Source organism: Zosterops lateralis, assembly GCF_965231275.1.
Source record: "Zosterops lateralis genome assembly, chromosome: 1".
NCBI classification, from domain to species: domain Eukaryota; kingdom Metazoa; phylum Chordata; class Aves; order Passeriformes; family Zosteropidae; genus Zosterops; species Zosterops lateralis.
Genome location: NC_139762.1, coordinates 125,664,247 through 125,736,335, shown reverse-complemented (window position 1 = coordinate 125,736,335; position 72,089 = coordinate 125,664,247). Strand labels below are relative to the sequence as shown.

At 40.4% G+C, this 72,089-nt stretch overlaps 2 protein-coding genes across 2 annotated transcripts in view; both read right to left on the bottom strand.

The window, feature by feature from the left end:
* Positions 1–6,557, bottom strand: part of LOC310918995 (carbonic anhydrase 2) — a 17,477-nt gene extending 10,920 nt beyond the window's left edge. Inside the window, exons 1-2 of the mRNA XM_083878085.1 lie at positions 6,398–6,557; positions 5,754–5,951 (exon numbers count right to left, since the gene is read on the bottom strand). Coding sequence (XP_083734211.1) covers positions 5,754–5,951; positions 6,398–6,431 — 232 coding nt within the window. The 5' untranslated portion in view covers positions 6,432–6,557. The remainder of the gene's footprint in view (positions 1–5,753; positions 5,952–6,397) is intronic.
* Positions 6,558–49,960: 43,403 nt separating this feature from the next.
* LOC310918989 (carbonic anhydrase 3-like) lies at positions 49,961–64,239 on the bottom strand (the record flags this gene model as incomplete). Its single annotated transcript, XM_083878073.1, has 7 exons — positions 64,179–64,239; positions 63,001–63,198; positions 56,010–56,128; positions 55,073–55,165; positions 54,202–54,267; positions 53,181–53,336; positions 49,961–50,080 (listed from the first exon to the last, which is right to left on the bottom strand). The coding sequence occupies exons 1-7, from the start codon at positions 64,222–64,224 to the stop codon at positions 49,961–49,963; spliced, it is 798 nt and encodes a 265-aa protein (XP_083734199.1). The 5' UTR covers positions 64,225–64,239.
* Positions 64,240–72,089: the final 7,850 nt, after the last annotated feature.

Below are 72,089 nucleotides of genomic sequence, written 5' to 3'. Positions count from 1 at the left end.
GTTGAACTATTTCATCCAGACTGGGCAGCAGCCAGAAAGACTCTGACCTGCTTCAAGATACAAAGTCATTTAGGTTCTTAATGTTTCTCCAACTCCTTGAGACCACTAGAGCTTATTTCTCATGTAGTCTCTTAAACAGAAATTCTCTGAGAATCGTAAGATGCTGTACTGAGACTCCGACCAGCCTTCAGCCCTCACATTTCACACTATATAAGCTGACAACATTGTTAAGAACCAAGATGGAAGCATTAAAATTCTCTTGAAAGTATCAACTGATTTAATTTTTAATAGCAATACTTAAATACTAATCCAGTGGCTGCTTCCTGTACTGAAAATTGTGTATTGGACAGTGTCCATACTATGCTGAGATCTAATGAAGGACTAACAAACTGAAGGTGGGAGCATTGCCTGTACGTAGGCAGCAGTCCCTCAGGCCTGTAAGTAAACAAATTATCAGCTGAGAAGAGTGGTAATCGTGACATCTGGCACATGGCTTCATTACATCTTAAAAATAAACTTTTGCAAGTGGCCCCAGCTGATAACAGCTGACTAGTTTCTCCTGGCTTTGCATTAAAAGCGCCTCTAGAGGAGGGATTAGCAAAAGGGAAGTTAACATGATTGCTAAATGCACAATCTAGGTCAAATTTCTGCTCAGAAATTACATGTTAATATAAAAAAAACCCCAAACCATCCTCCCCCCCCAAAAAAAAAAAAAAAAAAAAAAAAAAGAAACCAAACAAACAAAAAAACAACTAACCAACCCCATCCCAGTGTAAATGAAGAAGGGCACTTTTCTGTAAAGAAATGAAGACCTGAAACATGCAGGACTAATCTTATGCCCTCTCATCTTCCTTTCCAGTTCCTGGAAATACTGGAGCTATTCAAGTCACTTGTTTATACAGACTTTGCAGCTTCTGGTGATCCCAGTTCAAGGAAAAATGACTTGAAGATCACACGCCCTTGAAACTTCTGACTTTTTAGCCAAGCCATGCACAACATTACTTGTGACATAAGCAGGTGTCTGAATACCCCCTCCTAAACTTATAATCAATTGGTTCTCTGATTTCTGAATCCAAAGAATCGACACATTCATTGATTAAGCTATACTGCACTGTGGACCTCCAATCCATAACCCTATACTGATGACATGCAACATTATTCTGGCATGGCTAATATTATCTCTTTAGATCTGGGAAGCCTAAAAATAGACCACTAGCAGTGACTCTGACTAAAAGTTGTGCCTTAAAGACCGCAGACCTACATGTTTCTTCTTCCATTTACCAGCTGAGGTGGAAGTGTAGGAGAAGAGCAACAGTGGCACTATTTTCAGAGAAACTCACTGCCAACTGAGCAGTGCTAATGTACTGGATCTTCAATAATCACTGTAACAAAATAGATTAGTTTATATACAGTGAGTCATAATTCAAGACAGCTGAAGTGTATGCATTAATATTTACAATTATTGAAAGAATCGGGTAATAGATTGGATTACAGCTCCTGAAAGACTCTCAAGGGGAGCTAGCATCAAGGTGAATACAGTATTTTCATTTTCAAGGTCTTCTCATAATTTTTAAATTCTACTATGCCTCAATAATTGCAAAAATGTCAGATTTACTTGGGACACTGACTTTAATTTCAATACTCTAGCTCAGCAGCAAGGAAAAGGAAACAATTAAGAGACTTACTCACAAGTATAAATTACCAGCACATTTTGTAAAGTCTCTAGAGTTTTACACCATACTTGCAATTTACTTCTGTTAGGTTCTACGGCTAAGATATGATATTTTAACATTCCTTTTATAGAATAAATTCATGGGTGATTGACTTTTCTCTTTTATAAGCTCATCAAACACTTGATCGGAAAATACAGAATACATAGTCTACTGTTGTGGACATATCTCATTTGAATTTCAGAATTTATATAAATTCTCAAACATTTTCTAGGAAAACTCACACAGATAATACACTTTATGTATATTACAAAAATCTCTCAGGCTCTTGAGGTTTTTTTTTGAGCAGAGTCACGTCCTGTGGTTTTATGGCTCTGAGAAGTCACTGTTTTACTTCTGTCTTTTGAAGTGAGGGAAACTATATAAAAGTCCTTACAGAACACTACAATGTTTAATATGATAAAAGAAGTACCCTTAATGAGACTCCTTTGCTGTAAAATTCCTGGATTTTAGTAGCATGCCTTATTCTAAGAATTATCATCACCACTTGCTTCATTCGTACATGTAAGGTCTGGTTCCATCACAAGAGTGGATGAGCCCGAATTCAAAGTTTTATTCCTAGGGATACTTTTATCATAATGACTTTTTGCAGTCAAAATCAAGATTAAATTTTTCAAATTAAAGAATTTCAAAGATGAATGCCTACAAATACTTTACATTCCAGTACTACTAAAAGACAGTGGACATGAAAATTAAAAAAAGTACCTGCAAGAACTGAAGGCAAAGACTAAGTAAGAACTGAATGGGGAAGTTCAAAGTTCAGTTTCTACATACAAACCCAAGAAAGCATTCCAAAAGGCTCCAAGGACACAAAATAGAAAATACTATTTTATGTAAGGGAAAAACATGGATTTTTTTCGAGATCAAAGAGGTTCATTAACATGGCAAAGCTGGCTTGTGAATATCCTTTCCATATACCATTTCTACCAACTTGCAACTGTGAAATATGAAGGGGATTCACTCTGGGAATTAACAGAGCCTTTGCAAGCATATTCTGGAGTGTAACAGCTGTCACACAACCCAATACATTTGCTACAAGAACTGAAATGAAAGATTTGGAGGTAATTGCTTAGGAAGAGGGTTTTTCTAAGCATTGCTAGTAGCATCTAGGCATATCTAAAAAATTAACGTGCAAGTAAAACAAAGTCAGGTTCTAAAGCTATACAAGGCATTAATACAATTTCTGTGTTAAAAATTCATTGTAAGAGAAAATTGTACAGGTCATAAGCATAATTGCAATCTGAATCATGAGTTATGGCTTTAAAGTTCCACCAATTAATTATCTTCTGAAAGCAAAGAAGAAAACATTTTCTTCCGTGAAGTTACATCCGTCACATAAATTGTGCATAAGTTTCTTTTTGTTGAAAAAGCTTAACTTTTATTTTGCTTTCTTACTCAAAGTAATATAGATATAATTTTAAGGAAATCCAAATTTTTCTTTTTGTTTTTCACAGATATGGGCAGAAGCTTCATACGACTTTCCTGATGCATACATGTAATTTAACAAATATACCTTTTGTAGGAAAAGTACCAAAATTTTAATTAGTCTTGTTCTTCTTGTTTTCAACTGTGATCAACATTATCCACATTACAAGTTTTCTGAATCAAATAAGTAACAGCTTCTTTCAGGAGAGTTTTATCCAAACAAGAATTTTAGCTTTCTTATCTATCTTTATTATGCTATTACTGCCTGTTTGGGTTTTTTTTTTAATTGCAAGAACTCATTTTGTATACTCGGAGGAGCAGGGTTGATCAAACAGACATTAAGACCTAGAACTGCTGTTCAGTTTCCTTCAGTGTCGTTACTTATGAGACTGACGGTTCTTAATGAAATGGATCTACTTTGTGTGCAGTTACTCATCTTGAAAATCATTCACAAACAATGATCTTATTACTTCATTTTGCGCCTACTACTACAGATAACTCCTCACCACATATGGGACAGCTCACAGAAACAAGCAATACAGCCTGTGGGAAGTATTTATAGGATATTATCCCATTGTCTTCTGTAAAACATACCAGTGCATCACATAACCTCACACAGCTTCTCCCTGTGATTGCTGTGTGATGTCTAACCAAGAACTGGGTCTGCACATTTGAGTGTCAAATTCAGAATCAAGCAGACACAAGTCAAAGACAGCTCTATTTTGTGTAAGGAAAGTAGGTTACCTAGTTAACCGCATACAAATGAAGCCATTAAGTGCTGCCAGGTAGATTCTGTGCACTGTAAATTTCAGTAAGAAGTCTAGTAGTGAATGATCCACCCTTACCTAGCTTCACAGAAATCTGTTTAGTAATTTTTGTTTCTAAAGAATAATAATTTTTGATTCACTGATAGAGATACTGAGAATATTTCTACTTGCATCTCCCATCCTCCCACTCTAAAAGCTGTGTCACTGCATATTTGTCAAAGGATTCCTGTCACAGATGTTCTGGTTCTGCACTGACTTCTCATAAAAAGCATTCTTCCTACAGGCGTTTCTTTAAATTATTTTATGTTCCTGCCATTTTTCCTCACAACCTGATTTTCACAGTTCTTTTCTGGCTTAGGTACACGCAAAATGAATACAATAGTTTTTTACACTGTGAAGACCTGAACCTGATTCCTTTGGGCTCAGTGAGAGCAGGAGAGCAGCAAGAGCAAACTTGCATGTACCTGGTAAGAAAAGAATACCTTTTTTTTTTTACTCTGGATCATTTACCTTATTCTCCACGACACTGCTAAACTGAACATGATGCAGCTCCTTTATTTTCTCAGTGTTTCAGAAAAATAAACAGAGGTCAGAATACCTTTTCCCTCTTCTTTTCAAAAAAAAAAAAAAAAAAAAAAGTTGATGCTTTTTATATAGACCTATGTGTATTTATTTTACTGTTAGCGCTTACATCAGACCACTTAATAATGTTCAGTGTAAAGACTACAGTTAAAATACAAAGTCAAATCTTTAGAGCACTGCTGAATGTCTGTTATACTGCTGTTACATTAGTTACAAAAAACTTGTATTTTTAGTAGGCACAGATCATTTGGTTTCGGCACCATTCCCTAAATGACATGGCCAACAAAACACTTAGGAAAAATAGGACACTTGCTCAAGCAAGTTAAATCAGGCAGTGTCTAGAGAAGGCAGTGACATACAACAGGATTGTTTTTGTTGTCCAAATTAAAAATAAAGGCACATTCATTGTGGCTGGGTGATGATTTCTGCAAATGCAGCCATATGAAAAACTACAAGCTAACTACAACCCCTTGTTGCAAGGACAGCCTGGATTCAGTCTGTCCATCAGAAAGGCCATTCCCTCCAGTAAGGATTACTAAGGGCTTGCAAGATTCAGTGCTTAATTCCACCACAGAGCACAATGAACAGCAAGACACTGTGGACTGACTGCATGCTAGTAAAATTTGTAGGAATGCGTCAGACACTTTATCCTGAAAGCCCAGCATCAAGAAATGCCAGGGATAATGCTTTTTTGAATTACAAAAGAACAGGGAGGTATTTTCTAATCATTCCTCTGTTTCTGTACTAACCTGGGAGCATATTGGCTTCAGAAGTATGAAATAATATTTTGATAACCAAAGAAACTATTTCCAAACTATTTCCACTGCAAGTTGTTAACTGTAATCCTTTGCAATTCTAAGGCCATTTTTTTTCCTACAATATATTTTGCCTCTTCTTTTAACCATTTGATCAGTAGCTTATGATAACCTACACCTAAAATTATTCCTGTCAAATACTTCTAATTTATTTTTTTTTTCTTTCCACAGGCAAGCCCTTATGCAGATCCTTCTGATTTATCCAAAAATAAACCAATTCACTTCACAGGAGTTTAGCTGCCTAGACAGCCTTAGTTTTATTCTAAGGGGATCTCAGTTTTCTGCTTGCTGAATCCTCACCTTACAGAACCTGGAACATTTTGGCGTGTTTTCATCCTTAAAAACCCTTATGGATTTAGCACAAGTTTTAGTAGGAGTGTTAGTAGGAATTCCTGCCCTTCCCCTCCCGCACAGGAAGGTGGGTGAGGTCTCACCTGACTTGTCGGAGGAGTCATCGAACTCCACGTTGAAGGAGTGCCCGTTGTTGACGATGTTCCTGGCCGTGCTGCCATCGTAGCTGAAGCTCAGCGGCTTCAGGGAGGAGTCGTACCTGGCGGCCTTGCGGCAGATGTCGATGGGCGACTGGCGCTCCCCGTTGGCGATGGGGAAGTGCTCGTGCCAGTGAGCGGGTCCTGGAAGAGCAGAAAGAAAAAGCAACTCAGTGGGGAAACACACAGAGTTCGGGGGATAGGAGCGATATAAGCCTCCCTATGGAAATCGGGATGTTCTAACACCAGCATCAGACTGTAACTGGGAAGCACTTGTGCGGGCTGGCGGTGCCGGGCAGCACAGGGGAGCACAGGGGAGCGGTGATCCCCCCTGGGCACCGGGCAGCCCCCCAGCCCCGCCGCTCCTCCCGGAAGCGCAGGAATGCCGGCAGGGAAGCGGGAGATGCTCCGGCACGGGGAGCGGAGCGCAGGACGGGCTGCCCGGCCGCAGGTGCATTTCAAGGTTACGGGAAAAAAGCGCCGCCGGGAGCTCGTTGCCGCTCCGGGCAGGGACAGCGCGGGGCAGGAGCAGCGGGCACGTCCCGGGCACGGTTCCCGGGGATCTGCCGGCACAGGTGTCCCGCACTCACCGTCGTGGCTGCCGTATCCCCAGTGGTGGGACATGCTGCGCGTTCCTGCGGAGACTGTCACGGCACCGCGGCCCCGGGCCGCTCTCAGGGGCTTTTATAGCCTCCCGCCAACTCCATGCCCTTCTCCGCGGCCGGAGGAGGGGCGGAGGGAGACTCCGCTGGGGGCGGAGAGAGCGGTCCCTTATAATCCGCGCTCGGCCGCGAGGCTGCGGCGGGGTCGGCACAGAGCGCCCCCAGCAGGCGGCCGGGGGGACGGCGCCGGGCGGTGTGGGACGGCCGGGCCAGGACAGGCCGGGGGTGCCGGGCCCTCCTGCCGCCCCCCTACCGCCCCATAGCCGCCCTCCCTCCTTTCTCCCTCCCTCCTTTCTCCCTCCCTCCTGCCGCCCATCTCGCACCTGCAGCCGCCGTGACCTCGGGAGGTGCCGATCAGCGCCGGGAGCCGCTGAGGGAGCGCCGTGTGAGGGGGAGAGCGCGTCCGTGTGTCCCCGTGTGCGTGTGTCCGTGTGTGTGTGTGTGTGTGTGTGTGTGTGTGTGTGTGTGTGTACGTGCGGAGCGGGCGGGTGCTGCTCCCTGCCGGGAGCGGAGGGAAAGCAGGGAAAGGAGAGAAAGCAGGGAAAAGGGCAGCGCAGCCCGGCTGGGCGGTGCGGCCGTGCAGGAGGGTCCCACAGCCGCGGTTTGGGGGCGAAGATGGGAGGAATTAGGGAGAGGAGCTGCGGTGGGGCCTCAGAAGAGCGGGGGGTCCCGGTTTATCGCTCCCTAGTGCGGTGTTCCAATCCCCCCGGTGGAGCTGCGAGTTCTCACCATTCCCACCGCTGAGGCGTCACACTCTCACCGTGAGGCGGGATCAGCGAGAACGAAAGCGGGCTGCGATACATATTTTAGCTGTTTTCCTGTTGCGCAAGGCGCCGGTGGCAGGACAGGAGGGAAGGAGCGGACCTTGGCAGCCCTGCCCTGGGCCCGGCTCCTGCCCTGGGCCCGGCTCCTTCCCTGGGCCCGGCTCCTTCCCTGGGCCTGGCCCCTGCCCCCGGCCCGGCTCCTTCCCTGGGCCCGGCTCCTGCCCCGGTGCGCCCGCAGATGCTCCTGGGTGAAGGCTTCTCTTGCTCTGAGCAGTTTTCCGTATGGAAATGACATTGTAACTCAACCCCGTTTTCTTATTAAGATGGTTTATTCAAATCTGGTTTTGATATTGTTCTGTTGTGGTTTAACCACAGGGGTCTAGAGTCTGTTTTCAGTGTAAATCTAAAATAGTAACACCAGAATGACATAATCACTTACATTCAGCACTGTAAAATCCGTTCCTTTTGTTTGTATTTGTAAGAGGAGGGAGAAAAGTCTATTCGTGTAATGGGTACTTATTGGTAACAGCAAAGGTAACCAGATGGAAATTGCTTACAAAAATTACAGGCGTTTCTCAGAACCTTTCAAATAGAAGCAGAAAATATTTAAAGCTTATTAGTGACTAACGCAGAGTGTGTCCTCACGTTTGCACACCTCAATATGGTTTAGCGACCACAAAATGGGAATGTGAATGCAAAACTGTATACACAGAAGTTATTTAGAAATGGCTGTGGTGTGGGATGTAGAACAACAAATGGAAATGCGTGTTACACATGTATTAGTCATTCCTTGTTTGCTCATTATAGATACTTTGCATCAGTCACTTTCAAATCTGCCAGTTGTGCTATCCACTATGTCAACACTCAGTACGTGCGGAGATACACAAATCCATATGGGTAAGAACCCGTGAAGAACAAAGCAGAAAACATCCCTTTATGTTGTAAGAAGGAATAAGATTTTGGTACATCTCAGAAGGTTTCCTTCCATTCAATTTTACTATTGAAAAAATCCACTGGGCCCGATTCCTCTGTACTCTGACAAGTCAAGTTTCCACTGACGTCAACAGGAGTACCATGGAAAGGACAAGTACAGGATTAAACACAACACAATGTTTGGCATGGTAGGCTTCCTAAAAGATCTTAGGATTCTTACCAGGGAAATTAAGTCAGTCAGCAAGGGACTGAGATTTTTAATTACTTGAATCTTCATTTTCTTACCAGTTGACATGTGGTGCATGCTAAGCACATAGGCATCCAGTGCTCTTAAATACCTATTTTCCTTGATCATTTAGCAGTACTTGCAGGCTTGAGCCCATGCCAAGGGACTAATGAGAGCCTGGCATTGACTTGGGCTTGTTGATTCCAGCCTCTTTCTTTTCTGTCTCCCACCTGCATCAGACTCATAATGTGTGACTGTGATTTTATGGCAGAATGCAGTGCCTCAGACAAAGCCATAAGCTGGCCGTGAGAGGAAGGTGGATACTAGAAATGGTACAGTCGATAACACTGCACATGGGTGAAGCTGCAAGGCATGTTCGCAGCAGCAGAAGGACACACTGCACATCAGCTCAGTGCCTGCAGCAGTTCAGGCTTCTCCCAAAAATCCAAAGTATGCTCCAGGAGGCTGCTCCTCTCTGCCACAGTTGGATGAAGTCGGTGGAATGACGCACACCAGTCTACTTGGATGTACAGAATGTGTAGGAGCAGTTCCTAAAGCACATGTTCACAAATCCTGTAGCATCATAAGTACATTTTAAGCAATACAATACAGGGAACAGATAATTACAGTAGCCATTTGATTACTCACGATTGACATTAACATTTTGGGTAGAAAAGATGCCAGTGTAATCTTGTCTCCCTTTTCTGGTACTACAAACTGTGAAGGTTTTTAGAAACTAATAAAACCAGATGCTATTCTTCATGTCTCCTCAATTTTTTAGAGTCATATCACATCTGAATATGGTAAACAAATTGATGTTTCTAGATTTGATGGTACTTTTGAATCATTAAATATAAATAGAAGCAGCTTCAATAACTTCAGTAAGTACAAACTCTTCATTCAGATACCTTCACGTTGTTTATGGTACTCATTTGTGAGCAAAGGACAATACAAAGCCTATACATCACTTAGGCCTCACTTCAATTCTGTTTTAAAGTTTTACATGTCACAGAACAGTTGTGTGCACAGGAAGGGCACATCCTGTTTGTGTATGTTTTATGAAATTTCCTGAAATATATTTTTATTGTGATTATTATTACTTGTGAAGTACAGAAAATGTCAGTACAGATGGAAAATTGCAGAGATTCTTCCATATCAAAGTTTTTTTTTCCTTAGTGAATTACCAACTCCTAGTAGTACTCTGGCTTCAGAAGTGATGACATATCACACAGACTTTAACCTGCTAGACATTTTCAACAGAAGTACATTCAGTGATGTAAATCTATCTAAAAAAGTTTGTGACAGATTTTCAACTCAGAAAATCTATATGAAGACTTTTTTTAACATTAACAGTCATGTTACAGTTCAGTGCTAAACAAGATGCGGAAGAACCTTGGAGTGTTCTGACTCATTCCAGCAATTCTGTGAAAGTTAAATGCAATTATGAAAATAAAAGTAATTTTTGGTCCTTAGTCAGGTTAGAGTCCTTTCTTGTATTACAAAAATGATGGTTTACTGCTAATTTCTAATGAGACTAATGCAAGTACTATCAAGGCAGGCTTTGTGACATGTCAGTGCTGTGAAAAAAGCCTGACTGCCTCTCTTGCTGAGTTCTAACTATTGTTGATACAAGCCACTTTAATGCATTTTGAAATATACGCTCTGAAATATACCATATTTAAGTAATCCCTACTGTAACAATGAACAAGCTTGACTACATGAATAAACTTTACTTTCCAGACAAAATCTGTTTGTTGTGATTCAGTGAAATTACATCCACATGATAAAGCCCTGTCCAGTGTAAAATTATTGTCAATAAGGACATTTTAATTAAGTCCTGCATCTTTAGGGAAGTCTCTGTATGTGCCTTCTCTGTATGTACCAGGCTCATGCATTGGTTCACTAGTTGCCATGATGTTTTGAACAACCTGGCCTTAGGTGTCTGGTCTTTACAGTTTCAGGTGCTATTTCCTTGTTCATGTGATAGTGTGCCTTCCTCCTCACACACGAATGTATCCATGGTCATCATCCTGAATTCTCACTATGTAACTTTCTGCAAATACACTCTGCAATGTTTTGAAAACCTCTGACCCCTGCAATTGGCATTGTGCCATGTGGTAAACACATATCAACTCCCACTGTAAGTCTATTACCAGGATGCACATGAGCATATTGGCAGTAGCAGCAGCTCTCTCATCAGTCTGACAAAGTAACACACTGCATATGCAAAGGATTTAAAACTGCTTTATAAAATAATCAAAGCCATCAGCTTCCAGCTGGCCACAGGGAAGTCACTTATTCCTCTGCCTAGAGGTGCCAGCACTATTTGGAAGATAAAGAATGTTAACTCCAGAGTTCCTGCCCACCAAGGTCAAGTTATAGATTCCTCTTTTAAAAAGTTACTAGCATCCAAAAAGTTCCTGCTTCTGAGATCCTCAGTAAGTTCGGGAACCAAAAAAGTTACGTTTTGCTAGAACATGAAACATTTTTATTGTACTGGTACACTGAATGGTGAAAAGGACAGGCTTTCCTATGCTGTAACCACAAGGAGTTGATGTAGCACATATTCATATTTGGACTCACTAAATATTACAGCTTTAGGAACACTAATTTGTGTGCAGCGTGAATAAAAAGGGAATTCTCAAAAGACAGAATAGAGAATTCCAAAGTAAACTTTTGTTTCTTTCCAAAAACAAAGAAAAGGTAGGAAATCAATTTATGAAGTTGAACTAAAGAAGAGAGAAATGGAAACAAAAAAGAGGAGTACCTAATTATACATACTAAGTGATAGCTATGGGAAAAGGATTGAACCTTACCTCTAAATACAGCTGAAAGAAATAACAGAAAATAGATTTGTGAGAAAATTTAGTGTTTACCTCAGTGACAACTATCACCATACAAATGTTCATATACATAAATAATTGTATGTATTCTATTAGTAATAGAATTCTGTTAGCTTCTCTGATGGGTCTATTATATGGCATCTTCCCTGCTAAATATAGATCAATTCAATCACCTGAACTTTAAAAACCCACCAAAATCAAACAGCCATATCGCTTTCACCTTCATTCAGATAAAATTGTAAAATTTAGGAAGAAATGAGACTGGAACTTCTGTGACAACTTCTTAATTTCAAATTAAACAAAATAAACAAAACCAGCAGACTGTGAGGTATTTTATTTTTGTTATTAGAGACCATGCCATACTCTGGTTTTGTTTCTGAATGTGTAAAATGAAGGCATTGAAAATAGTATTCAACCAGATGCCCCTATAATGGGCATTCTAAGATTTACTTTATGTGAGATCCTCTTTGAACACAGCAGTGCTGCTTCTCAGAGTACAAGGGAATGGTGACAAGCTCCTCTTTTACCTGTTGAAAGATTTTTCTACTCCAGCAACAGACAGTGTCATGAAAATGCTCATGGGTTGGAAAAAACAATGCTAAGCACACAGAGGGACTGTGAGCTGTGTGCAGAGCAGTGACCAAGGAGAGCTTCCACAGGAGCTCTCAGCTGCCCCCAGGATGGGAGTTAGATGGTGGCTGAACCTCAATGACTGCGCTGTGCAAAGCTTCCAAGTGTCATGTCACAAGAGAATAAATACTGATTTCTTTTTTTAAAATTTTTTTTTTAAATTTCTCTTGCTAAAGTTTCACATCCAAATGAGCAGGAAATAGCAGAGCAAACTCTATTAGTAACAAAAGACCTTCAGGTAGCCCTTCATGTGAATCCATGTCTTTTGCCATCAATAGGTGTAAAGAAGAAGGATGGATATGAGCCCTAACCTTTGATCCAAACCTACACCTGAGGCCTCTGGTTCTAAAGAAATACTGCAAATTGAACTGGACAATCTTAGCAGCTGTGTGAATATGTCACTGAATTGGAGGTAGTTTAAAAGCAGCAATGAAACCTGCCAAGGTTTGCAAATACTTAATAAATCAATGAAGTAGTCACATCATGCATTCCTCTTTTTTGGCTCATGAGAAAATAGTGGAGTTTCATTTTGACAAAATATCTGTTGGTTTGTTTGCATTTCTGTCTAGGAAAAACATACAGTAAGATACTGAGAAATCTCTTTTGCTATATATTTCTACATCAAGCTGCCGCTAAATGAAACATTCTACATTCACTGTGAAATTCTGTGATAGGCTGAGATATTGGGCAAAGGACCTTCAGATTTTCTGAGGTTGATTATAATTCTGAATTGCAACAAGCTTGTGTCTCAGAACTAATGTTTCTTTCTCTACACTATTAACTGCTCCCTCATTTTTTTCTACCTGGGTAAAAAATTAACATTAGTGTCCTACTTGTGTCAGCATTAGATGCCTTACTCGGTGATAAGGAAACAACCTCGTGATTTCCAGAAGAATGCTCTGGAACTTTTCCCACTCTTATATGTATATACTGATTTTTAGACTTTAAAGGCTGCAGAAGCCAACAGGAAGTGCATACACTATTGTAGGCTGGTTTTGTTTACATTTCTTCACGTCCACTTCATCTTTCTCCTATTCCAGAGACGTATGAGACATGCACACACATACACAAAGATAATTTTTCAGATTTTTGGCATGATTCCAATGCTAGATTTTTTAAAACTTTGTTTCAGGAAGGAAAGAGCTGCACTGAATTCAGCAGTGATGAACAGTAGCTTCACTCATGAAAAATGAAAATAAACTCACCTGATTTATTTTTAGTGTTTGTTTTGGGTTTTTTTTTTTTTAAATACTTCAGTATCTGGCAATGGAAAATTTGGTATTGGAAAATCTGACAGTAAAATATTCTTGATTTGAAAGTAAATTCTGTTCACAGAAATTGAAAGAGGAAAGCTCATTATGGGTACTATGTATGGTTAAGGCTTTGTATTTACTCAGCCAAGGTTTAAGCCCAAATTGTTGGGTTTAAACAGCTTAGTACAACAGCTGCTATCCATCTCACAAAGTTCAAATCAGTTCAACCTTTTCACTGGCATATGCAATCAAAACACACTGTAAAGCCAGCCTTGTAGGACTAGCTTAACTGTTTTCAGCATAGTTTAGCTGAAAAGTAAAGAAAAGGTTCTTTCACAGCAGTTTTCTAAATGTTGACCCTTGGAGTTGCTGATAGCTTCCTCACTCCTTGACACAAGGTACCGGGGTAACTATTTCAGATATGTTATCTTGCAAACAGTTTAAATTGGGGATAATGCTTCATCTTCTACTCATGTCAGAGCTTGACCCCAGAATGTCCTCTGCAGATTAAGGCCTGGGGTGGTGTGAAAAGGAAAAGCAGTACAGAGCTGGCTGAACCAGTTTTTAGTCAGAAAGTCATTGAAAAATTCAGCCTCTGTCAGTGGATAACATCACTGGTTATCCCAGCCACGTTTCAGGCTTTGTATTGGAATGAATATTGTCTGCTCTTCACTCTGTTCCTTTCTGTGAAAATCTTCTACATGTTTTTCCATCCTAGAGTGGATTTCATGGAATATCTCTTCTACTTCCTTAGGAGGCAGCTACCTTGCAAACAACCAGGCTAACTGAAAATGTTAGTGTCATCCTGCAACACTCCCCACAAATTATTAAAACACATCAGTGACAGAAGTTAGCTTTGCCATAGATTGTCTTTGCAAAAGATGGTTTTAGGTAAAGTGAAACTGACTACCTGCTGCTATCAAAGGCAAATGGTAATTATCTTCAGAAACAAGCAGTGGGGTGACAGTATTTTCAAAAGGCATAAGAAAATGCAGAAAAAAATATCAGCTCATTACTTTTTCTGTTTGTAGCATTTTAAGATGCTTACTTTGGACATGTGAGTTAGCACCCATTATAAATTCAGATTATTGTTAGAAGCTCATCAGAGTTTTGGACACTTTAAAAAGTCATGTATTGTAAAATGCTGCTACAAAGTTCCTTTTGTTTTTCATATCTACCCAAGCTGTATGTTGTTACTTTCCAGAAGAAGAAGAAAATGGAGGAAAAATTAAGAATTCAGATTCATCTCTACTTTACAGCTAGAGGAAGACCTTAGTTGCAGACAGAATGCAGGACTTGATCTTCAATATCAATTAATAGAAAGTAGATGCTTTAAATTTGGATTGCTCTAAACTAATCAAAATTGAAAACTACAATGTTAGCGGAATACTTCTAATTTATCATATTCTGATTTGTTGCATAGCGCACAAAATCGACTTTTCAACTCAGAAAGCAAAGTTCAGTAATGTAACTACTATTTTCATATTTCTTCATTTTTTGTGGTGTTTCTCGCATGCAACTCTGAAAACTCCTATTCAGTAAGCATTAGCATTAGTCAGCCTTCTTAGGGATCCTGATCGGATTAGTGTTTTCCCAGGACTGATATACTACACAAAACTAGTTTGATTATGCAGCTCATTGTAAAAAGCCTTTCAAAATGCACAAATAACTGTACCAAATTGTCTGCTATTACAGGTAACAACTGCAAATAATGATGAGCAGCTACCACCTCTTTTACATCAAAGCATTACAGAAATTATGTTTGCCTTTAAATTCCAAATAGTTTTCTATATTGGACTGGCAGCAGGATATAATCTCTTTCCCACCACTTGTTTTGAGCTGAATGTTCTTCAAAGAATGGAACTCAAACTGAATTTAGACACAGAAATTAATTATATCTCTTTGCCAGAGTTTAGAGGAGAAAGAGTTGCTTACAAAAGCTGATTTTACCAAGAACATGATTTTGGTAGTCATGATTTTGTCTGTCAGCAATTCCCTGGGAAACAGGCTTGGCTGACCACTTAAACTATGTATGTGGCTTTGTCAGAATGCACAGCTGACATTTTTTGAATAAGTTTAATTTTAACATGCAAATTGTGGGCTACAAAAATGGTGAAAACCCCTAAATAATAAGTTCACAGAAGAGGAGACACTTAGCACAGTGATGTATTGACCCAGAAAAAGATCCATGATGGTGCTGTATAAGCTGTTATAGCTCTTTCAGTGTCAGTGATGGGTTGCAGTTGCCAGTGCTGGGGACAAATCCTGTAGAAAGGGATGCAGGCAGAAGGGTGGTAATGTGAGCATAAAGCTGTGTACAGCCAGCCTAGAATACAGGGTACTGTAAAAAAAAAAAAAAAATAAAAAGGCAACAGTGCTTTTCTGTGGTTGTACAGATAACTTGCAATTGAGAATTAAGACTATTAAGTCAATTTCTAAATATTGCATGTTTTCCTGAAAGGCATCATATGATGTGCCTGCAGAATACTTTTTTCTTTCGCAGTAGTCAAAACCAAGCATTATTGCAGTCAGTTACAGCTACCATCTGAAATTTCTATGCACAGAGGAAAAAGAATTATGAAACCTCCTTCCAGAATGCAAAGTAACACTGAAGGGCAACTGGCATAGCTGCTGTGCTGAATAAAAATAGCTAGTGAGGTTGACTGTGCAAAGTCATAGAGACTGTGCTTTATTTGAAGAAATAGCTCAGATGAGCCTTGTCATTTGACACAGGGCTGGTTTGACAGTATGAAGTGGAAGCATCCAAACTGATTTGCCAGCAGTAGTAAGGCCAGTCAGCTTCTGTTTAAAAAGGTAACAAGCACTTCTCAGACTTGTTATCTTGGTCAGACATAACCTGCTGACAAACTGAATTAAAGGTTGCTTGTCACTGAATCACAATCAAGTTGTATGACCTGAAAAGCTTCTGTGGTAGAGCATCAGTGTTAACAGTATTCATACACTGCCAATTCTTGTTCTAAGAAATCAAAAAGCAGTTTTCAGGCAAACAATAGAAAATTTTTATAGCATTTATCACCATAGAAAGACAGGAAAAGGAAGAAGTAAAACTTAAGACATTTACATTGCTTCAATGAGTTTATTAAAACCTCTGATGCAATCAGAAACCTGAACTTTGAAGTTTCCTGGAAAGTCTCTCCTGTCCTAAGTAGTTCTTAATTTTGAAGTATCTCCTTGGTGAGATGCAAGGTAGAGTAAAGGTCAGTCAAGCCTTTTCAGGCACTTTGTTGTTATAAGGAACATTAAAACAGGATGCATCTTGAAGTACATCCTGCTTGTCTTGCTTAGGCCATGAGGCATTATGATATCCAAAAACCTCCTCAGAAATAGTCCTCAGACTCAATTTAGACTGCAAAAGTCAGCATTTTTTCATACACTTTTGTAGAGGGATTAATATGATCTGTTCATGCTAATGATTTACTTACTGAATGCCTCTGAACAAATTGCTAAGACTGTTTATCAGAAAGCTCTGGAAAAAAAGTGTAACTTTAATTTTGTATCCATCTATAGAACTAAGTTTTAATTCATTAATGAGTTTGCTTAATTTATAAGCACCTTATCATTGGAGACACACAACTGATCTCCTAAAAAAAGGAAAGAACCATCATTTCTGATGAATTTTCACAGTGGTAAATACATATGGTAAATACAGGATCAAGTTCTCTGCTAGAGTAAAGCTGTACCAAGCTCTTGTACCTACCTCTCTGCCAGACAAGTAGAAAACCTTTTTAACAGAAGATGACTTCTCACAACCAACATGGGCTAATTTATAAGGTGATATAAAAAGCTGATCTGTGATGAAGCCTTGCAGCACATTGACTGCATTACCATCAAGACATTATTGCAAATGGTTCCACCATGATGGGCAGAACTCACAACACAGTTTGAGGTGTGAAGGACTAAGCAGCTCTTGATGGGGAAAGAAAGAACATGAAGAAAAGACCTGTAGCTGATAAAAGTGAGAGCTAGGAACTGGTGAGGCACGACACAAAGCTTCATTTGACTGGTCATGAGATATGTACTGGATCCATTGTGAAGCTGAGGGAAGGAAGAGCTCTGGGGATAGTTCACACATGACAGCAGCTTCTCACTGTGAGCAGAGCCAGGCTGTGCTTGCTGCATGTACACCAAGTGCTGGTGTTACTAGTTGGATTCATCAGCTTGTACCAGCTCACTTCCCACAGCTAGGGGCCACTCATGAGATCCTAGACTAGCACAGACCCTCTGTCAGTCAAATGGCACACTCCTCTAAGGTGAGAGCTGTGCCTGAATGTGAGGCAAGTTACAGGGAACTTCCATGCCAAACTACAGCCATCTCTATCCCAAAAGACAATTGACTAGGTGTGGTTAACATCAATTCATATCAATTATTTGCTTCATAGAATAATGGAGACTGAGATAAGGCAAAAGGCCCTCTGGCAGGAATAGCTCCATTTTGGACTGGAGTGCACACAAGGCAAAAGACTGATCAATAGTGTTGGCAGAAACAACAGCTACAAACAGAAGAAGAGCTCTGAACACCACTGCAAGTTGTGCAATATAGAGTGTTTATTGCATATAGGCACTGTACCCTCCCTGACTTGTTAACTCACCCTCTCTGCCTCATGACTTTACAAGTGATATACACTAAGTGATGTACAACATCAGTCTGATATTTCCCCACAATAAGGCTTCTGGGGAAAAGGTTACTCGGGATCCACTTAAAGCAGAACTATTCCAGACCTGAGAAGCGACTACAAAACTGACAGTCACTCTGGACAGCAACTATATGGAATTTCACTAGCAAATTACTATTTTTTTCAATTATGTAATTTTTCTGGTTACAGTAACATACCAGAGGCAGCCTCAGACACACACAACTCTCTTTATAATTACTTTTAGAAGAATCTGTAATTGTTCCTAGCAAAAATTGCAATAGAGCCAAGTTCAGAATCCATGGATTTTTAAATATGACTATTACGTAGTGAAAAGTTGGTCTAAACTTTATTAAGGGCAAAAATGTACAGTGACATTTCAAAATTTATACAGTCTTATCAACAAGGTGTTTTAAGATACATCTTAAAATAGTTTTATCAGAATAAACCTAAATTTAAATGAAGCTTAAGTCAACATTTTTTAGACTTTCTGCTTGATGACATTTTTATGCATTAGCTGTATAGTTTTTGCCAATAAATTCCTTTCACTGATAAACAAACTGAATTTTCTCTGAAAAATATCAATCATCTCCTTTCCAGGTGAACAATAACCAACATCACTCTTAAATCCCTCACACGTCTCGTCTGACTTTACCTTACAAAAGAATAAGGTAGTAGGTGTGGATAGCTCAGAATTATGTATATGGGATAATCATATCTTTATCTTTCTTAAAATTCTAAGTACTGAACGATGGCAGACTTGAAAAGTAGATTTTATTCAATTTTATTCAATTCAGGGTAGGCCTTTCATATAAATTTGTGTCCTCTAGCTTGGCAGTATTGGTAAAAAATGACCCTAACTTATCTGCCAGCCTAAGGTTTGGTCAGAACTGGGACAGAACTCAGGAAAGGAATTTGTATTATCAAAGTCTGTTGCTCTACGGCCTGCATATTAATATATCCATGCCAGCATCAAACCTCATTAAATGCTATGCTGTATTGATCCATCATTATATACCAGGAAGAGTCTATATAATAGCAGCAGCACATGACTGCAATGACCTAATTATAAAGGAATTATTTTTCCTTGAGAAGATAGATAAGAGATGACAGAGTATCCTTTAGTGTTAATAAAACATGAAATAAACTTGACTGCATAGGATTGGCTTTGAAACAATCTAAATATTTTGTTTGATTACAAGGTATTTAATGGCTTGTGAATGTGGTATTGATCTGAAACATTTATTTTATGCTAATATTTGTACAGAACATGAACAGGTTTTTCTAGCTTAAGTGTTCTTAACATAAAAGTCAGGATGATTAGGGTAATAGTATAGACACACAATATAACATTATTTACCTTTTCTTCTAACTGGCTCCTACTTTAATTTCCAGGATTCATTAACTAAATTCCAGTATTATTAGTATGTAAATTTTATGAGTATTATTCTTTAATCCAAGATTCTCCTCTTTTAAAATTATGGTCATTACAGTAAACACTATTTTCCCCCCAATATATCCACATTTCTTTTGAAGCATCTCAGTCTTTGTCTTGGTCCACTCTTGAGTCAATCTTTCTGATGTGCCTTATCTTAATTCTACTATCCAGAAGGGCCAGTTTTGGAACTGACATTTTCCTTCCTTCAAATTCTCCACTATAATGTTATCTCTGTCCTTTAAGAATGCTTCTCTTTCCTTTCTCACTTTGAGTCTACTTCTGTAACTAATTCATAGAAATTATCCAGGCTTTTTCTCTCTCTTTATCTGCAGTTCATCTTGCTCTGTTTTTCATTGTGATTTGATGGATTTCTGACAATATCAGTTCATGCCTTATTTTTCAAGCATCTTTTGATCTTCCTGACTGCCTCCTGAAGAGCTCTGTTTGAACTACTTCTACCTCTTTTGTCCCTTACATTTTCCATAGTGCACATGAAGTATTTGACTCTTCTGGAGGACATCTACACTCTTCAAATAAAAGACTTGTCTACATCACAAGCCCTTTTATTGTTCATGACATCTCTACTCCAACCCCACAACAAGATTTGAATATGTCTGCAATGATTGCAGTCTGAATTAGCAGACTTATCTTACGGGATAGTAAGATCTGAATTAGCAAATTCATGTTATGAGAATATAACTGAGTTAGAAAACTAAAGCTTACTTTGTTTGTTTTTTTTGTTTTTTTTTTTGTTTTTTTTTTTCCACATAATTTGTGAGGTAAAGTGTAGTAGAGAAAGAAGTAACCAGGACCAGGCAGACTGTTCACATTTCTGTGTTTTCCAGTGCGTCTACAAACTGGGTATTCATTTTCCCCAACACTCCTGTTTTCTGAAAACTTTATAGACATATGACACTGTTGGTTAATCTTCATTTTTTTTCTCAAAAGACTTTCATCATTAACCTTAATTCTTGTCCTCTCAAATCAAGGAACAGTCCCTGAAACTCCTTGATGGTGGAAGCACACTAGATTTCTCACAGGCAGATGGAAAGTACAGCCCTGGAAGGGTGACATTAGCAGAAGCTCCAGGCCTCATTGTGTCATGGTCTTGCAACATCAGGTGCAGCTGGGTATCTACAGGCTGCTCTATCAATGACCTTAGCAGATCAACCTGCAGCAGGGTGAGGCTAAGGACATCACTCAGAAGTCTGTCTCTTACACACATGATGAGCCCCTTTGACAGCTTTGTGGTAAGGCCCTATCCAAAGCATGGAGCCTTAAACTCTCTCATAATCAGTCTCTGGAAAATCTGATGTCCAGAAGCGGATGTTTCTGAACAGCAGCATCCAATCACGTGAGATCATTAGACATCTAACCAGGAACAATACACTTAAGATTTTTTTTCCCAACATTATGTTCCAAAATGGACATCTTACAATTTTTGGAGGGAGGGCAGGACTGAAATTTGAGATGATTTGGGAGAGGAAGAACCACAAGAGTGTGAAAGCTCCTTAAGGTGTAGTATTAATAGACTCAACTTCCCTTCTTTCATAAAATGTGTCTGTATTTCTGTACAAAAAGTTTTGATGCCAAAGAGATGACAGCATAGTTAATGGCTATTGTCATGAAGGTTATTGTTTGCCAAATGGAACACTTAGTTTAACTACGAGGAAAAGATAGCTAAGTACCTTCCCCTGCTGCTTTTCCTTTCCAGCTGATGCCCCCCTAATCTACATACTTTCCTACCAGAAAGGAAAAAAAAATTCATCAGCCAAGCCCTTCCTGCATTATGCTACCACTGCATTATATAATACCACTGTTGCAATTTTCCATGAATAAGCCCTGTATAGGTGAAGGCAGTAATTTTCTAGAACTAGTGAGAGACAGTGGATGCAGAAAACCTCAGACCATGATAAGTCTGTTTAATACATCAGTTTTCATTCCTACAGTTATCAGGGATCACAGTCTTGTGTTGCATGGATAATGTCTGGGAAGACAGGATAAATAGAAGCAAGACAGAGCTGATAACTGGTTCCGAATTCATATATCATCATGGCTGAAATGCTTCCTGTGACCCACTCTTATGAAATTCAGGCACTACAGTCTGCACATTTCACTCTTTGGTTCTCTTGTGGGTTTTTTGGTAGGTTAAAGTACCATGACTTTTCAGCCCTAAACCCACTCCAGGCCGTACAGACTTTATTACATAGTGCAAAGTACAGGATTTGGACGCCCCTGGGGTTGCTGGGGAACCAGAAATTCCAGGCATTTGGGAAAGGGAGGTATAAACAGCAAAACAATAACCTCATGTGCTCAAGCCCCTGCAGCACAGTACAAGGTGTGCTAGACACTTTATCAAGGGGGAGAATGGGGGTAAGAAGGGCTCTGCAGAAAGGCAACAAATTATTGCTATTATATAACTGCTATTAGGCAGGCTGCCTGCAAGCCTTTGTTGAACCTCAATCTCATGAACTTAGGGTTAATTATTTCACTATGTCCTGTTGTATTATTTTGCTGGCTGCTTTTCCTCTATTTATTTAATGTCTTTTGTTTTCTTGCACAATTTTAAGCTTATAAGGAAATCAATATCAATACTTGAGCATAAAAATTTCATGAAAATTCAAGGAAACATCAGTGCCTTGGAATATAAACCTAGTTTTATTACACAAAATCTATAAGAGAATTCAACACAAATTGATGCTAGCAGAAGGAAAACCCAATATGCAACAATATGCAGCAATATGTAAAACAACAATATGCAGATACAAAAAATAAGTATTTTCTCTGTAAAATGCAACGACAGTGCAAAGAATATAAAGACATACCTAGTCACAGTTACAGCGGCTCCATTTTCTGGGACTCCTACATAACTTGGAAACTAAGTAACACTCAGATGACCTCTGTCAATACAAGTATCTGTGGGTTCACATTCAGTCACTCACAGACTTCCCCTTGACTTCAGCAAGTATTAATTATCTTGAGTGCGCTTTCAAAAACTATTGGTGTACAGAGCAGATCAGATAGTCCAAATATTACAGCATACTTTCTATTTTAATAAACAAAGAAAGGAGAAACAATAATAATAAACTCACTGAGGCACAAAATCACAGATTTAAGGGAGGTAGGGAAGACATTGTACAGGGTAAAAAGTCATAGAAGAAATCATGCTAAATAATTGTCATTAAATGCAACAGTTCTAGAAAAAAAGCTCCAACTCTTGAGTTCTATGTTTACCTCTGATGACAGCAAAAAATAGTGGCTTGGCCAGCACCAGGTGCAGCCTGGCTCTCTCTGGTTTTCTTCCTGCCCACCCTGAGAGACCTGGCAAATGGAAGCAGGTTGGAATGTTCCTTCAGTGGCTGCACAGAGGTCTCACGAAGAAAACTTCTGTAATCACCTGCCACTGCTGCTGGGGTCTTCCAGGGAGCAACTGGAGAGAAGCACTTCTTACAGCTTTACTAGGGCCACTCCTCAGTTCAGACACTTTTTAAATCAGTCTGTATTGTGGCAAAGGGATGTTGACTCAGAATTATTCCCAAAGTTAGAGGAAATATGACTTATCTAATAGAACTAATTCCTCCATTGTTTTGGGGTTCATCTTTATTCCCTTTTTCTCTCCTCAGATAAAAGGACTTAAATATGTGTGAAAGATAAAACTGTCTCTTATTTACTCACTGATAAAGGAGTATTCACTGGCAGAGAACATACCAGATCTAGAAGCCTGGCCCTGCTGGACCTTAAGCAGGAGTTTCAGAACCACAAGTCCATGACATTTTGATCCTTCAACCTGCAGGAGAAAAGCCTTGCAAGCTCTTCTGCTGATTTAGGCTTTACATTTTACACCCTGCCATCTAACGCCAGTGAGTCTTTCTTCTGCCTCTGACAAGGTTTGTTTCTGCTTGCATCATGGAAATTTAACTACTTGTATACAGTGTGCCTAGCACAGGGCATATTGAGTAGGAGAGGGCATCTGAAGGGCTACAGGAAAATGGCACAATAGGGCTGACCCAAGAAGACCCCAAAAACGATGGAGCTGAAAAGCACAGCATATTCAGAAGGCATAATCTCAGCTGGATTTGCCTGTGTCTGCCTGCATTATTACAGTGGTTCAGACGTGCATTTTAAATGCGGTTTATGTTCTGTCTCTATTGCTCTGGGTCTTGTGACTGCACGGAGCTGCATCAGTGACGACACCTCGGTAGTGATGAGAGGCTCCTCTGAAAGGCAAAGGCAAAGGTCTACATTTGTGCTATTAAATCCAACGTGCATTTGCAGGGGAGGAAAGCTTATACCAAATACAAACAGACTGCAAACGCCTGAACACGTCCCCTCCAACTCTCTCCACAGGGAGCTCAAATCCACATTAATCTCTCCCAGCTTGCCGCTCACAGCCCGATTATATCTCCCCCACATCACATATATCGCCTCACATCCCAGCCCACACACTTGGCTGTGCCATGGGATGTGCTCAGCCCAGTACGACCAGGGCTACCCAGGCTGCTCCCCACATCCCAGACTGCTCCCCAAATCCCAGGCTGCTCCCCACATCCTGGACTGCTCCCTAAATCCCAGGCTGCTCCCCACATCCCGGACTGCTCCCCAAATCTCAGGCTGCTCCCCACATCCCGGGCTGCTCTCCAAATCCCAGGCTGCTCCCCAAATCCCGGGCTGCTCCCCACATCCCAGGCTGCTCCTCAAATCCCGGGCTGCTCCCCACATCCCGGATTGCTCCCCACATCCCAGGCTGCTCCTCAAATCCCGGGCTGCTCCCCACATCCTGGACTGCTCCCTAAATCCCAGGCTGCTCCCCACATCCTGGACTGCTCCCTAAATCCCAGGCTGCTCCCCACATCCCGGACTGCTCCCCAAATCTCAGGCTGCTCCCCACATCCCGGGCTGCTCTCCAAATCCCAGGCTGCTCCCCAAATCCCGGGCTGCTCCCCACATCCCAGGCTGCTCCTCAAATCCCGGGCTGCTCCCCACATCCCGGATTGCTCCCCACATCCCAGGCTGCTCCTCAAATCCCGGGCTGCTCCCCACATCCCGGGCTGCTCCCCAAATCCCAGGCTGTCCCTGGGGAGGCGCTGGCAGTGTAGGCACAAAGGGGGGACGCGACACAAATCATCCCCCTTTTTCACCTCGTTCTGTGTTAAATGCGGGCTGCCCAGCGCCCATTCGTGGGTGATGGTGCTGTGAGCTCGGTCTGCACCAAGTTCTGCCTCTCACTGGTGCCCATGTGAGGAACTGCGAGGCCTGTTCAGAAACTCAGATAGTCAGCATGTAAAACAAAAATTAGAAATTAACTGTCACGAGCGACTTCACAAATCAAAGGACTCTCTGAAAGCCGTCCTGTCCATCTGTGTGGGTAAGGATGCCATTCCAGAGAGAGGCTGAACTTTGTTCAATAAGCACCATGCCCTTCCACCCAATCCCCATTCCCGTGCTAGATGGAATATTGCTCCTACAAACACACTCCATCAGTTACATCCAAGCAACTCTCCCCCGATCTTCTTTATGTGTTGAGTGGCAGAGCACCAGAACATGCTGCCCAGGCAGGCCATGGAGTCCTAGTCTGGAGGCATTCAAATCCCAAATGGATGTGTTTCTGTGTAACCTGCTCCAGGCTACCCTGTCTTGGCGGGGGGTTGGACTAGATGACCTCCAGAGGTCCCTTCCAAACCCTAACAATTCTCTGATTCTTGTTCAGAAAGATGCAAATAGAATCATAAAATCACAAAGGTTTGAGAAGACCACTAAGATCACCCAGTCCAATTAACACACTTCATAAGTATTTTCTTCTGAAAATACCACAGCAAAGTTTATTTAAAATGTGACATTTCACACTAGAAGTGAGACAAGAATGGGCTGGAAATTTGCTGACCATGACCAAAAATCTCTCTTTGTTACCCCACGCCTTTAGAGGGGCAACACGTTGAGACCTGGGAGTGGACCTTGACAGAGGACAGCAGGCAGCAGCTTGGTGAATCATGGAAAGCTCTTTATTATCTGACTCCAAAGGCTTATATACATTTTGTACAGAGGGCCAAGATTGGCCCAAGGAGGTTACAACCTCCTGACTCCATTGGTCAATATGACCATCAGTCAAGTTCTCTCTCAGAGAACAAGAATGCAAAACATAGAGATAATTTCTAAGAATATAATATTGTTTACATGAAGCAGCGTGAGAAGCTGCTGCAAAGACTCAAACACTTGAAGGCAAGAAATTCAGGGACGACATCTCACCCTTTTACCTTTAAAAAAAAGAAAAAAGGAAAAAAGAAAATGAACTACAGTTCAATTTCTGTTCCCATGGGAGGACCAGTGGTTCCTCCTCTGTTGACCTTCATTCGGTCACGGTTTCTTGCTTTTCACATTGCAGGGTTAGTGAAATTCTGTGGCACCTGTAAGGTGCTGCATGGCATGCAAAGCCTTTGCCAATTGAATTTGCGGGGTTTCACCCTGCGTTCCCCGTTTTTGTTTTTGAAGAACCAGGCCTCTGTGGCACAACAAAAGGTTCTTCAGCAAATGGAACAAACAACATTGCTGACTCCCTTTAAATTGAACAACCCATCTGTGTGCCATGTCGACCACAGAAGTTAAATCCGTGACTAAATGAAAAAGTTTCTGGGAAAACTGTGGAAATGCCATGACAGCAGCCCCAAACAACCAAATGGGCTGCCCATCCTCAGGGGCTTCCAAAACTTGCCCTCAAAATCATCCTTCCAAGGAACACTGGCCTACTTCATCCTCCCAAATCGTCTGTAAAGACAGTGGGCCCTTGCACTAAATTTCTGAATATTTTTGGGCCGCAAAAAGAAATCCAAAGGATTCTTGCCACTCGCAACAGCTCATGGCTCCAGAGCATTTGGCAGAAAAACACTGCTTGCAAAGCTCCAATCAAATTCCTCCCATAATACTGAGAGTATGAATTTTACAAAATTCTGCACCCATCAAATTCACAAGCATTGTTGCCTGCATTATCAATCGAGCAATGAGCTCATACAAAAATGATTGATTGCCATTTTTGCGGCTGAAATCGAGCAATAATTAGCTCAAACAAAAAAAATATTTTGATTGTTTGTTTGTTTTTTCAAACAATATTTTGCCGCCTTGTGGCAGATGGGGCAAAAATGACCCATTCCAGAACATGCAAGGAATTGGACATTCATCAGCCAGTGATACCTGCAGGATACAAATGAATCATAGAAAACAATCATTCAGAATCACAATTGAGGATTGGCTTTTTGGAGGTGTTTATAAAAACCTCCAGTCCCCAGAGTTCTGTTTCGATGCAGAACACAGGAACATCCCAGGACTGGTTGAAGTTTCCAGATGATCCTGGTCCATCAGCTCCCAAACAAGTCACGAAGGGCGATGAATGGATCTTGAAAGACAGTCCATTCCAGCTGCCAAACAGCAAAGGAAAAAATCGCAATGTCCGTTCCAAATTATTCCAGGACAGTCTCTGATCAGAGCAACAGTCCAGTGAAATCCAGGCAGCCCAGTACTTCAGAGCAACTGCCTTCTCACCACCGACTCTTTGTCCTGTGAACAGAAAACTCAAACACAAATTAAACAATTTTGGTCCCTTCAGGGACACTAACAGGGAGAGGTGGGTATGGGATTAAACTTTCCCATCAGATCTCCATCGGCTGTGGGGACTGGGAAGACTCTTCTGTCCGAGCACACTTCCTCTTTGCACCCCACTGCCCTTTTGACAGAGGTTGGCCTTTCACATGGCTTGCCTTGCAAACATCTGCCATGTAATTTGGCCGTCCACACCTTCCACAAAGAAACAAGGGAGTGATTCCTCTTTTTTGCACTCTTTTTCTTTGTTTTTTGTTGGCCCTAGCATTAGTCTTGCTGGCCTGAGCATTAGATGAGGCATCATCCACCTCTGATTCCCGTCCCGTGTGTTTCACAGAGACAGGGGTGAGAGTTTTTCTCACCACACCCACAGAGCTGGGGAATCCATCCCTGCCCTGCAGGGGGCGCCGTGCTGACCCACGGCCGCCCACAGCATCAGCCTCGGCTGGGACATCACCCGAGACTGAGGGAGATCCGGAAGCCCGGGACCCTCTGCAGCAGGGGAACAGCTGCTTGTGATTGCGTTGTCCCTTTAAAATTGACAGATCAGCCGCAGCTGCCTCCGCCGCGCTGCTTCTGCTCGGCGTGGGGGGAGACCGCAGCACTGGGAGGGGCGTGTCCCTCAGCGCCACTTTGGGACCGGCGGCTGCTGCCCGCCCCGTGCGGTGCGGGGCTGGCCCGCCCTTTCTGACCGGCGGCACCGGCCTGTGTGGGGGGGTTTTCTCCCGCCCCGGGGCCATGCGGGGTGGCCCTGGGCTGGCCCCTTCATTCCTTGGGGCCACCCTTTTCCGCGGTGGCTGGGCAGGCTGCGTTGCCCGCCCCGGGCCGGCCCCGCTGCTTTTTGGGGCCGCCCCGCCCCTCACAGGCTGGGTAGGCGCCCACCCCTGCTCCGGCGGGGCACTTGGCCTGTCGCCAAACTGCGGGGAACTGTGTGTGCCCTGCAAGTCCCCGCCGCGGGGGGGAACAGCCGCCCTGCCCGGCGCCCCGGGACGGCACGATCCCACGCCGCCCTGCCGCACGGAACATTCCACCAATGCCCCACAGTGCGGACAGTCCACAAAAAACACCCTGCCCCCCTGATCCAAGAGTGCTCCCTGCGCTTCCAAGGCCAGGAAAGCACGGTGGGGGAGGGAAGTGGGGGAGGCGATTTTTCGCTTCTGCCACTGCTTTTTCAGCTGCAGCTCAGGACTGGGAGGGGGGGCCGATCCCGAGGGGCTTTCAGAAGCCCCGAGTTTTTCCACATTCCATCGCCGATGAGGCGTGGGTGCGAAAGGGGTCTGCTCTGCAGGAGACCCCGTGCCCGCCTCAGCTGGTGCGCTGAGTGCAGGCAGGCTTCCCGCCATGCTGCTGCGAGGAAGGGGAGTCGGCTGTCCCGCCTGTCTCCGAGGGGCAGGAACAGGAGGAATGACTCCACTGTCTTCCCTGGCACGCAGCCCGATGAGGCTGGAGCTGTCCTCAGAGCTGGAAGGCTGTACTTTAGGCAGCACTTTCTCCAGCCTGCTCCAGGTGGCTATAAGTTTCAAAAGTTTCACACTGCGATTTGCAAAGAAAACGTGGAGCAGATAGTCGCCCAAAGACTTCCACTCTGCTGTAGAAAAAACTTCTTCAAGGCTGCAAAAAAACCCATGAGTTCTAGCATAATAGAACAATTTCTGGAGAGCATCTCCAGGAAAGGAGACTTCTTGTCTCCGCAGGACCTCAAGGCAAAGGTCCACCATGAGGGTTTCCTCATCTGAAGAGGGTTTAGAGATCATTATCTCTTACCACGATACCTCAGGCAGAGCAGCTCTGTCTCTCACTGGGCACAGAGGTCCACCGACGTGCAGTCTCTCACACAGTTGGAGGTCACCAGTGTGACCTGTTCTCCCACGTCAGGAGTCTGTTCAGACACGGACAGTGTCCAGATGTGCCGTTCAGACACAAAGGGTCAGCAGATGTGACCTAGCTGCAGTCCAGACATGGAGGGGTCACCAGATGCGACAGGAGACCCTCTTCCCACACGTCCGGGGTCACCAGATGTGACTCAGCTGCAGTGCAGACACGGAGGGGTCACCACTTGTTACCCCACGCCTTTAGAGGGGCAACATGTTGAGACGTGGGAGCGGACCTTGACAGAGGACAGCAGGCAGCAGCTTGGTGAATCATGGAAAGCTCTTTATTATCTGACTCCAAAGGCTTATATATATTTTGTACAGAGGGCCAAGATTGGCCCAAGGAGGTTACAACCTCCTGACTCCATTGGTCAATATGACCATCAGTCAAGTTCTCTCTCAGAGAACAAGAATGCAAAACATAGAGATAATTTCTAAGAATATAATATTGTTTACATGAAGCAGCGTGAGAAGCTGCTGCAAAGACTCAAACACTTGAAGGCAAGAAATTCAGGGACGACATCTCTTTACATCTGTTTGTGTTGAATGCTCCTGCAAACATTTACATTTTTTAAGCTTATCCACTTCTAGTATACCTCTAGTTTTATCTTCTCTCTTCAGTTTCATCAGCTACAGGCAACTATTCTACACATCCCTATAAGAAGAAAGGCATAATTTTATTCTCTAAGGCAAAGTCCTGAGCACTTAAAAACTTACTAGAATGTCTGCTACTAAAAAGCAGCCTGGGCTAGGTAGTATATCCTTTGAGGGTAAGGACTGTATATTTCTTTTATGTGTACCCAGTACCTAAGTACCTACTATAGCTGGGTAATGCCATGTGATTGAAGGTGTTGCCACTATACACATAGCAAAATATACGGATGAACACTGAATCCCAATACATGGGGGAGGTAATGCCAGCTCATCATGATTAAATGGTAAAGTCCTAGAATAATAAGAAGCCAAACCAAACCAACAAACAAACATCCCCAAACAAACAAACAAACAAACACAAACAAAAACAAACAAACAAAAAACCCTGCCAAAGTTCAATGAGCAATTGCTCATTTATAGTTTTTCTGACAAGATACCATTCTTGATGTCCTGTATACATGTTCTGTTTTTTGCAAGGGGAGGGGAGAGAAGGTAACTAGTACTTCTAGACCAGACTTGGAATATTATTTGTAACACAGGTTTTATACTCAAGGAAATAACATATACACTGGTTTTGAGTAAAGCAATAATCCTCAAGAAGAAAATTGTTATTCTGCATGGCAGTGCTGGTTTAAAACACAGCTGGAAAATTAAACCCCAGTTCAGCTGCTCTCTTACCCCATCCCCTCCTGGTGAGAGGGAGACTAAAAGCAGAAGTTCTGAGTTGAGATAAAAATGGTTGCATTGAAAGAGTTGCAGTCAATGGCAAGTGATGAGGAAGAACATGAATCCAGAAACTCAATTGCTTTCAAGTGAAGTTTGCTCTCCTCACTACCAAAGCCCAGTGTTGTACACACAGAAGCTTAGGTCAATCCTAAAGGGCACTTCCTCTCTCCATAGACAGTGTAGGGATACTAAATTTGCTGACACTTTGATAAATTCAACTTCTGGTAACTGTTTTTCTACTCAGATAAATCTTGTGCATAAGTGCTCAAAGTTTAAGTACTCTGTGTAGTATAGTGGGAATCTAAACTTCCATTTCTTTCAGTTAGAAGTTGTTATATGTGGTTTTGTATGATTGTTTATAAAACTCCTTGTGTTTCATGATAATTAATGGCTACTGTACAACTAAGCTAAGGTTGGTACTTTTGCTCACATTAGTATGCCACACAAATCTGTCTGCTTTTTTTTGTTGTTTTTAATGGATGACCATGATTTCAATTGAGCACAGATATGATGTGAACCAAAGTCTTAGGCTAAAGTTAACACAAGCATTTGCACAGCTGTATTTAAATACTAGTATTGACCAGCTCAATTTGAATGGAGCTGCCTGGAAGGCATTTCTCAATTTCTTATTTGTGGTACTAAAGTTATTTGATATTTTGAAACTTGTCCTTGCATGCTGGTGTGATCTCATCAGCTTCTGGCTGCAAAATACAGATCCTTATTTCTGACTCAGCTATCGACGTTGCATAGCATCAGCTACAGATTTATCTGTGCCTCTGATGAAAGCAGGGTCGTTACCGAGTCACTGTTCCCTCAGAGACAAAAATGCCAAGATCCTGTTATTTTGCCCACCTGACTATATTCATTTTAGTATGAAATTTATTTAGAATATAAAAGATAAGTGCTGACTCACTGGTCCAATTTTTTTTGCAGCATGTTTTTGATCTCAGCTGGGATTCAGGTTCTTTTTTCAGTATTGTCATCACTAGGTTTGAAAGAGGAATGGATCATTCATATGATAGCTGGACAGGTCTGTGTATACTGTTCAGAAGAACATTTGGCCTGATACAGAGAGGAAAATGATTGATTTGATGGACATTTAATTAATCTGGCAGTGTCACATTGATTTGGGGTTTCATTTTTTCAGAAGTAGTTATTTGCCACTCATAAACTCACTTACATGTATGGTGGCAACACATTCAATCAGGGGACACTACCCAGCAATAGCAGGTACTTAGGTACACATGAAATAAATATGTGGCCCTTTCCCTAAGAGGATTTACAACCTAATTCCAGGCCCTGACTGATTTTTAGTAGCAGACATTCTAGTAAAATTTTAAGTGCTCAGGACTTTACCTTAGAGAGTAAAACCATGCCCTCCCATTTGTAGGGCAGGGACACTGGGGCAGATTTTCAGGACTGTGCAACAGGTACTTTGGGAAAAATGTCTTCACATCAACTGGTGGGTCAGTGCTACACAGTAACACAACCTTCAGACTGGCTTTGCATTTCCACCTCTGCATGTGCCATTGATGGCAATGGCAGGTGCACACACTCATGAATACAGAGACAGGTGGTTTCAGGTATGTAAAACAGGCATGAACTGCAGTGAAAATCAGGCTTGATAAAAATACTGCAAGAATCCTAAGAGACAGATGCAAAATGCTACCTGTGGTTTCCATTATGCCAGCTGGAGAAAGTTAAGCTTTCTCATAACAATTATATAAACAGGTATATCTGTTTATAGCTACTCAAAGGATGGATCAAATCATCGTTTTGCTTTAATGTTGCAGTCAGTAATTACAGGTATATGTGCTACTTTGTAGCAGAATAAATTTTCTGTCTTTGTTCACCACTGAAGTGAAGGACTTGATAGGTAATGGCCTTATCTCTTCTTTTGTGGGAACGTTGGTTTTTCTCTTCTCCTATTTCCTTACATCTTGGGTTTGGGTGGAAAAAGCATTTAGCTAAGACAGTTCTGCTAATTCTATCTTTGGTTTCAAAGATGTGAGCCCTAACTGAGTCATTAAGGCATGTGTATTCCAAGGATGTTCTCTTAACAGATTCATGTTCTCTAAGACGTCAGCAAGGCTGATCTCACACTGTATTTTTATACCAATTTCTGGGATCAATAATTATTCTGTCACAAATAATGAATTTTCAGGCAGATGTGATTAGAGTCTCTGGGTCAGTTTTAGTCACAAAATTTCATCTTTTTGAAAATTACATTAGTCTTGGTCAGGGATTAATAAAGGGCCTGAAAGGTAGACAATGTAAAGTAATCTTGTAAACTGGCATCTGTTTATAAATGTACAAGAGGGACAACCTTGAAACACACTATGCTGTATGTAGTTTTAGGTATTTTTCAGAGGGAATGGCTATTATGATTCAGTCTTAAAGTCCTCTGCCCAAATTAAGGTACAAGTGAGACCAAATGGTAGTTCAACAATACCAGCTTTATTTTGTAAAATTATTTGTATAGGGAAACAAATGTGACAGACAAAAGGAGAAAGAGAAGGGGAGCAGGAGACAGACACTGCAAGCATAAGATGATCACCACCGTGGATCCAGTAGCATCCAGTTTCCTGGGCTTCTTGCTGGTGGAGTTTTACCCAGTTCATTCCCTGAGTTTCTTTATACAATCCCTCATTAGCATGAGAGGTGAGAGAATGTGTGTGTTTTACCACTCTGCTTGCTCGGGTCTCAATTCAGTATTTGTGGGGATCTACTCTGGGCGTCGCAATGGAAGGTTGTGATGAAAAATACCAGTTTTGGTCCTGCCTTGGCAAGGCCAGATTTGAGACTTTGTTCCATTTGTAGCTTGTGTATAGGCACTTTTGTATGTTTTCTGCAAGAGATTTCACCACACAGTACTTGTTTAAGGCATAGAATCCAAATGCCATTAACCCTTTGCTTACAATGGCCCCCATCATACACTGGTGCAGAGGGTTGTTCTTCTCCAGGTGCAGCACTTCATACTTCTCTTTGTTGAACTTCATGTTGGCCCATTTCTCCAGCTTGCTGAAGTCTCTTTGGATGGCAGCACGACCCTCAGGTGTTTCAGTCACTCCTCCCAGTTTTGAGTCATGAGCACAATTGCTGTTGGCACACTGTCCCATCATCCAGATCATTAATGAAGATGTTAAACAGGGCTGGACTCAGTATTGACTCACAGCATGCACCAGTAGTTACTGGCTTCCAGCTGGGTGCTATGCTTCTCAAGACCACCCTCTGGACCTGGCCATTCAGCCAGTTTTTGGTCCACCTCAATGTCTGCTCATCCAGTCTGCATATAAACAGCTTTTCTATGAGGATCATATGGGAGACATTGTCAAAAGCCTCACTGAAGTCCACACAGACAGTATCTGCTGCACTTTCCTCATCTGTCAGGTCACTCAAGTCATTATAGGACTTTATCAGATTGGTCAAGCAAGACTTCCCCTTGGTGAAGCCATGGTGACTACTCATTATTTTCTTGTCCCTAATCTGCCTAGAAATGGCTTTCAGAATTTGTTGCTTCAGAAGTAGTCAGAAGCTGATGAGATCACACCAGCAATGCAAGAACAATGCAAGTTGTTTTCTGAGCATTTGGAGGAAGCACTTGAAGTAGCAGAAAATAATTTTCCCAAAAGAAGGATCGATTAAGGTGAAACAACAAAGACAGGATTCCTTAGTGTCCTTCTATACTGAGTGTTCAGTAGTGGTAGAAGGATGTCAGGCATTGACTTGAAAACCAGTCTCTGTCCTTATGAGAAAGCATTAAAACTTCTAGCAGACACCAGTTCTGCAGACTAGACTGATCACTCACAGTTTGAAACAAACATCCCAATTATTCAATGTATTAAATGTTGTCTTTGTACTGTTCCATATCAAAAAGAAGGTGTGGAGTTAAAAATTTATTTGGTACAATTAAATTGTAAAAATGAATACGTTTTTGTCTCACTGTAATCCTGTTGTAATAATGAACACAGAGCTGGCACTTTGTCTCACAAAGTTATTATAAGAGTTTGATAGTAAAGATAAGTAACTAGAAAAGTCAGAGGAGCTACCAAATGCAATTCTATATGTTTCCTCTGGTTCAGTATGGCCCTGGCTGCATTTGGATTGTAAGTAACCAAAGCAGGAACAAATGACCATAAATACATTTTTTCATTGAAATGAACACATGACCTTATGTCCTGTGATAATGAGGTAATTTTTTGCCACTGGTCACATGTAAGCAAGACTAGCTAGATATAAATTTTACAGTTGATAAAAAGTGCAAAGAATGATACAGGTTATTTATGTGTTTCATCATCTTGCATATGTGTTTACTCACTCCTCATGGGCACCTATTTACTTTGTTTTCAGACAAAAGCAATATAGGTTTACTGAGCACTTTGTGACCTATTTTTGAGAGTAATGCTTTTCTTGTCTGTAAACAACAAAAATTCCTTATTACAAACTTGACTTTGGTGTAATGTTGTATAATTTTATAGCTTTATAGTGATTGTTTCACAGGTTATTACACAGCATACAGATTTGAAATAGTTCAAACTGATGTGCTCAAGAGACAGCACTGGAAATTGCTTGTGTCTCACCAAAACACTGGTGATATATCAAACCTGTCATCATATCCCCAGATGTGCCCAATTTCTGACATATGAGGGGGAAAAAGAAAAAAAAATATAATATCTATTCAACAAGACCCAAATAGTCTGATCTACAGGTTGTATCCATCTATTCTGGTTGTGTTTTTTTTTTTTTTTTTTTTTTTTTTTTTTTTTTTTTTTTTTCTTCCTTGAAGAAAAAATATGATTTCTCACATCTACCTGGAAGGTACTACACCTGCCTCAGCACAGAGAGATGAGGCTGAAGCGTTACCTCCTTCTATAATGATTTCAGCTGTCGACCATGAGGAAGATATTGCAGCCATCAATGATGAAAATACCTTGTTAATTAAGCCCAGAATTAAAAGAAAAAAACAACCCCCCCAAACAAAACAAACAAACAAACAAACCCACACTCCCAAACACCCAGATAACTATTCTAGTTCCCAAAGGCACAATGTTGATTTTCTGCACGAAAATTAGTTATGTCTTTAGTACAAAGCTCAAAAGAAACCAGCAAATCAAGAAAAAACATTAAAAGCTTCCTCATACTTCACCAAGTCTAAAGCTAAAAGGAGTGTCTCAAAAATACACAAGCATGCACAACAAATCAAAGGCATCAAAAAACATAAAAATGCTGCTGATAGATTTTTTTTTCCCAAGCTAATGGAACTATAGAAATTATTTTTAATAGATGATGATAAAATTAGCCATGCTTAAAACCAGGAAAAAACAGAATCATTTAGGTTGGATGTGATGTCTTCAGATCATCAGTCTCCTTGCTGAAGCAGTACAAGGTTCTTTACTGGAGCCTTGAGTTTCAGCAAGCACATCATTCAAGGACCAAGCCCACTGTTGGTTCAGGAGGGGGGAAGGCACAGGAGGCACGGCCGGCACTAGAGGGCAGGACAGGCTGCGGGAAGCGGGGACAGCGGGCACAGAAACACTGAGGACACGAGCTGGGCTCCCTTCGCTACACTTGACTCTTTTTCAAGGTCTGGTCGTATTTCTGAAGTGAGGCTTCTTCAGAAGAAGGGGATGGGTGTCTGTCGTCGTTGATGTCACAGAAAGAGAGGGAGTAAATGAGTGTTTTCAGTGATGGAAGGAGGTGCAGAATGGCCCAAACTTGTGCCTTCAGAGCAGAAAGGAAACAGAAGAGAATAGACTGGGAAGTCGGCGTGCTATGTTAATAAAACATGGGCCAGAAGCATCAGTCCTTTGCAGAGACAGTGCTTTGCTCTCGTGTTAAGGACTATTCTTGCTGCCATAACAAGGCCATCCATCGCTCTGCAGCTCTGCAGAGGTTCAGAGCAAGGCTCATGGAGCTTTGCCTCTGCACACAGTTCCACAGTCCCTGTTCTGTCTGTTCACAACTGTCCACTTCAGTAACATGGAGCTGAAATCCTGCTTCATCAGAGCTTCAGGGTGTCTGTTTTGGGACAGGGGACTGTGTGAAATGACAATAATGCAAACCAGTCCAAGTGCTCTGCTTGGTAGGAATTTGGCAAGCAGAATCATACTTCTTCAGATAGGTCTTTGTCACCAGCTAATTTCTACATTTTCCTTTTAAATCCCTGTAGCTTTGCCTCAAGTCACTGCAGAAAGCATGGCAGACTCCCTCACGTCTTGAACCGAATTACCAGCAAAAAGAGGGTAAAATGAATGAGATTTGACTAAAATAAGAAGTAATTGAGATTTACCATGGCTTTAGGTATCTAACCATACTGTTGAAAGGCCTGCAGGCTCTTTTCAGGAAGGTGGAAAAGCCCACAGAAACAGATAAAACAGACATGTGAAGCAGGGACTGAATAGAAATCTGGGAAAAAAAGAGGGGAAAAAAAGATATAATACCTTCCAGGGATCAGCAATCAAAATTGAAAGAGCAAAAGGATCATGCTTATTTCCTGCCTTTATGGTTCTATTGGTGCTTTGTGACTCTGTGATTGGCACTGTAGGTGCCAATTTATTTTTTTGGCTGGATTTCCTGCTGGCCCTTGACTCCTGGGCTACCAGGGATGTGATGTGGACAGGCATCTCTTTTGGCAGAGGTGAGGAAGGGTGAGGTGTCTATGACAGGCTGCTCTTGCCAGCAGATTTCATTCACAGAAGACTGAGATGGAAAGATAAAGGACACCCCTAGCCACAGCAGCTGGGAACTTCTGCCACTCTGGGACAGCCCAGGCCTGCTTCAGGTCCACCCATGTGCAAGAGAAAAAGAGTCCCTCATTCAGCACTTCATGAGGGAAGCACTGAAACCTGTGCTGCTTGTCCTCTGCCTTGTACTAGGGGTGCTGGGAGTGCAAAAAGCATCCCAGCCCTGGCAGGAGGCTTAGCTGGCTCAACCATCAGCTCCATGAACAGGTGAGAGATGGCTCAATGACTGAACTGCAGCTTCCCAGGTTAATAATGCCCTACCAAAGATAGTATGATTCCCTCACCTCACCATCATTTTCCAACATAAAAATAAAAGAGAAAATACTAAAAAATAAAATTTATACTAAGAATACTAATGAAGAAAACTTTCCATTAGGTAAAAGGAATTTCTCCAGTATTTATCAGGAGCTGCAAACTAATTTTCCATGTGCTAAACTGTTTTCTCATTAATCTTAAGAAAAGTAACAAATTAAGGATTTATTTTGAGTTCTTTATGTACTTTTCTTAAAACCAGACAAAAAGCAAATCTGGTACTTGTTTTGTTCCTACTGTAGCACTTTGTCTGACAGCTTGGCATAAGAGCAAACATGAGGGTATAGGTCATTCGTCTGTGCATAAGATACTCATTGTAAAGGATGACAAAACAACTTTATTTTCCAAATATCAAGCATGGACTAATTGGCCAGCATTGATCTTGTGTCAAAATGCTTTGGAAATGCTGTTCTTGGAGCAGGGAAGCTTTTTTTTCCTGGAATCTACTTCTAAATGTTTTTTATTAGCTAGCTGTTTTGTTTTGTGTTTTGTTTTGTTTTACAGCTTGTTTAATTAATCTTTGAAAACTCTTAATCCTCAGATTCTGTCTCCTGACAAGGAATTCTGGAACAGTGACTTAGGGAATGCAATAAGGCATTTAAGCAAGCTGTTGTCCCTGAAAAGTGAGTGCTTTATGAGTGTATCTCACAATCTTGTAGCTGGGTATTTAGACAGACTGTTGGAAGCAGTGAGCAGACAGTGCCCTATGGTTTTCCTGGAACACCTCTGCCTATCATACCATAGCCCCTATCATAGCCTGGATCAGGTGAAGGGCTGGGAGGGAGTGCATGCTCTGACATTCAATTGAAGCATTCAGACATACATAAGATATGTGAAATACCTTTCTGAATTCAGTGAGATAACTTAGGGCAATTAATATGTTTTAACTTGGGATGACAATATTCAAAACCTTGTGAGCATTGTGGTGAATGTATTCCTCATCTCTTCCCAGATATGCACCAGAAGAAAAAACCCACATGTAGAGACTAGGCCACTGAAAAGATCATAAAAATACTGCAGTTGAAGATTTTGTTAAAAAGCAACTTTGATATTCTGACAAAAATTTAACTGATTATATTTTGCTGTTTTATCTGAAATCTCTTAAGTTTTTTAGTATTTTCGATGTCAGGCACTAGGTAGGTTTCCTGAAGCCCCAGAATAAAATATTAAGTTGTCAGATTTCTCCTTCATCTTTTGTTTGCGGAAGGGTCTATTTCCCAGCTGATCCCACTAGTTACTGGTTTCTTTGGTTTGAGCTCCTTTACTTTGACTCCTGTGGACTCTTTCTCTGGTTCTGTAGTATGGTAATGAATTATTTAGGGATTTTGCTTTTTTTGAAACAGATTTATTGAGGGGATACTACCCCTGTAACTGTAGGGTTTTTTCCCTGATGACCCAGCACACTGCTGATGTCCCAGACAGTCTCTGTGTGTTGCCCACTCCTGGCATCTTGCCCCCCTGTGTGACCCTGCTGCCTGCCAGGGGCAGGGAGAAGCCTGTCCCACTCTGACACATGGTCATGGCATCTTCTCCTCACCACCAGCTTCCCCAGCTAACAGCAGCCTCGTGCCTGGCTCTGTGGGAATGTGTCTGGGTAGATGTGTGCAAGTGAGAAGAGCTGGAAAGACTGGGGGTGCAGAAAATGGAAAATATTGGACAAACTTATAGACTGTTGCTACAAGTGAGTCACCAAAGGAGGTGATCATAGAGTGGGATCTGTATTCCATTGGGGAGCTATTTGAAATGTAATGTCTAAGCTTTTGCAGTGATGTCCCTAGGACAGCCTTGCATTGTCTTGTACCAGTCTGCTTATCTCCTCCAGACAGCTGTGTGGAAAACTGTGATCATCAGAGGAGTTGTGCACAGCCCTCAGACTTGATCCAGATTTTGTGAAGTCAATGAGAGTCCCTCCATGAACCTGCCTGGCCACATACCCCTGGGACAATATTTGTGTGGGACTCATGGCAGTACCAACTGTTTTTCCTCTGTTGCTACTAACTTTTAGTGCAAAGGATTCTGAGAGAAACGAACAGCCTTTCTGGATTTCTCTAGGCAATAGTACTTTTTGAATGGCTTTCCCTCCCTGAGTATGGACAAGAGCAATAGCGTTGACATTACCTTATGATTCAGTTTCCCATTCAGCAGATGGAATTTTCTGTTTTGAGATACAATCATTTAGTTTCAGAGAAATGAGAGGTGACATAAACTTAACCAAGGTACTGGAGGCAAGCAGGCATGAAAGTTGCCTTCTGGATCCAAGTGTTGGAGACCTCTGGTAGGCCCAACTGTTGCAGAAACAGATATGACTAATTAATAACCAACTCAAGCTAGCTGCTTCATCCTAGGTAAATGCTTGAAGATTAATCACAGTCTGAATCACTATTTTTAAATATTTTTTTTTTTGGACCTCTAGTGAGATTTCCACCACATGTGGCAGCAGTATTAGAACTGTGATGAGCAAAGAAACTACACCGGGAGGATATGTCAGTGCCTGAAGGGTTTGCTGTGGGGACTGGTAATGATGAGGGCTCAAAGTGGTGCAACAACAAAGCTGTGCACATGAAAAGGGAGCTGCCAAGCAACAGATTTCAGACTTGCACCTAAGGAACCTGGTAAGCTCAGTGGTTCCCTCTGTCTCCATGTGTAAAAAAGAAACGCTGGGTCCCATCTGCACAATTATCTTTCCAGCCAGCTCAGACAGCTGAACTTTCTCTGCTTCTCTGCTGGATTTTCCTTATGAGTTTTGAATGTAACAGGGAAATGAAAAACATTATTCTATTTTTTGTACTCCATTTTCTGATCCAGCTACACCAGGTTCTTGAAAATCATCCAAGAGAATTAAATCCTCGAGCTTACATGTTGTTATAATTATCTGAGTTTGAAGCTCCTTGCCTCCCTCCATCTCTTCTTCTCTCTCTGGGTATGGGATCTATAAATTAGAAAGAAAGGCAGGTGTAACTGTTGCTTAATAGTTTGCTGTGACCTTAAACAAGTAAATAAAATTATTATAAAATATATTAGAGACTTACTTTTTAAAAATCATGGATTGCAATGAGACTATCTATGTGCTTTAATATGCATGCTTGTGTTTATATATATGTTTGTATTAACTTTTTTAATTTCAAGCTGAGATGATAAATGTTGCCATCTCAATGTGGCAATTCTGCTGGCAATAACATGATCTCTCATTGCTATGTTGCTAAGTGTCTGAGAAGAAAATTTATATCTGGTGTTTGTTATGCCATGCACTACATAAATCACTGTACATGTCAGTACCAGGTAACCCTCCTAAAGATCCGAATTATAATTAAACATTTATTCAATCTCATTCTCTTTCATGGGGGTCACTGACCCCCAACCTTTCTATAAAAAAGTGTTGCACTCCAGTTGTAATTGCTTCCTTTGAGACAAAAGCATGCAGGGCTCGTGCCTAGTGCATACTCTCTTTCCTTAGGTGATTATTGCCATGCTTTTGTATGAACTCACTTGAATGATGTGCTTGCTGAAACTCAAGGCTCCAGTAAAGAATGAAAATCTGATCTGATCTGTCTGCACAAATGTCTCTGGTACAGCCTGCTGGGAGTAATGCAGGATTGAAAGTTTGACCTAAGCTTATTTATCAACTCCAGACTCACTGTGAAATTCCAACAGATCGGTGAGTCTCCCAAGGCAAAGTTTAAGTTTGACAGATACTGACCTTCCCTTGAAGTCTGAAGAAAATATGGAGTCACACTGGAATAGCTCAAAGGAAGAAAAGAGGAAAGCAGGGGGTGAAAAGAACTAGGATGAAACTTCAAGGCTAATAGGGCAAGCAAGTCTGTAATTTCTTCATAGTCCTTAAAACCAATTGATTTGTCAGGACAGGGTTAAGACCATCCTGCTTACTGAGACTAATATAAGAATAACCTTTTATAAACTTAAGAAATTAACAGAAATTTTAATCTATTTCTATAATTTGCCAGGATCCATATTTTCTATCAGAAAGAAGTGTAGCTGCTAATCTTCAGTGCAATATCTGTCAGGAGACATGTAGAATTTATATGCAAACATAAAAGCAACCTTATCCAGAAAAGCACACCACTTCCTGTGTCTTCTGTTTTTTTTTTTTTTTTTTTTTTTTTTTTTTTTTTTTTTTTTTTTTTTTTTTTTGTTTTTGTTTTTTGTTTTTTGTTTTTTGTTTTTTTTTTGTCCTTTTAAATACAGAAAGCTGTAATAAATCAGATCTATCAGTTCTAGCCTAGCTGGTAACAAGTGAATCCAAATTCCTAACTTGCTGTGGAAAACCTTTTAATATAGTGCACCCATGAAGAAACTAGGAACAGAAAACCTAAACCCCAGTGTTTCTAGAGGTGAAAATGTCCACTGTTTGTGTTATTGTTACAAAGAAACCATTTTCAACAAATGATCACAGTGTGCATGTTCTTGAAATTCATTATACATTCAGAGTTCACCACTGGAGAGTGGAGCAGAACACTCCTAGAAACCCTGAAACAGCTTTTCTGCTTAAAGACTTTCTATGAGACTGTGCTCAGAAGACAGGGGTTGGACCCAAAAAATGGGTGCTAATATCTCAACTTTATTCATGAGGCAAACAACTTTAAATGCACACCTTGCCTAGACATATAGAAGATAAAATCCATTAACTAATAGCTTGTAATACCTTGAAAAAATACAACTGCAATTCTCGTAGGTGAGATTATTTGCGATCAGATCAAAGATAAATTTTCTTCTCATATATTTGATGTTTACAGCTAAACATCCAACAAATCTTAGCCAATTATAGCTGCAGAAGTACAAAAATTAAATTTAAAAAATCTGCAAAGAAAATAAAGAAGTCTTCATGTCTGGACTGACAGCTACTCTGGCACCTAATGTTTCAACACTGTGCAAATTAATAAACATACCCTACACTCAGAATTTTACTGTTTTTCTTGATAGACCCAAGAAGCAGCCATATAGTAAGCATTTTTTTTTTTTCATGCAAAACTAATACAAAGTGCAGAACAAAGCCTTCTTTAAAGCAGTTTTTGCCACTGTTCTTTATAAAGTTTTGCTGGGACATTCTTCATGTGTGAGACCTTGCAGCTGTTCAGCCAAAGAGTGTTCAGACATAAGACTTTTGCCAGCCAAGGTTCATATGCTACTAACTAGGTCCTGGAGATGCTTTGTCGTCTAAAAGCTGAAGCTGGTGAGTTACTGAAGAAAATGTGAAATATTCAGGGGTCTAAAGTGAGAGAGAGAGAAAAAAAGTATGCTCAACTCCCCTAGCAGGACAGTTGGGATTTTCATATGGATATGAGACCCATCTCCCAGTCTCCGGAGATGCTGCATTCATTATGCACAGTAACTGCTTATCCTAAGTCATTGCTTGGGCCAAACACTGGCAGCACTCTACATGCCTCCTCCTAGGACTAGTTTCTGTATTTCAATGTAAAGATGAAAAGAAGAAGCTGCCGAAGGCCATGAAGGACCTTAGATGCTTGAGCCACTGGACTCCACTCATGGACTGAATACTTTTGCAAGGCAAGACTAGTAGCAGTGTTTGCCTCAGGGCTATGTTACACTCCATAAAGACATTGTGGGAACTCATCCTGGCCTGGCTGGACAGAGCAAGACATTGGGGAGCCACTGAAGTATCTGAGGTGAAACCCATCAATATCTCTTCATAGGTGTGCCAGAATAAGCAAAGGGATAGATGTCAGTTATGTGACTTGTATGTAGGGCAAATATACACTTAATCTTCTGGTGAATCACCTTTTTTCACACAAAGATTATCAGTAATCCCTAGAAGAACAGCTGCTCAGATACATTGGGCCCTAGCCTCAGAAACTTCCCACACCAATGTCATGAGTAAAAAGCTATAAAAGAGTTGGTCTGCCAGATTGGAGGGTCAAATAGCAGCCTGGAAAGGCTTGTAATAGGGAAGATAGTGTAGCTACTGATACTCATTCCTCTTTCTTAATGGCCTTATGCAGATGCAAATAGTTAGAATTTTTTTTAATACAAAAGTAAAAAATAGATGACCCTCACAAAAAATTAAGCATTTCAAGCACAATTTCATATTGCTGAAGTATGTGCTTTCATAAGAATCTGCCTTGATTTCATTATTTTTATTATTAAAAATATCTGCTTTGGAAAGTATCTCCTGAAACACGGATCTAGAAAGATCTGTCTATTATCAATCTCTTCTAAAGAACATCATTATTTTTTCTTTACAAGAGAACCAGGAATGGTGGAAATGAGAGTGATTTAAAATCTCACTAAAAAGAATAGGAATGTACCCATTTCCAACAACTACTAAGCAAAACAAACTCTTTATTATATGCCATCCATTAAATGCATCATCTCATGCTTTGTGTTCAGCTCATATCTGCAAAAGTTGTATTATTGCTGTCTTTATTCATAAATTTTAGCAAAACAATAAGCCCACAGAAAGAGTGTCTTTATCATCTTATAAGAGATATAAACATATTTTTAATCATGAAATATCAAGTGGGCAGGATTACATTTTTCTGATCTTTCTAAAGGCCATTTTGATTTTTAATACCTGACATGTCATTTTGCTTAGCAGAACAAAATGTTCTTTTGGATATCCATATGTGGTAGTTGACCCCTCCACGTTTGAATCTATTGGCCACATTTGATAAAGTAAGAAATTGTTTCAAAAGTTTTTTCTCTCCTGCAGGTTGCATAGAGCAGCCAAGATGATGGGAGGAGACTCATCCAGCCCCCTCTGGGGAAAGGCTATGACTTTCCTTGGGTTTGCTCCACAGCCATTTCAAAGAGGACAGAGCAATCATTCCCACTGACAATTCTCACAGGTCACAGAGGCTTCTGAAATTTGTGTGTCATGGATTTTACCCTGACTCACTGCAAAATGAATTACTTACAAATGGCCCAATAGTGTTAGCTTTCATTGGAGATGTCAACCAACACTTAAGCAGTAAGGAAGTTTGTAAGGGCTGGTTTGTCACCGTGGGCAGCACTGACAGAGTGTTTATCAGTTTGTGTGTCTCTTGATTTGCCTTTATCATTAAACAGGCAAAATAAAGACATGACATTTTAAATTGTATACACAGATACCTACGGCTGTTCTCCTAGGTTACCTGTGCAAGTATCTCTTCAGCTACTCTTTTTGAAGCTTAAAAATTACTTTAGAACTGCAACCTACTTTACCTAATTTTAATAAAGACACTTAGGAATACCATCCTGCATGTCATCTTACTACAGGAGGTATCATTGGCAGGGTGAACCAAAATAGTCAATTTAAGTAGAAAGTAGAATCTATTTGCAGCACTTCGCTTGTTTCATTAAATCAATCAAGGATTTAAAACAGGATCTTATCTAACAAGGCATCTTGCAGAAGAAACATGATAGCAAAGGTCAAAGTATTTGAAGCAAGAACAGGACCACTGTTGAAAGGTTCATGGACTTCCAATTAAGTAACTGACTTACCTCCCAGTATTCCTGGTCCAGATACAGTCATTACAGCAAGAAGCTCCTTCTCAACTGACAGTATTTCTATATCCTTCTCAGCATTTGAATGGGAAGGGAGAAATAATTTAGAGGTATTTGCAAAACTGGCTAAATGAACTCATGATTTTGAATGTCCCTCCTACATGTCATGTGTGTGGGAATATAGAAGAAAGAAGTGGAACAGTAAATAAAGGAATACTAAGGATTTCTGCCTTGAACAGAAGATGATGCCTAAGAACATGATTCTGTACAGTTATGCCAAGTACCAATATCCTAAGAAGTGTGGTTTGAAGGTGTGGTAAGATTTAAAAAAACCTAATTGAAGGATAGGTTTGAACTGCTACAAGAGAAGCTCAAACTGAAAAAACCAAAGAACAATCAAGTCAGAAGGGCAGTTCTGAAATGAAATGGAGCAAAGAACTAAATACTATTCAGTATTGGTGTTTAGAAAATACCGAGTGCAAACTCTGTTATTTCAACCATCTTAAAATCAGCTGAGGATCTCAGTGTCTCATACCTTCCCTGCTGCCATGTCCTTTCTTCCAGCACCAGCAAACATAACCTTTCCACAGTTTGCTAACATCATTTTCTTGTTCTGTCCTTTGGATTGTGTCACCACTTCCATGAGTCCTGACTGTGTTTTTTTGTCACATTAAACACACATAACTCACTTTGACTTTCAAGTCTTTCACAGACTTCTTTCTCTTGACTTGTTATCTGAAACTCAGAATCCAACTGCCAGCTCCAGTCTCTGACCAGCAGGTGTGCTCTTAGGTTTTTAAGCAAGCATTTTCAAGCAAGACAAGGTGATTAATAGCCCCAGTGATCTCACAAATATGCATACCTGCTCCGAACTGAATTCTTTTATTCTTGGAAAAGGAGAGAAAGGGAGCTGTTTCCTCCACCACTTTATTCTGGAAGACAGCTAGGTGTGGCAGGCAGCCAACCAAAGACAGGTTTGTTAAAAGCACACTAACTTCTCTAGATGGATGCTTTTTCTCCTGAGTCTGAAATTAGTTGTAGTTTCAGTCAAAATACTATTGCACATTAACCAAAATTAGCAGCAGAATGTCTATTTACACAGCACGTATGTTTTGTGTATATATTGATACACACATATATATACATATACACAGATAGCCAGTAAACTGTAAAACCACTGAGGCGTAAGTCTGTTCAGTGGCAAAAAGGCTTTGAGGTGAGGAAATAAAACATTTTCCAAACCAAGGCAAACTTCAGCATGTTCTGTTCAAGGCACAATGCATCCTGATGACCATGACTAGTGATTTGCTGTGTGCCCTTCTGGACTGCAGCAGTGTGGAGATGGATGGTGGTTGCTGCTGCCTCACACAGGCAGTCACTCAAGTCAACCCACACACACACCCCATGGCTAGCTCAGCAAAGAAAGGCAGGAAGGGTCTTCTGTGTAAGATTCCAGTGAGGTTTATTTTGCAGACACATGCTGAATGGTTTTAGGGACAGAAAGACCAAGATGAAGGGAGTGCCCAGGGTTAAGTGTGGAGTCAGGAACTAATGGTCTGAACACAGGGGCAGTACGAGGGCAGGGCAAAGGGCAATGACCTATAGGGGACATAAGGGCAGCCCATCAGCCATACCACAACCAATGAGGAAACAAGGAAAGGAGAAACCTTCTCAAACTGGGGACTTATATGAACAATAGAGGTGGATAAGGCCCATAGGCCAATGGGAAAAGCAAAATGGGGGCAGATTAACATAATGCTGTAGAGCACCCTGTGGGTAAGCCTTTTTGCTCACCCTAAGCTATGAGGTATTCTCAGAGCCAATGGCAGATTCTTCCAGGGCAAAGCCCTAGATGTTTCCTTGACAGGCTCAGGGGTCTCCATACTGAAGAGGAGGCCTTCCCCAGCTGACAGACTGGAGTTCAGCTCCAGTGAGCTGCCACCACTGCCATACAGCTGGGCAACAGGACAGAGCATCTGTCCCAATAATAATTTGTGATCTCAAATCTGAAACTGGAGCAAAGCAATTCAGAATTCTTCTCATGGTATTAACAGCTAGGCACATAGGTTGCAAAATACTGTCTTATTTATTATGAAAAAAGGGTCTTAAGATCTGTTCATTTTCCTATAATTACTCTAATGAAAAAGAGAATAGGCGTAAATTCAGATATAATTCAGATTTAATCAAATTTTGTCCTGCTCTAAAGATTCAATGAGTCTAAATTCTTCAGAAATATCCACCACCTGAATTTTGATTCTTCTTCATCACTAAAACCTATGTCTATCTTTATTTAAAATTTTAGATTACCTCTATCTGCCTCCTCTTGCCTGCCTCAGACAGCTTCACAAAGTGAGACTGCAGGTTGATGGTTTCCTGCCCAGCTGCAGACAGGAAATCCAGGGCTAACTTCTGTGATTAACATATTGGGGCTAGAGAAAAGTCTCCCAATGAGAAATGTGTGACTCTCCACACATTTACCCTGGATATCTTTTAGTTTGATGAAGTTTAGAAGGGGAGATCCTATCTAAAGTTAATTGTTGAAGAGCATATCTCTGGTGCTACTGCAGTTACCATTTCATTCCACAGCATCTTCTTGCTCATGTTCAAGACTGTCAGTGACACAGATGCAGGTAGAGCCATACCATTAAAATCTTTTGAGTTTCAGGAAGATTCACGGTGCCACAGAGCATGGCCATGTCATTCATTTCTGACCTCTGAAGAAGATAAGTAACTTGGAGAAGGGTTTGCCAATGAGCTGTGCAGTGTGGCTGTGTGTCTCATTTCTGTTTCAGAGGGGCTGTTCCTAATTAGCACTGATGTCACCAAGTGTAGTCAGGCAATATAATGGTATAAAAGTCAATTACAGTAGTAATTTGTTGTGCTCTACCCCACCAAGATGAAAATTGTATGTCTTTCCTTTATACCGGGTAGTTCTGAACCCAGTGCTCCCTGCTCCTGCAGTGCAGTTAGGCCACATAGTGGGAGTGTGAAGGTAAGAAGTGAGGTATAATGGATGTTACTACCACATGATCTGAATTCAGTCATACCAGTGATTAATTCTTCTTGTACTTGGGAAAAGCTGCAAAGCAAGGGGTAACCTCTGCAGAATAACAATGAACACAGCCAGAGAGAGCAGAAAATTGCAAGATCCACGAGCACATTCTAAATGCTAACTCACAGCACCCCACATTTCTTCCTGCTGCCCTCAAAACTCTCCCTAATCTCCTCATATGTTCAGCTTACAGCTGTGTTTGTGATTCACAAGGTCCCTGAAGCACCCCCCACCCCCATTCTTCGGCTTTTTATTTTCCTTCTACTCCTACTCTTTCCATTTTTCCCCTGATGCCTGCTGTTCCATTGTTTTCTAGATCTGTCATCTTTACTTCCGTCAGTTCCTGAACACAGGGATAGGGTCTGTAAAACAACTGCCAAAACCTTTTTTCATTATTATTCCACTTCCTCCTATCTGCAACTCTCCTGGGCTGAATTTAGTCTGCTTTTTTACTAATTATAAATACAGATAAAATGAAATCAACTGCATGGAAGAGTCAAATTACTCTTCCAAGAGATTACTTCAACTTTTAAGTTTCTAAATTAATAAACATGGCTCTGGAGGATGAGGCTTACCTCAGCTGCATTTATAGCACCCAGACAGCTCCTCTGCAAAGCATAACTGGGAAACCGCCATATCGTTAATAACCCCTCAGATTACATGTTCCATATTTGCAATACCATAAATTGCAAGATTAAAAAAAAAACAAAAACAACCCTAATCTAGAATATGCAACTCAGTTTAGTAAAGCACCTTATAAAACAAGTTTACCTCGTAACTCACTCACAACAAACCAACCGCTTTGAAGAATCAATTTTTGCTTCAATTTTCCTTTTTGTAATGAAGGAACATAACCCCGTCCCATCAAAAGCTCAGCAATGTCCTCCAACTGCAGAAGATGGCAGCCAAGAATCCAGCCACTGCCAGAGCAGCACCTGCTTTGTGTTTCCTGAGCTCAATGGTAAATTACCTTTCGGTTTTAGTGAGTTTGGATATAGACTGAACTTTTCCACTCTGCAATCAACTTGTGAAGTTGATTAAGTTGATTCATATGATGTTGCAAGAAAGCCATTGTCAGAATAGAGATGATCTCACTAAAAGAAAAGATGTGGATGTCTCAAGGACATAGCTATTTAGGTGCCATGTGAAATCAGTACTCTTCTAGTTCAAACAAACATCTGAAAAAGATACTAGGCATCATCAGTTTCTATTAAGATATAATACGGAGGACACTGACAGATCTTGCTTTAAAATTCTATTACTCTTACATGTTTTTAAATAGTAAAAAACTACAGAACAAAAGTCTTAAGTAAATGTATTTATTACTGTTGGATTTTTTAATGCAGAAAAGTATTATTTCAGTTAGAGGCTTACAATCCTGTTTCATTGTTCTTTGTGCCAAAACAAGAGACAAGAACACATTGGTCAATTGCATTTTAAATAAGAGTCCAACTGTGATTTCAGATGTTTATGCACAAATTTCATTGGCAGCAGGATTGATTAAATTGTACATGAAATGAGAATTTGTCTCAAAAAAAGTAAAAAGACTAAGGACTCTTTTTACACAGAAAAGCTATTTGCATACATGAATAAAATATATAAGAAGGATACAAAGACCAACTTCACAAAATTTATGTCACCTTGACTGCTACAATATTAAAATGGAAATTAGTCTTTTAATAAAGGGAACCAGTTGTGACACAAAAAGAAATAGCTCTTCCCCCTTCCCATAGTTTTAACTATATAACTTAGTGAATACAATTTTCAGAACAGATCTCTGTTTCACCTGTCCATTGTTTTAAGAAAGTAAAGGTTTAGCTCTTTATCAATGATTATAACACAATTTCCTATCCTTTCATATTTTACATACCAAAGACCAAAAGAGTTTATAATTTCCAAGAATGCTTTGTGGATTAACTGGTACAGCTCAGAGCTGGATATGGATAATGCTGAAAGCATCTACTGAAAAATATGTCTTTAATGGTGAAAACAATTATTTCTCTTAACTGAAACCTCTTTAGCATGCAATCAAAAAGCATCAAGGGACATGTGCACAATAGGAAATTGTCTTGTAATTATTAGTAGCATCTTCTTTCTTCCTTTGAACCATTAACAAAAGCTAATGTTAAAGCAGTTATGAAGAACCAGATTCTCTACTTCCACTTTAACAGTCGGATTTGCCTAAATAAAAGTTGCCCTCTAAAAGTGAAATTCTCATTCCACAGCTCAAGTCTCAGCCTCCAGACCTACAGGTGGAGTTCTGTGTAAATGCAGCAAAGGACACAAAACAAAAACACCTCTTGTTTCCAGAGGCTGCCTCTGTCAGAGCCACCCAACGGGAGCCACGTCCTAGAGGAAGGACGCGCTCACCATCCTGAAGTAGCGCGGCTGAGTTGGGCGCCAGTTGTCAACCAAGGGGTGATTCGGCTCGTTCTCCGCGTTCTTGGAGAGGCTGCGCAGCTTCGCCATCTGCAGAAGAGCAAAAATTCAACTGTCCTGATGGAAATCCTTTGAGATCAAATCTACAGCCCAACAATTAAACTAAGGAGGCTGGTCCAGCTGTGGAAAAAAGTCTCCTTCAAAGTTGTAAAGATGTCCTTCACCACTACAAGAAATGTACTCTGTTCTTTTTCTAGCAGTGATATTCTTAGGAATATTCAAAACAGGCAAATGGGTCCTATTTGAACAGGATTGTGAAAAATAGTGTCATTTAGGTACTGTCGACAGAACTGTGTACAGCCACAGAAACTGTGGGAAGTACTCAAAAAATGTGAAAACAGTGGCATGTGCTATAATAAACCTCACCTACTCTAGCCCTGTCTTAGTGCCTGATTGTTAAGAATCCTTTAGAATTATCAGGTTTTAAAGCTGAATTATAAATGCTGAATTATAAATTTAAAGCTGAATTATAAATTGTTCATTTCCACGGCAGGTCTGCAGCAGAGGGTATATTTTGCTGCAGTGACACAAGAAGTTCATTATTAATAACAGGAATTGGAATTTAAATCTGCTAAAGACTTGGTCAAGGTTTCAAATAGTGGGTAAACAAGGTCTGCAGCTTGACTCTCCTTGGCCATAACAAGGTATGTTTCCTTTTTTGAGGGATGCCATATGAAGGATTTTTCATACACATCAAAACTGTTTAACAATCTTTCTCTACGGCTTTCTGATTTTCAAAGGACGCAACACGTATACAGCTACCCTGTGTTCATTTGTTGTCACTACTATGCACAACACTAGACCAAAAGCACATCGGCTGTGATTCAGACACTTGAACCTGTCCCTGTTTGAATGACTTACTGTGAAAATCATGCACACATTTCCCATGTAAACCTGGACACGTAGCCCCATGCAGGACACGCATCATCTTTGTTCGCCAGGAGCTTCAACACGCTGATATATCTACTCTTCAGTACAGAAGAGTAGATACTTTCAAAGCCAATGCAAGCAGAACTTCTGTCTAGGTTGTAAAACCTGGGCTCACTGTGATTAAACTCATTCCACTTTATGGACTGAGCCAGCTCGGGCATCTCAACATTACTCCTCACTGAACAGCTCAGAAAAGCTAGCCATCTCAGTCTGCCTGAAAAATGATGAGGTCACATTTATAACCAGCATAATATGCATCCAATGGATTAATATTCTGAAATTAAATTTCAGATGAAGAATGATTTGTACAGGAAGAGATGAAAATCATTCATCACTGATGAATTACTATTGGAGAAGACTGCTGAGGTTTATTATTTGTGAAAGATGTGCTCTACTCAGTAAAAAACCAACATGTATTCAGGCTACGATTACATAAAGATGTAAAAATTAGTCTGCAATTAGACAAAGTTGTTCCACAGTTAAATTCCTGTTCTTTCATTAAAAGTAATCTGAGCAGCTAGGCCACCCACACTGTATCTCACTGGGATTTCTGGTGAATTGATTTTCCTGCAGAGCACTGATTTGCAGCGACTGCACTTCCCCTTGTGGCTAATACACAGTTACCATCTGGCTGCAGAAGCATCCAAGAAATCCACCACAAATGCACACACACTTAAAATAATCACTATTAATGAGGCTGCCATGGTACTACACTGTCTAGGATTAGAAATAATTGGCAATACAATCCTCTTATGAAGACATTATTTAGAGTGCAGGCACTCTGGAGTGAGGGAAGTATTTCTATTGTATTTCTAGACAATAACTCACACATGCTGCCAATTCTGCCTGAAAAGCAGCTACCTCAGGGTAAGAGCCAATGTCTCATCTTTACGTAGTAATTTCATCTTTAACTTAAATGCTTCATTTTTTCCACAGGAGGGATAGTTAAAGAACAGTCTGTATGTTTCCCAAAACTCACTAATTTTAGAACAGCTGAGAAAAAAAACATGACCCAAACACAACCGTAGTCAAAAAAAATCTTTTCATGAAGCTGGGTTAATAATGTGATTAGTTATTTCTTTAAAAGTGCATTTTTAATCATAGATGCTCAATAATGAATGCATTTTTCCTAATATAATCTGTAGCTGATGTTCTGTAATATAAACATCTATGATGATTCATTTTGTGGAAACCAGTCAGATCATATTTGTATTTTTCACATAAGTACCCACTTTAAAATAGCCCCCATATTTTAATTTTTGTATGGACAAGGAAACAGGAGGCAGAGCAATTCAATAAGCTCTGAAAATGAAGAGGCAAGTTATATGAACACATTACCATATTTCATCTATTGCCAGGTAAGATTCTCATTATACCTGAGTTGTATTACTTAAAAGATAAAGAGCCACTTAAATACAAAGTACTAGAAAATAAAAATCTTTTCTTTTTGTGATAACATGTGCATCAATGAATACACTAAATATATTATCCTGAAACCCTAAAATTAAAAGTTATGTGTCTAAATATAATATTTACCTAATATGTCAGTCCCTTGACTAATATTCAGGTGCTTTGTATCCTGGAGCCTTGAAATTTGAGGTATTGTATCATTATAATCTGCTGACTAGAGGCATAACCTCAGATGAGAAAGCTGACTTGTGTGGTAAGAGCAGAATCATAGGCTGAAATGTACTGAAAGAGGGTATTCAAATTCCTCTAAGTGGATTGGGGAGAAATTAGGAAGGGAAATTAACAAGAAATACTTCTTTACAGTAAGTGATCAAAGAAGTTTTTGACATTAACGATAAATTAAATAAGCTGATGTTGCTCCAGTCTGTGAAAATTTAGCTGATATGCCTTCCAGAAACAGGTATCAAGCATGTAATTCAACACTTCCAACTTGCACTCCCATCTACAATACAGGGCAGACAGATTGGGCAATCACAAATCCCATTACATTTGTATTCTGATAAATGATGTTTTTGAAAGAAAACTCTTACCATCCATGCTGTGGTATGTTTTTACTGATTTAAAAAGCTTTCTGATGTCCGTGGGCTTGAACTACCATGGTGTTAGATGTGGGCTAGTTCTTCAGTCTCCTTTTAATCCCGTAATTTCTCACAAATTCAATGATTGTTCTCCTTGTCCAAAAAATAAATTCAGGTTATGGGATGTAAATAAAATGAAGGGGGAAGTTTACCTGGTCTGAACTGACTATGATGGGCTCTCTAAGAATAATCCAGGTAACACACTCTTCGCAAGGTGGAGTAGTGACAGATCCATGGTATGTCCAGTAGTCATGAGATTTAGGGAAAAGAATTGAAGGATCGAAGTTTGGAAAAGGAGCATTTTTCCCCTTTAAAATAAAAACAAAACAGAACAGAAAACTCTTCAACAAATCTAGCCAAGATTAGTTTGTTGCTCTGTTATTTTAAGAAACAGGGAGTGACTCAGATATTTCAAATGTATGAACTGAGGAAAGTAAGCACAGATCTGCATGAGATATAATGTTGCAGTGAGATTGGTGAAGTGAATGACCCTCACAGATGGGCCCGCAGAAGCATGACAAAACAGAAAACTCCATGATGCTACTTCTTGTACCTGAGCTAATTCATGTGAAGCAGCATCCAGTACCAATGTGTTTCACCCATTTCTGTGCAGAAATACTTCTCCTTCTGGCCTCCTTTCTTATGGAAATTCTTTCTATCTATTGAATATTGCATTAGGTCACCATACAACAAAGTTAGACAGGTACTACTTTTATAATATTTGTGCTAATAACAAGCAAGACAGCCTATGAAATGTGAGATTCATATAATGTTATCTAAGACACAAATGTTTAGTCAGTGGCATTTCCAGAGATCCATTAGGCAGCCTATATATTAAGACTAAATGAACCAATTTCTAAATATGCCTTTTATGTGACACTGCCCACTGAGGCAATAAGGTTCTACGCCTAGTTTTCAAATGAGTAAAGACTGGGGAAATTACTCATTTTCGCAAACACATAGGCCTCACTAAAGTCAAGGAAGGCTCATACAAAACTAAAGAAAGGATTTTTCATGTTAAGGAAATGCTACTCATGGTTTTATTCCCAAATATATTCTGGAAATGTTGCAGAGTGGAATTGGAAAACTAGAAAGTCAGATGTCGTTGTTTGTTTTTTTTTTTTCCTGAGACTTTGAGCAATCTCCCTATAATGAAAAGCCCAACATCATTACCTTTGTTTTGATAGCATTTATTTCTTCAAGAATTCTCTTCATCTCTGGTTTGGGAGTTTCCCCTACCTGTAAAGAAGGAACCGTGAGCTAAGCAAGGAGTTCTGCTTCACCAGGTTTCTTCTTTCTCCTATTTTTCTATATGAGCATCTAAACATATATCAACTATAAAATTATAATACATTAACCCAACCTATCACCCCTACCAGCTTGGTAAGCAATGTCCTCTGTCTGTTACCTCTGCCTGTACCCCAACAGATACTATGATACAAATGGGGAAACTGTATCAATACAGAAATTTTAGCATAACAGGTAACGTCACAACACAGATTTCATGGTCAGCTATATTGTTTGTAATTGCTGATCTCAAAAAAGACATCCAGCTTTCTATCTCTAGTGAGTATGAATTAAACAAGAGAGAACAACAGCTAATATTTCAGGCTAAGGCTGCATGCCCCTAAAAGGATTTTTTTTTTAATGATGAGTAATATGTACTGCCTGGGAGAGAGTTTTGTTTGAGAGAAAGTTCATGAAAAACCTAGAAGAGATACATGTCCTTGAAATCTGTCCCCAGTTAGCAAAAAAGACAGCTGACTGCTGTTGGTCAGAGGGCCACTTCTGACACATGTCCCCATTCCATGAGCCACATAGTGACACAATAGCTGCAGAGACAAGTGTGTGTAGTTTTGGATACCACTTGAGATAATATGACTCATGCTTTGTAACTTGAAAAGGATACATTACTGAAAGTCAACCCCATCGATGTGGTAGGATCCCTAGAAAATATACCCAGAGAGTTTTGCATTTTTTTTTTAATCCTCTAAGAATAGAAACTCCATAGTATCAATGTAAAGGGTTGCATGCTTCTACTTACTTGCAAAAATATGGCCAAAACAGCTATCCCATCAGTTCTTCTCTTAGCATCAAGGTAATTGCTGTATTTGGGATTCCAGTGTAACAAGTGTAGCTTGAAACAAAGAAAAACATGTCAAAACTTCCCACTATTCAACAGCAAACCATCAGAGGCTGAATTTACAGTTCTTTACATAACTGTGTGAGTTTGAGGCAACAAGGACTGATAATGAGGCCTTCCAAAAAAGAGGAAAAAAAAAGGACAGCAAAGTCATATATTAGCTATATCTGTTATATCTGTCATACATTATTAATTATACTATTTGCTTTAAAATAAACTAAGAATATCTGAATAAGAAACTGAAAAAAAACCCCTAGAATCTCTTCTTAAAGCTGAAGAAAAGTTGCTTAAGTAAGCTGGTAGAACATGCAGCTCAGACATCACCTATTGATATGTGATTCATTCCATTTGGAATTCAAATTACAGCAACTCTATCAAAGAATCCATATGAATGTCATTCATGTATATTATTAGTCTACATTTCTCATTTTCTTTACAATCCTTAAGTGTTAAAGAACCAAGGTAATTCATTCTTCCCACCCCTTTCTATCGCTGCTATTTTATACTTCTACTATAATTCTGTATTTTCAGAATACTGTTTTAGTCAGTCTGGATTGCTTCTGAGTAATTCAGTCTTGCTGTGCTGTTTCACACCACACTTGCCTGAGAATATGGAAACCTTTGTTTCACACAGTATTTTTCTTTTCTCATGCTGTGAGAATTACTTCAACCTGATTCATGTTTATAAGAATTGATGGGAGTAAGAAGAAAAAGGCACAAAAAATAAATAGAAAGAGCTCCCTGAAAAGCAGAGAAATGACGAATTCTGTCCCACCAGAACAACAGAAACAGATTTTATTTCACACCCTGTTTAAAAGCCAGAAGTGGTGAGCCTTACCTCTCCTGCATACCTCACTCCATTCACAACATGCTCCGAGCCGTGGTCGTCGGACGAGCCCCAGTGGAAGTGCAGCTGCCGCAGCCTGTAGACTCCTGGAAGGGGCCCACCTCTCAGCACTGCAATTGAGAATCTGCAACAGCATCAGACTCAAGGGTCTCCCAGTTTTTAAATTTACACATTTAAATTTATGTATCTACAATAAAATTTACATATCTACAATATTTACACATGTATTTACATAACTGCTGTACAGGTGCCTTATGATCTGAAAATCTCCAATTTTAGCCACACGTCAGGCAACCACCTGCACTTAACAGGCAGAGGAGAACTTTTGTGCCTAGGCTTCCATTACAGTCACTAAGGATCATTGATTGAATTCAGCTGCATCAATGTGCACCTAGTACTTTCTGGAATAGTCCAGAGACACTGGGATAGGACTGAGAGATGTGGCCCAGGATCTGTGGAAGAGCTGTACATTCTAAACCAATATCTGGAGGCAAGGGGAAATAGATTAGGTTATCAAACATGTCACAGGATGCCTGTGATTGGGTAACTGAATTAACCCCTAATCAGAATAGTCAAGCCTCCAGAGTAATTCTGCTTGCCCTACAGTAGACACTCAACAGACAGTGACCTGAATTGCTCTCTGGACTCCTAGAACTCCAACTCCATTGCCTCAAACAGCAGTTTAGATACAACTCACCAGCTTTTAAAATCCCACAAGAAGACACCTAAATTTAGATGTCTTAACCTCTCCCTGAATTGAATCTAGGATTTGCTGATGTGAAAGTACACAAACATAACCACGATTAAGGTCAACAACTGAAGTCTAGATGATAAACAAATTTCCACAAACCACTACAAAATTGTGTATCTTACTGCAGGCTATGACTTATTTGTTTAAAAAGTTGTGAAGTTACTGATGCTCCTTCTACACTAATGGCTGTTCCCTCCACTTATGGAAGAGGAGAAAGAAAGCAGCAAATAAACCAGAAAAGCAATCACTGAGAATGCAAGCTATTTCCCTAAAGAAAATTCAACCTGTGATGAATAGTATATACTATTCTAAATAATGTCACCATTTTTAAATAATATTGTAAAGGAAGGTGGTCTATTTGAAAAGATCAATAAAATAGAAAGAACATCTTTACATTCACCACATACTGAAAAAATGCTCAATTCTCATTCACTTTTTTTGAGAATAGAAGTTATAGCCTTCCTATAAAACATTCAGCAGTCTCAAGAACAGGTCTTTAATGCCAAAGAAAAATATCCTTGAGTCTGAAAATGATGAAATCCATTATCATCTCAAGAAATGTAGCATTAAGAGTTGAGCAAGCTGTTATTCTCAACCAATTCTTTTTATTTCTTCCCACAGACATTCAGAACTGTGGTGAACACAGTCAGGGTAAGAGTAGTAGCTGACAAGGCCATCAATTCTCCATTAAAATAGATCTGTAAGGCCAAATAATCCTCTTTAAGGTAAAAATATGTCATTATTTCCACTAATGGGCCATCAGCGAGACATTTTTGATTGGGCATTAGGTGAAGGTTTGCATTATCTCATGCCAACAACATTCCAACTTAACTCCTCTATAAATAGACAGTAACTTTTACCTAGCACACTTTAGGCAGAAAGAATGATGCAAAAAACATCTCCTGAAGGACAAAAAGGTATTTCTTTTATAAAGGTGTGTAGTATTGAACATGTAAATACATAAAATGACAATGTAAGTACATGAAATTTTCCTGCATTTTTGAAAAGGGAAAAAGTAAACAAAACCATTACAAGGATTAAGTTTGCCAATATTTAAAATATTAAAAACCCCAAACTATGTCTGCATAGCTCAAAATTAGTAAGATTTTGTTTTTAAAGCATGTGCTTTGGAAATTAAATTTTAAACATATCTTTGTCCTCTTGGGCTTTTGTTTTCAATACTACAAAAATAAAAATGCACAATCACATAACAGAAAAAGAATATAGAACAAAATTTTATAAATAAAGAAGATATAGTATCTTGACATTATTTTTCAGCAAGTTAGTATATATTTACATGTAACAGGGAATTTTTCTGACAATTATTACACAGGAATTGTTCGCCTTAAATATCTGTGAGTCACAGCAGAATTACCAAAATGTAACTCCCTTAAACTCGCTGTCATTAAAGTAATATGGCCCAGGTGCAGGAATGTACCTGGAGGAATGTATGGCCCAGCTCAGGAAGACAGGCGAGAAAAGTATTCACTCCTTTTTTGGTGCCTTATCATTGCAAACTCTCATCCCATTGCTCAGAGACTGACTCTAAATGGGTTTGCACATCACCCTCAATGACCCAAAAGTGCCAGTCATAAAAATGTCACCTCTATCTTGCTCAAATTCTGTGCCCCCACACATCCACACTGAAGAATGATCTGTTACGGAACAATCCTACACGGACACACACGTGGACATCTGGTCTGGAAAAAGACTCACCTTTATTTGATCTGTCATCAGCTGAGCAGCATGAGACTAAAGGAGCTAATAAAAGAATGGGCTTTTTTCACTTTGAAAGTAATCACTAGGGCAAGTGTTGCACAGAAGGACGTAACTAAGGCAAGAAAAGCCTGTCTTTCACTCTGTAACACAGCAAAATGAAGGTGTCATGCCGTTGAGTGGAGATGGCTGCTGCAGTCACTTTGCTTTAGCTAGCTGGGTGCCCTTGACAACAGAAAAGTGACAAGAAGCTTTTCAAATATATACATCCACTTGCTGAGCAGCTTCTGTAGGGGTCTGGTTGTTAATCTGAGCTAGTGTCATCTGTCATTTGTCCTCACTAAAGTAAAACTGGCAAAGTTATCCTGCAGAAATCCTGTTTGCTGTAAAAGCATACCATGAAAGTCAGGCGGAAAAACCAACAGAGAACAAAACAGACTCATGAGATGAGCTGTGTTTATAAACATGAGATGAAATGACTGTTGTAGGAGAATTTATGGTCTTGCATCCTCCCAAATCCATCAAATGAGCTGGTAAACCACAATGAAATTAAATTAATAATGCACTATTTTATGACAATTGAAAAGACACATTACCTTTGTTATGCTGCTTCATAATAGAATCTAACAGTGCAGTACAGAAACCACAGCTGTTTCACATCAGTGTCACATTTTAGGAGTCATAAAAAAGCCCCTGCTCAGAAGAGGATTTCTGTACTGAAACCAGCTAACTGCAGGATAAAATGTGTTTCCTAAAAGCTTTTGGAACTCAGGCTTCTGTTCTCACTGAAATTTTCTTTAAGCAGGCACTGAATAGATATGCAGCAGGATTACTTTTGTTTCTATTTGAACTTTGTGCTCTTAGGGACAGACTGGGAAAGAGAAGTGTCAGACAGAAGTCTGTCAGCCTGCCACCCACCTCCACCTCCACTGTAACGCATCTTTGCCAGTTTTGTGCCCCTGGATCAGAGCCTGTTCATCAGTGAGCTACCGAATTATCTTCTTTTATGATCTATGTAGGGCTGAATGGGCAGCTGCCCCACCTCCAGGGGCAGAAAACTGACTGTCCTCTGTGTAGCTGTAGCCTCAGCAGGCCCTTGACTAGAATTAAAAGTCAAGTATTTTAATTCTAACTATAGAAATTCAAAGTTAACAAAAGCCCAAATCCTAAATTCCCTGTACCCAAGTACAGGAGTTCGTAATAATTTCATGCAGACAGGACAACTGACAGATGTGTTGTTACACTGAAGGAAGAATTTAACTTTGCTGCCTTTTGCCTTGTGCGGGCATTGAGTGGTACCACAACTATAAAAGTACTGGGATTTAGTGGAGCTATTCTTGTAAGAGCTACTGGTTTTCTCCAGTGCAAATTCAGTAGACAAGACGTTAAGTAACACTTTGCAGGAATCAACCAAAATTGGAATGTCTATGGACAGACATCCCCCTGGCTGAATTAAAGTTACTGGGATTTGTCCTCACTCTATAATAACCAGTGAACAAATGAATGTTTTATTTACCAGAAGCTGATAATCCAAATTTCATTTGTTAAAATAAATTAAATTTCCCACAAATGGGTATTTGAGGAAATGCTGCCATAAGCCCTAGTCATGCCAAAAGAGCTGATTAGCAACAAGCCCTGACTTCTTACAGTAACTGTCTCTAATTTTCTTTTTCTTTTTTTCTTTTTTTTGGCATCATCTATTTTCTAAGCCATACGTTTCTTTGATACGAACGATTCTGAAAACAGCACCAAGGTAACCCTGTAAGAATGTATGCCTGGACTGAGGTACTCCAAGCCCTTAAATGTCACCCATCTGAAAGCAACTACAAGAAGAATTAGGAATCTGTTTGGTTAATGAATGTCCATAGGAAGTACCAACGAAAACAACAAACAAAGAGGGAAGATGAAGGAAGCCATCCATATGATGGAGCCTCAGTGTATCTCTCCCCAGCTCCTCTGTCTGGGTTCCATTACCAGATTTTTGTATCTTTACTGTTTCTCAAACAAACACTTTGGTGTAGCCATCTAAGCAAGGTATGACAACAAAAGCCAAAGGGTCATTAACTGTAAGGAAGTTATATATCTCAAAGGGCATTGTGACAATAGTCCCACCAGTTAGAAGCTCTCAGGAAACTTCTCTGATATGAATATTTTTTGAATTTTAGAAATAAACAGATTCTGATAGTGGAAATAGGGCTTCAGCCCTAATTAAAACCAAAAGTGGGTCACTGCTGGATCTAAAAGAGTATCTGAATTGCCAATCAGGCCAAAAAACCATAGCAGTGGTAGGCTGCCAAGGTACCCAAGTTCCAGTGTGTTTTACTGAGCCCAGCTACCTAGAAGGTCTGACTTAACTCCCAGTTCTTTCCTTAATTTTCAGACTTCAGCCCTCACCTGCAATCATTTTACAGTGCATAAGGTCCAGCCAAGTGGGTATGGTAAGACAGGAAACTGAATCCACAAGAATCCATTAACCTGTATGGATAGGCAGCAGAGGTATGATACTGCTCCTACAGCACTCTAGCTGTCAGCAAAGCTTTCAATTCTGTAGCAGATTCTCAAAATCAATCAGACTTTATAAATAGCTGGAAATTAATTCTCCAGTTCCTTCCACTAGGCTAACCCCAAACATAAAAGTAATAAAGCCTTTTTCAATGTAATACTTGAATTACATTGGATGACACTCTAATTGTTTGAACCTAAGAGACTGTCCCCAGTTGTGAATACTCCAAGTGTTCTTGGCAGGATATACAATAGATGTAAAACTTGGAGACATCTAAAGTAATTAATTTTATCACTCATCTTAGCAATTTATTCAGCAATCTATTTTATCCAAACTAATGAAAATCTAGACAGAAGTACAGATATGGGTATGACCACTATAACTGAACAAGTCAGGAAAATAAACGAAGCCCTCAGTTTTCTGGTTAATTCAGAAATAATTCAGATAGGCAGAGTGACAGACACATACACAGACATAAAGAGAAATAATGTCTTTGTTCCAAAGGAATAAAAGCTTCACTCCTATATGGTTGCTGCTGCATATGTATGCTTTGTGCAGCTGGTGGTTCTTTTACGTAAAAATAAGCCACTGTACATATCCTAAGAAACTGAAAATGTGTTCTAGTCAGTAGGAGTATGCACAGTGGAATTTGTCCTGCAATTAGCATTGTATTAGAGAAAGAACACCACCCACAGACTCTGCAGGCAATGGAGATATAACAAAGGAGACATAACAACAAACACTGAATGTTTCTTGACTTTAAAGAGTTGAGATAGACACCTACTTTTTTTGCAGAGTCGCTTTTTATTTCTGAGATCAAAACACAACAGTTACTGAGCAGTTCATCTGAAAAAATTTTCAGAACATTCGGAAACTTTCTGTTCTTTGTGGTGAGTGTTGCATCCATGCTGTAGATTGCTATGCCTGGATACTCCCTCCCATTCAAAATTTGAGTTTTTTAAACAATAATTACACTTTTTTTTAATGCAGAAGATGCTACCATTGATATTTCTGATGCTGCTCTAACAAATACAACAGATGGTAAAAAATGGCAATAGTCATGGAGATCTCATATGCCAAAGCTACATTACTTGTGCATCATTTTATCTGACATTAATATTTTTCTTCAAATAACATTGAAAATTCACACTTTGCTAGAAAAGTTACAAAACTCTTGACCACACAGCAATTTGTGAGTTTTGACAGTATATTAACTAGTCCAGCATACGTACATTTTGATCCTGTTTCATGAAACCCAAGTAATTAGTTAAAAACCCATTAAATTTAATCAAATCTCTGCCCATATATACTTAAAATGAAATAATCTATTAGTAAAAATTCTGCTAATAATTACAGCTGTCAGTCCTAGTTATATAGAAAGTGGAAGTTATAATGCAGGTAAGAAATAACTCTGTGCACTGTATGGTCCCATAGCTGCAAGTGGATAAAAGATTTTGGACATTAAACCTGACACAACTAAATTTATCAGGCCTATAATCTTCATTAAGGCAAAACCTCATGAATGCCAAAAAGTTTTAACTGATTAAATACCAGGACATTTTGGCAACATCTGGCTTGTTATTTCATTTATCACAAATTACATGGATAGAGTTTTTAAGCATTGTAACTTAAGATGCTCTGCTGCGCATCTCCAATAGGTAAAATGGAATTCAGTTCTCACAGATGAAGCCTGGGCCTCCCACGTCCTGTAAAGCAACACAACTGCAATGACTTTTTGCAGCCCCAGAAATTTTTCTTACACCTTAATTCACCCTGTACCAAGTTTCTTTGCGGTTGTCTCCATTCCCTAGGATTTCACTGATGACTTTTGAAAGGAGACCCAGACCTTTCCCAGCAGTAGCACAGAGTAGCCAGTCAGAGAAGCCTGTACATCACACACAGGCAGTGCACAGAACCCTTCTGACAGCCTGAACATTCAGAGCAGGCTCTTCCATGCAGATTGAGAAAGTCACTTATATATAATGACAGTTAGAGAGGAAAACAAAACCGACCTGATCTATCGAATGAATCATCAAACACAACTCTGCAGGTTTTCCCATTGTTGAGGATGGTCTTAGCTGCACCAGGATCATAGCTAGCAAACCATGGTAGTAGAGAACTGTCATAATGCACGTCTTTGTTATTGATTTCAATCGGTGACTGATGGCGTCCTTTCGCAAAAGGGTAATTTTTGTGCCACTGATCTGGTCCTACAAAAAAGTATAGAAACACATCATGAAAATCTTTTCCAGAGAGATATGAATTATACTTGTTGCAATTAACACAAGCTTGGCTTTGCTTAAGTACAGAACATCACTTAAGTGTATTAATAAGTAATTGACTGGTTGCTCTTCACGCCCTATAAAGAGTTTCAGTGTATAAAAAGCAACCAGATGATTTCTAGCTGGAATACAGGATACTTGAAGTCCTAAACTCTTATATAGCAAGCTCAAGACTGACTTCTAGGAGACTGATAATACGCCAAGGAAGAAAACCAGAGATGTATACTCCAAGTCCAGTAGTGGCTAGAAATATGATGGGATATACCCAGATGACTCAAACGCAGCACCATGCAGCCATATGCAAGGAGAAAAGGCATCCCTGGACATGCCAAGAATTTGAAAGGTGGATTTAATTATCATCATGGTTTTACCAAGAAGTTCACGTGGAAAAAGCCTGACCAATGCTGAAGTGTTCTTCCTGCAGCAGAGGGGAGTGGGAACAAGAGACATCAGCACCCCAAACCTCTCTGGGCAGGCGGGGCCTGCAGCCCAGCCCTGCTCCTCCTGCCTTGGCCGGATCTTATCGCTATGTCAAATTTTAATTCACATCAACAGTAGGAAAATTGACTTTATTTAATTCAAAGACCCCCTGCCATTGACCTCTCTTTCCACCAGCTTCGCCTCTTCCGCCCCTGCAAGGGACACCCGAGCGGCCTGGGCCCCTCCACGTGCAGCGCCCGGGGCCTGCCCTGAGCCCCCTATCCTCCGCCCGGAGCCCCTTATCCCCTGCCCGGAGCCCCCTATCCCCCGCCCGGAGCCCCCTAACCCCCGCCCGGAGCCCCCTATCCCCCTCCCGGAGCCCCTTATCCCCCGCCCGAAGCCCCTTATCCCCGCCCGAAGCCCCTATCCCCCGCCCGCTCCCTCGGGAAGCGAGCCCCGCTCGGTGCCGGGAGGAGGGGCCGGCTCACCGTTGTCGCTGTCGTAGCCCCAGGGGTAGTAGTTGGGGTTGATCATGGTGCGGTGCCGGCGGCTCGGGCAGGGCGGCGGCCTCGTCCCACGGCGGCTTTTATAGAATCCCGCCAAGTGCCCGAGAGCCGGGAGGGCCCGGGGGCGGGGAGAGCCGTCAGGATGCCGCTGTCCCGGGAATGCGGGGCGAGGGAAGGAGCCGGGACAGCGCCCGGCCAGGGCAAAAGGGCTGCCACCGGCCGCCCCGGCACCGAGGGGACGGGAATACAGAACAGCACCAATGTCCGGGCAATGAGGGGACAGTTTTCAAATTCAAGCGAGATATGTGCGCATCCCACACGCCGCCAGATCAAGCGGGAGGCTTTAGCCTGGCTGGTGCTGCAGTGACTGACACGGGCAGGGCGCGGGGAGCCCGGCGGGGCTTTATGGCTGTTTGTAGGAAACCTCTTTGGCCTGAGGCCTGCCCGGCCCGGAGAGGCGCTGTGCATCCCCGGGAAGGGTTTTATGGCTGTTTGTAGGAAGCTTTTTCTGGCGTGAGGCCTGTCCGTCCCCGAGGCGCTGTGCCTCCCTCCCGGGCGTGTGGCACATCCCGATCCCGGGGCCAGCAGGGGGTGAGAGGATGGATGAGTCCAACAGCTTTTGGCTATCACAGGTTCACACCCTTCCCTAGGGAATTCCCGTGTAATTCCCCTGCTGTGCGGGCTCCCGTCGCCTTCATAAACAGCTTCCCTGCGAAAATTCAGGGGCATTTATTGCTCCAGCCTTTAAAAAGGTGCTGTTTCCTCTACTGCCAGGTTTCTTGCTAAATGGAAATCATTAAACTAGTTGAAGATGCAGTTCCTGCCAGCTCCAGATAGAGTCGTTATTATCAAATTAAGCGTAGGATTTGTTTGTTTTGCTTCAGCTCTAATTCGTCTTTCATTTAGCAAGCAGGGTGTTTATGCATCAGATTGCACTTAAAATTGTAGGCATGCTTGCTAGCAGGCTTGTGTTCCTTATGTGACACACAGAAATCAAACGGCTTCTAAAAATATTTGTTATTTTGGCACATTGGGAGTTGCCAGATGAGATAAAGAAGACAGAGGTGAGCGCCAGTGGTGTAAAATGGATGAGGGGCTGACTAAGTAGAAGACAGAACACTGGAAAGGTGAATTACTGCAATTTAAATGTTAGAAGATTTAATGTATAAGAAGGGGTGAGCTTGTTTTACTTGCTAGTAATGAAATGAGGGGAAAAACTACAAGTTGGTTGAAGAAGAATGCAAATGGCACAGGAAGGAAGTGTGAAGTCATTGTGCAGAAAAAAATCAGTATCCCTGAATGTTGTGTAAACTACAGTGGGTGAAATTTAGTAGCTGAAAGTGCTACACGGTGGTCTTGAATCATAGCCCTGGCTAATAGATTTTTTTTTCTGCTATGAAGAGGAAGTGAAAGAGAAGGAAGAAGAGTGGGTCTGTTGGTGATAACAGGTCAATAAGCATTACCAGGCAGGAACTGCTCCCAGAGAAACCTAGGAGCAAACCAAGGACATGTCACTGGAGCTGAAGAGACCCTGGTATGACCTCTGAGACAGGTCTGTTGGCCTCATGAAGCTGAATTACGATGAATTGCAACAGGTGCAGGGGAGACAAGGCCATTAAAGAGCCTCTTTTATAAGATGAGACTATAAAAGCTTAGTGTGCTTTGCATAGCAAACAAATGGTAAGAGGGTAAATGACAGCTGTCTTTTTATGCACTTCATCATAGAGGTAAACACCACAAACTGTAAGAGTTATTGAAGCTAAAGTGTTAGCCAATGAACAATTACATATAACTTTGCCGTGAACAATCTGAGGCAGGATAACAAATCAAGGTTTGGAACCACCCAAGGCATTCCAGTGACTTTGAAATATTAACAAATGGAGACATGAACAAGGTACACAGGAGCTTTGTATTTATGTCTGAAAAAGTACATACTATTTCCCATCTCTTCCATAGATTTTACTTCCATTTCTGAGCATCTTCTCACTGCCATGACCTACAGACAAATCTCCTGATTGAGAGCATATGACTTAAAAGTAGTGTCTTTTAAACTGACCTTAATGGACAGATTTGAGGTTGTTCTTTATGGCCTAGGTAGGAAGACTCAGAAATTTTTAGATACTGAAATTTCTGTCCTGAGCTCTCAGGCACAGCAATTTTTCAGAGTCAATGCTTGTTCTGAACTCCTTGACATTTAATAACCTAAAAACGACTGTGGACATAAAGAAAAAGCAATCTAAGAAAACATTTTGACATTAGACACTTTAATTCAGACCTTCAAATAAATAAGTTATTTCTGAGGAAAAACAAATGTCTTTTGCATATCTACTTTTACTGAGCTCTTTTTCTCTAAGACTTGAGGGTCATCAGGAAGACCAAGTGAGACAGGAGGCTTTATTCTGGCTTCTTCTACTTTGATCTTCTTCCTTTTTCAAAACAGTGTTCTTACCCCTTCCCTCTGGATTTTACTCCTTTCCCCAAGCCTGAGTATCCTGTGCCCATCAACACCTCACTGCAGATAAAATACTCACTTCATTCTCAGAAAAGACCTCTGTAGAATCCCTTTAAAAACACTGTTCTTCTCTGCCAGTAAAAAGAAAGCCTTTAAAAGTCTTTGCTGGGCTCTTCATTACTGAACATGGTCTGGACAATGGAAGTGTTTTAAGAAAGTGCACAGATGGCATAGAAAACAATGGTCAGGATTGAATTTGTTCTCAAGCAGAGGTGGTCTATAAAGAGAAGGGAACCAGCCTGGTAGTCAGGAATACTGGGAGTAGTTCATGGTTACAAAGCAGAATAATGAGGGAGTTACAAATAGAATTCCAGGATTCTTGATAATTCACCCCATGCACCAAAATCCCTAGAACCTTGACTTCCAACAAGTTTTGTTGTTATATCTTGATGAGACACAGAAAGTTATTTCAGGGCAGACCACAGATCACAATTTGGTGGGTCCCCTCTCTGTGTTGTAACTAATAAATCTGCTGCTGCTTTAGATAATGTTAGCATCAAATTTATTAAAAAAAAAAAAAAAAAAAAAGTAAGACAGGCTTGGTCTCTAATTTAAAAATGATTTAAGGTATAATCATTGAATTCAGAAATTGAGAGCATTCAGGAATTGAGATTAAAATTCCCCAGATGGCATCTATCCATGAAAAAATAAGCACATAAATTCAATACATAGATTCCTATGAGCTTTCTAGTTAGTTGGCTATTATGGTGTTGCTGCAAGCATTACCCAGATAGTATTTATCCTGAAGTGTAGGTCTCCATTTAATTGTGAATCAATCTGCTCATGTGTGCTCTGGCACTGAGTAAGAATGGTGTTATCACTTCATAAAAGCAAAGTCTGCATGTCTTCTGTGAAAATCCCACAATTTGGTCGCTCTTGTTCACTTAGGTATAATTTATGTTAATTTGCATTGAATTTAAAGTGTAAGTCAGAAATGAAAAGAACTAGTCCAGTGTTAAACAGGGATTAAGTTTACCAGGACAATTTTCTAAAGTTTATAAAAACCATTTATTCTCAATCTTCACTAGTAAATGATGTGATAAAATTTTTAGTCTTAAGTTCCAAACACACATAAGGAAGGTCTGGAAGAGAAACCCACAATCTTTATAAACTTAACAGATCCACTTTTCAGTCTAAAAATGCCCCAGCTCTTGCTCTTCCTCTGACCACATTCATTGTAGCATGTCTTTATCAGAAGACATTTATAGAATACATTTATGGTTCAAATGCCTTTAAATATTCCATGAAATGGTTTTGATGTAAGATGAACCTCAGCGCTTTAAGATTATGGTCCAGATTCTGCACTTTACCTACCTTTATAGAAGGGCTGAAATATATCAGAACTTAAATAGTTCTGCAGTATATCTAGTGAGAGGAAAGTCCTAGGGCAGAGAGTGCAGCATGAATCCCCTTCCCTTACATGTCATGGAGAAGTGCTCACAAAAGCTTCTCCTGTGTCAGCAAACTAAAACTCTGAGGAACATGGTGGGAGGGTAGATCTGCAATTGTGAGGATCCATCAGCCAAAGCCTTGATACTACTGATGGTGCTGGGGACAAAGATACGAAAATTACTTCCAGAAATAGATGAAGAGGTTGTGTTTGCTCATGTTTCATAACTCACTTCCAGAGAGTGGAGGAGGTTGCTATTTCTAGCAATCCTGACATAGTGATTCCTCCCAAATGACTTTATTTAGGCTTTGCTCAAGGGACCAGGAATTAGTGCAAGATCCTTGACTGATTAGCAGACTGTCACCTCTATATATTGTTTCCATTCTTCATGATTATTCACTCCTCCTTTCGGATGCCTAAGGAAAAGATCATTAACACAAGAGACTGTAGTCTCATTTTGACCAAGGGTAATTCCTGTTCAAAGAGGCAAAGCCACATAGTTGGCCAGGAGACTTAGGTTGGGAAGTTATATTTACATCTTAGACATATGCTTGGACTTTACACTTTAGATAGATATTTTTCCACATAATACTAATCACCTTTAAAACTAGGGATTTGTCAGTGGGGATGGAGAAATGTTTGAAGCTTATTCTGAATTTAGGTACAGAACATGGACAAATATGCTTTAATAAAAGGTTGTTCATTCAACTAGATTGATACTTTCCTCAATGTAAGAATGACTGTATTTCTCTGTAGTGTAATTGTGTAATCATTCCTAGATTTAGACATGTGGAATTCCAAAACTTATCAGATCAGAATGCATATTTTGCTTTGATTATAAATATAAATTTATTCTTTCAGGTTATCTCTGTATCTCCCAGAAATTTCAGCAACAATGATGCTTTAATCTCTATCTACAAAAATTCCACATACTGTCATTTTGCTGAGGAAATAAGAAAAAAGAGACAAAGCTCTGACACAAGCCAGCCACACAGAAGATCAAGTTATAGAGTCAGTGAAAAAGCTTTAATGTGTAACCATAGAAGTTAATGAATACCAGGCACCTTGCATAATCAAAGAGTAAAGTTTAGGAAAGTTCTTTGGCACTTTTGTTGTTTCTGTTATGAGGTCTTGGAAGAATCAGCTCCTGCAGCATTAGGTTCTTACAGAAGTCTCCAAAAGAATCCAAAGAATCTTGTTCCTTGCATGTTTTTTTTTTGTTTGTTTGTTTGTTTTTGTTTTGTTTTGGTTTGGTTTTTTTGTTTTTTTTTTTTTTTTTTTGGGTTTTTTTTTAATTTAGAACTAGGTAGAAAGAAATACAGTGATTGAGAAAGTCCACTATTAAAACAGCAAAATAGCTTTTTCCATTGCCAGTTGGATCAATAGCAGTTGCAAGTAAGATCAGACCTATTTTTCATCACATGCTTCCACTTATATAGCATACCCCAACTCCAGTTTTGGCTTATTTGTAAAAACACTGACACAAACTGTGTCATTAATTCAAGCATTCTCTCCCAGATAGTTGGGGTTTTTTTTTTTTGTTTGTTTGTTTCCTTTGTCTGTTCCTCCTTATCCTACATTGTACAAAGGAGAACAAGGCAATGGAAAAGCACTGATCTCAGGAGATGAGCCTTTGCCAAAAGGCTATGCTTACTAAGGCCATGCTTGCTTCTCTAGAGTTATTTCTGCAAGAAATGGAGGATGCCAGCCCACCCTTTTACAGCTGTTTAACCCTCAAAATAAACTTTTAATATCGTATTTACAAAATGGAACACAGACTAGTAGGAACAGAGAAGAGATCTGTGGGAAAATTCTGCAACCTATCTGTGGTTCCCAAATTGCAACTAAAGAGGTTACAGCAGGTATTTCACACTATCTTCAGAGATTGCATCAAGAGCCCTTAAATGTTAAGTTTTGTGATGAATATGCATAACAGCTTAAGTAGAGGGAATTTGAAAGTCCTCTGAATATTTTGTGGATCACCAGGAGAGAGCAATAAAGTCATACTTAATGTATTACCAGAAGAAGGATGAAGTCCCACTTCACAAGAATGGCTATCAGCTGCTTCCAAAGGAAGCAGGCAAAGTTAATTATATTTTTACTTGAAGAAAGGAAAATGCAGAAATAGTTCAATAGTTTGACCTTTATTGGATATAAACACATGAAAACTTAAACATCAGCTGATCACAGCCAGAAGAGCAGTTGGCTTAAAAAATTCTAAGCAGACATTTGTCATTTCATTATTATGAGCCAACACAGTGGAATATTGCTGTTAACAATGACATGATCTTTTAGGAAAGTGAATGAAACACCACTTTTCAAAAGGATATACTCAGAAAGTGACATTTTAGTCTTGCATCTATCTGTGAAAAGCAACCGATTGGAATAAAATCCCAGTGTTATTAGTTCTTACTGAACTGGTGGTCAGTTGCAATGCTATAGTAGATGTGCTATTCAACCTAAAAAATATGCATAAGTAATAGAATAAAAATATGAGGGAAATGTGCTGACAAAATGGGCGGCATTTTAGTATGATATATGTATAAGCTTGCCTAAAACTAACCTAGAAAATCCAACCTCAGAACTGCGGCGTATTTCAAAAAAGTGTTGGGATCAGCATCACATAAGCCAGTTGGCTGAATGTTATGACATCATGTTGATGACATTTCTCTCTGCTTGGAAGTAATGTGATAACGATGGAATGGGCAGCACCACAGCACTCCAGTAGCCTAAATAACTCTGCAGTTTTCTGCAGATCAAATAAACAGCCAGCTGGTCACACCAGTTAATATTGTTCTGCCCAGCTATAAACTGAATGTCTTCCATATTCATCCCCCCAATTAGGCATATTTACTGATAAATCACTGAGTGATTTATTGGCCAAGTGGCAAGACAGAGAAGGAAATAAAGGGAAGAAGAGGGGGATATGAAACTTCTCTTTTGTAAGAATGGGAACTAAGCATGGTAAATGGGTTACTGAGACTGGTGTAAATCCTTGGGACAGGCAGAAAGAGGGGGGGGGGCAAGTGGTAAGGAACAACAGTGAAGGAAAAAAGTGAAAAAATATTTGTGGTACAAGAATTATTTGCATGATAGAAGATAGGCTGGTTGCCAGGGGTTCATAAAACAGAGAGGAGAAAATGAAGGCAGATATGTCTGATATGTCTGTGAGTGGAGAAGCTACAAGACTAGATGGCAAGGTCAATAAATATGTCCTGTAGAAGTACTGATGCATTGGTAAAATGCTCCAGTATACAAAGAATCCCCATCCTTGAAGTTTTGTACACCTATGATCAAAAAGAGACAAGTTAAACAGATAATGACAATTTAGATCAACTTTATTCAGATATGATGAACAAGATTTGGTCCACCAGAGTATCCATTATTTTTCTGGAAGGAAGTTGAATAAGCATTGCAAGTGCAGTGGAGGGCCAGCAAGATGGTGGGCTGGAGCACCACAGGCAAGGAGAAGCAGAGCTCACTAGATTTGCTCAGTCAGTAGAGCAGGCTAAGATATACCTGCATTAACTGTGTTGCAGTGCAGTGCCAGATTGTGGAGCAATTGCACCAAATTACAGAAATGTTTTGGAATTATTGATTTGTGCCTTGTGCAAATATTAATATAATCTACCTTCTATTTTAATAACAAATGTGTGGAAAACAAAAAAGCAAAAAAAGAAGCTGCAGAAAGCATCATATTGTTTTGCAGCGGGTTGCATATAGCATGCCTGGCACTGTGCAAAAGACATTCACACAGTGCTTTTCATTGGGCATGCCATAGTTGGTGTGGCATGTTACAGCCAAGAAGCCAGTTTGTCATATGCCTTCCACTTCACTGAAATTTGTGCCAGGCAATGGAAAACATGGTAGGTATGAATGGAAACCTATCAACAGCGAGATCTTTGTCTGCCAGAATAAGAAAAACAACATACTGAGTTAAATTATTTTGCTATTATGTCACAATCCCCATTTTCTCCCCACAGTTTCTATT